This window comes from Artemia franciscana, chromosome 14 (assembly GCF_032884065.1).
Source record: "Artemia franciscana chromosome 14, ASM3288406v1, whole genome shotgun sequence".
NCBI lineage: Eukaryota > Metazoa > Arthropoda > Branchiopoda > Anostraca > Artemiidae > Artemia > Artemia franciscana.
Window position 1 is genome coordinate 24,437,400 of NC_088876.1, and position 72,089 is coordinate 24,509,488.

The following is a 72,089-nucleotide window of genomic DNA, read 5'->3' on the forward strand; positions in this document are numbered from 1 at the left end:
ACTCTGACCATCTAAAATACCCCACTTTGCTGAAATGAATCAGCAGATTCATTTCCAGCAATTCCAACATGTGCTGGGACCCAGACTAGAAATATATTATTTCCCACAAGCTCTAACGACCTAACTATTTGGTGGATATTACAAACTAATTCACGATTAGGTTCATGCTCATTCATCAGTTACTTCAGGGCTGAGGCTGAGTCAGCGCATACCATCCAACTCCGGCCATACCCTTATGACTTAATAAATTCCAATGCCTTATATATAACGATCATCTCAATTGTAAAATTGGACATGCTGCCTGGTAACTTAAAACTGCATGAAACTGACATACTGGGGACCACCACTGCACAGCCAGTCATGTTTGAGAGTCAAATTATTATTATCCCCGCAATCAATAAAGAATATGTGCAATAAAGAATTATGTGTATTCTCCTGTACCAGGTCGTTGGAAGAATATTAATTGTCCTGCTCTGCCCAAATGCACGTTTCAATTGACTTTCAAAGCGGCTAATTAGTTAATTAATTCCAAAATTATGCAAAAACAATGACAAATTGGAACTCTGATGTCCAGTCTATTTACCTAATCAAGATTTTGTTCCGCTTAGGGCTTCATTGTTATTCGCCCTCTTCTGATAGATTTCAACATTTTTTATTGCTTAAAGATTAAATCTGTTTAAAGATTTACGAAAAATAGGTAAACGATGTTGGGGTGAGGAAAACAAATTTTATTATAGTCTTGACCTACCTAAAATGTTTTTTTTTTAAGTCAGATAATATTAATATCCTAATTTCTGAGAAAGTATATCCAGGGGTGGGGTTACTGAGTTTGAACTTTGAATGTAGTAGCTCAAGAGGTGCTATGTGGCATATATAATACATGAAGGAGAAAATAGTTCATTTTGCATTTTCGATTGTAGAAACTTAACCAAACAAGATGAAAAACAGGTCAGACTAATTGATAAAACTCACTCGAGACTGTATATCTTAAATTATACGAAAAATATCACATAACATCTTTGAATTTTTGCAGTCGCCTATGCGTAACTGAGTTTTAATTAATTGAAACAAAAATATTTTGCTTAGATTGGTCAGTGTTATTCGTTAAAATATATTTTAAGCCAACGACCCTGCGTGGGAAATATTATATTACCTCATTAAAAAAAAAAATTTTTGCTTGAGCAACAATTTTTGTCGTGTTAATCCAAGTTTTGAAATTCGTGTCACCTAACATCTGTGGAATTTTCACAATTCTCCTTCGTACCGACATTCTTTATTATTATTATTTGTTTATGCTCATATCATTGATGAAGCACAGTATAAGCTGTTAGCAATGTGTCAAAAGGATGATATTACATGGTAAGAATCCAAATTGTTTGTGCAATTCTTCGCAAGTTTGGCAACCAATGTAATGAGTCATAACCGACCAGAGACTGCAATCAGGTTTTGAAGTTAAGACTTTTGTGTAGATTTTTTAGTGAATTTTGATTACTATTGGCCGTGGCTCGTCCTTTATTAGGTTGCAGCTACCACAGCTACCACTGCATGTGATTTGTACCGAGAAGCTTCAATTGGACTATTTTTTCAATAGCAAAAGCTCTTTCCTGATGCTTATTCAGTCCTATTTTTGACTCAAATTGCCGTACTAATCCTGAGACAAATCAACCATCATCTTCAGATTTCACCGGTAGTTCCTTCTCAGATTGTGCTTTGTGTTGACCTTGGATTGGGCTTTTGGCCATTCTCAACTCTATCCCCTAGATAGGAACAAGTCGGTCCACCAAGAGGAGTAAAGTTACAACAAATTCTACGCCACCCACCCTGTAGCAGGAGCCAAATAAGCCAAGGGAGATATAAGTACAGAAGAGGCTGTAAACCGTGGTTTAGGACCAAAGGGCTATGATTATTTAAAAGATACAGAAATTATAGTATTTAATTTACTTAAACAGAACGGAAAAACCATAAGAGCCGAAGGTAGCTAGTATTGTATAATAAAATCACCAATGTCATCTATGTAGGGTGACTATGTTTAACCGAAACTACTCCATGCTTGTCTTTAACGTACTTGAAAATGCAGGGAAGGGTAACCCCTGGTTCCCACTACTGCGATTTCGCGCAAAATCCTACCACATGCAGTAAATGATACAAATCGTGCGACAAACGACGCAAAACCATCCGCTTTGCTGCAATGTCGGATGCGTTGAATAATTTCAACACATACGACAAATCGCATGCCTTGTTCTTATTTAAAAAAAATCGCAACCAAGTCATGGAGCCGATTGAAAAGCTAATTTTGGCTGTTTGGCCGTTCTAGAGTTATTTGCAGCGACGGAAAAGTTCAAAATAAAACAGAAAACTACACATTTTCGCTTTCATCTTTCTACATTTATTCGACGGTAATTATTAAACTGTATCATAATCAAAAATTTACTCTTAAGGTTTAAATTCCCGACATCAATTCTTCGTTATTGTTCCGAGTCTCGTCCAAAACTTTATTCAGGTGTGCTCATCCTCATGACTTTGACTCAACAAACAAAACACATTTGGATTTCATTACTTCTGCTGCCAATTTGAAAGCGGTTATTTATGGCCTTCAACCCCATCGAGATCTTGACTTGGTCAAAAATTTTGTCGACTCTGTTGAAGTTCCAACTTTTGTACCTCAATCTGGTGTTAGAATTGCCGTTACGGTTGCAGAGGCACAGGCTGCTAATCAAGGCCAAACAGGTATATCTTTGATTTCTTTCAGGCTTTTAAGCTTGGTATTATGTATAGCGTATGATTTATTGAAAAAATACATAAATTAGTAGTTTTTTGTGCATTAATATTGAAATGTTATCATGGTTTCTGCATTAGCTAATACTACTAATAAATCACTGCAGTACCAAGCCGCCTGAGGTGAATATACTTAGAGCAGGTACATATGCTCATCCATCATCTCAATCTATGCAAAGCTTCCTTCTTTAACCCTCCCAACAGGTTACCATATCCCTTAAATATTACCTTACGACATCCTCTCAGCCCAGTTGGGAACGACCCAATTTTCGTTTAGCCCTAGATGGCTGGCCCACGAGGATGATCTTTGACAATCTGTTTTCCTTCATCCGCAAAACGCGTTTTAGCCACCTCAACCTTTCTCCTATAGCCCTAAAAAGTGGAATTGAACAGCATTTGCTGCACAGATTATTGTTTGAGATACGGTCAGTCAGTCGGGTACCCTAAACAATCCGTTGGTAGTTTCTCTAGAAAACATATAGCAAATCCTCCTCCGTTTTACAGAGTGGCTACGCTTTAGAGCCATGCTTACTGTCATTCTTTCATCACTGTAGCTTTTAATAGTTTAATATTGGTTTACGGACTTATCTTCTTATTCTTCCAAAAATTTTTAACTGTGAAGAAACACTCTGGATCTTGGCAAGTAGTAACCAACAGTAGTAGCTGCAACCTTGTAATGATTGAACCACGTCCTTTAGCAACAGAAAGTTACTGTCTATGCCACCGATGTTGGCTTATTCCTGGAAACTGGTAAGGGTCTAACCTCAGCGGTTTTTACAGAAAGTATGGACCTCAGGCCGGATTGATGAAAATGGCATTACATTTTGGAAAGCTCCGTAGAATTCTTGCCTGGGGCCAAAAAGGATGGCTTTTGCTTGTCCACGAGCCAGAGCCTATGGAGTGCGAAGTGAAGTGGAGTCATGTAGCTTATGTCAGAGAGGAGTATCTGAAGTTGTGCAGCCAAGCTTTCGTTTCATCAAACCATGTTTCTGCTTTCGAGTGGAAAGCTCCGTTCTAGCAGGCAAGCAGGCAGGCACCACTTTCAAATTGAAGATGGATTAAAATCTATTAGTGTTAAATATATGCGGCAGTTACCCGGCTCCACAGCCAATATATCTTCTTTGAGTGATAAATCGAAAAATTTACAGAAGTAAAAAAGCTTCATTTTCCCACGGGTCCGAAAGTGCTGCTGTGATTTTCGCTAGGTTTATCATTTGTTTTATCGGACTTGGGATTGAGGTAGAGAAATGTTATCAAATGAACCTCTTAAACTTTACAAGTTCTGTCATTGCTAAAGAAATTTTGAGCTTATCCGACGTTAGAAAGTTGGCCTACGGCAAAAAAAAACTTTTGAACTAAGAAAGATAGAATTTATTTTTCCACAGCAATCGATAGCTCTTGGTGAGCTGATCGAAGTATAAGTCATCCATTTTTTGATACAAAAATTTCTTCATGAGATATACTAGTTTGAAAGTTTCAAGGGGTTAACAACTTCAGTAGTAGGGTATACACTGAAACCAAAAATAAGCCGTTACCAATTGTGAGACATGTAGAGGACTTGTAAGGAAATGTCGGCTGTTAGCTCATAATCATCTTTGGAAGTGAGGGGCTTGCAAATTTTGCTATTTGGTGTACCTATTATTTGTTTCCAGTGCATTTGATGATAAGACCGAGTTGGTTCAGTGGTAAGACATGTAGGAGACTTGTAAGTAATAATCGTCTATTAGGCTACAACCATCTTTAGTGAAGAGGGTCTTGAAAGTTTTGCTAGTTGGTTTTGCCTACCCATACTCACTGTAACCTAGAATTAATTGTTTACGCAACGGGTACAAACGATAACGTAAAACAACGGGGCAGTTTGTAAATAATTAATAGTGTCATCTATGGTGTTTTGATCCTGAAAAGTTATGGATAGCTTTATAATACTAACTAGATTATATAAAATATTGTTCCAAGTCTTGATCCGTCACGATGTCTACGATTGAAAAGGATAAAGTTCAACTGGCTGCAAAGTAAATTTAGTACCTTCTTTCGATATTCTTTTGTTATTGCTGTTTTTTCAACGCTGAGGAATAGCCTTTGATCAGGCGATTACTGATCGCATTCTTCTTTGAACATAACGTTTTAAAAGCTTCGATAGGCTAACAATTTCAGCGTTTAACCGATAGCAAAGAAACAAAACCAAAGTGTTTTAAGTCGATCTTAGTGTTTCCTTAGCAGTTATGCTAGAAAATTTTTAAGGACTAGGATTTTCGGGAAAGTAGTAGTTGGCTTTTAGATTTCTGTCACTTATTTGGTTTCTTATCTAAGCTGTACAAGTTATCTCAAGACCGCCCAATTGATTCTTGATAGTTTGGTCATACATACTGAAAGAGTTTATAAGAAAATTTTTGTTTTTTGAACCTTTAATGGAAGTTAGATATCAAAGTAGGTGACCTAGTTTAGATACATTTAATTATCAAAACATCATTAAAACTTTGGGTATGTAGCGAGACTGATCAATAGGCCTGAGCTTTCATAGGACTTAATTGTGCTGCGAGAGCAACACTTTGGTTTTGTCGTTTTTTTCCTATCACCCCGATTTCAGCTTATTCCTAGAAAGTGGTAAGGGTCTAACATTTGCAGTTTTTACGGAACCTTAGGCCGGATTTATGAATATGACTTTGTATTTTGGAGAGCTTCGTAGAACTCTTGCCGGGGCCAAAAATCTATTGTTTCTATGTATTTCTGTTCGTTATTTCAGCTGAATTTATCATTCGGTTTTATGCACTTGAGATTGCAGTAGAGAAATGGTATCAGATGTGCCTCTTAAACTTTAAAAGTTCTCTCATTGCTAAAGAAATTGGAGTTTATCCTTTGCTCCTCTCTATGTGATGAGGTTAGAAACTTGGCCTACGACAAAAATGTAAACTTTTGAACTAAGACAGATAAAAAATTTTTCGACGGCAGTCGATAGCTCCTGATGAGCTGATCAAAGTACATTTTTTCGTAGAAAAATTCCTTAATGGGATATATCAGTTTGGAAGTTTAAAGGGGTTGACAACTTCAGTAGTAAGGTACACACTGAAACCAAAAACTGTGAAATGAAACGAATTCCTTACGACAGGTGGAATCGAACGTTAGACCCTAGAATTATAGAGCGCGTCCCTCTCCAATACACTATCAAAAGGTATTAGGAAGCCATATTCTATCAGAAGTAGCTGTCACACAGTCACTTTTCAGTCTACTTAAAAGCAGAGCTGAGGACCTATTTAAAGCCAACTTGCTAATTTTTGCTTGTTTTTTGGTTTTGTTCCTGTATTTGACAAGTTATCCCCAAAACTCCTCTAAATGTCTCATATAGCCATAGGCTATATAGAAAAACCATTAGATTAGAAATGATTAAGCTCTTGCTTGTTAACAGGCAGCAAGTATTAAATGAATCATACTTCCCTGTCTTTTTTTTCATACTTGTTTTTCAATCGTTTGCCATAAAAAAGATTGGTACTTGTGTATTACTCAGAACATACTCAATATGTGAAGTTAGGTTCTTTCGTGAATTAAACTAAGATGCTTTGAAACATTATACAATTTCGATCGCGAATAATGTCAGCATGACACAAGAATCTAATCAAGCAACTTCCTTATACCACATAATTAGCTTTGGTTTGGTTGCAAAATAAATTGTTGCTATATTTTATTTAAGTATATAGTTGATATTTTTTTTTACTTTAATTTAGTTTAACGTTTTACGCTGGCAATTCTTGTCGAGTAGAGTTATTGGCATAAAAAGTAAAATAAAAGAGCTTGTGTTTTGCATAGGAAACTTATCATTTGGTGCATCTACTGTATTTGTACATAATTCGGCAGCAAGTTTCTATCTTAGCTATTTGAATTGTCCGTGAGAATAAATATATTCCAATTTATGAGGCCTGAGACCTACAGGTTTACCTGTAATAACATTGCTTTAATCCCCCCCCCCCAAAAAAAAAATTCCTCAACAATTGAAGTAACGAATATTCGCACTAAATATCACAGTGTGTATATTTGACTCATTGGCACTTCGACTGGAGAGCAAAAGTATGGTTTTTAAACTTTATATGGGTAGATTTTGTTATAATAAAAATAACTTTTTTAATCATAAACTGTTTCTTAGGTAGTATATATAGGGTCATTTGGTAGTAACGTGCTTACTTGCTCTTGCTCTGCTTGCATGTACTCGAAACAAGTCACAGGGTGTTCCGTGGGACCATAAGTTGAGATGTGGTGCCAAGAATACGCAAGACCGCATTTTGCCACCGTTTTTGATCTTCTTTTTGAGAGTGGATGGTTTTTAACCATAGTTGGCACGCAGGAACGTCCTGGAAATCTTGTGAAGGAACGTGGAAAAAATAGGTGCATTTTATGAACAATCTAAGAAATTCAAAGAAAATTCATATAAATTGAAATATTTTTTTTTGTGTGTGGGAGGAGGGGGTGGGGTACACAGGATCAAAATCTCTGCTTCCGTTTTTCCGTGTTATTCTTCCTTTTGAGAATCCCGGAGTTGATGGAAAATGTCAAAATTGATGAAAATTGCCATATTGTGGGATTTCTTTATTTAAGTGTGTCGGAGTAGCTCTTCCTCTGGTAGAACTGAAAAAAAAACAGAAGTCATTTATCTAAAAGTATAAGCACCTTATTTCTGCCTTTTTAAACTTCTCCTTTTTAAAGTACTTGGTATTAACCAAGTGACATATAGCGATTGCAAATTCTGTCGGTCGATCGGTCTGTCTGTCTGTCTGTCACGGTTTTGCTAGTTTAGGCACTTCAAGATAAGCTAGGACGATGAAAGTTGGCAGACGTATCCAGGACCAGACCAAATTAAATTAGAAATAGTTGTTTCTCCGACTCGACCATCTGGGTTGGAGTGGGGGGACGGTTAATTCAGAAAAATTTGAAGAAAAATAGGTGTTTTTAACTTATTAGTGGGTGATCATATCTGAATGAATTTTGATATTTCGAAGGACCCTTTGGCTCAGAGCTATCATTTTAAATCCCGACCGGCATTAAACCTGTGATTTTCCTTTTAAATCAATCTATTGATTCTTAGAAGTTTGCTAGAGCTCATGCCATATGAGCTTTTGGCTCTTGGCTCTTACGACCTCGTCACAAGTGCCATATGAGCTCTTAGCTCTTGTTTATTATATGCCCTAGACACTTTAAATTTGTTTATTCACACGAAGGTTTGTTTCTTATTTCACCGTATTTTTGTAGATACAGAAACTGTTGAAGACTTGAAGAAGTCTCTTCCCCCAGTTATGTCGCTTGGGGGTTTGAAAGTTTTCCCTCAAGAGTTTGAAAAAGATGACAACTCCAATTTCCATATGGATTTCATTGTGTCTGCATCTAACCTTTTAGTTGAGAATTACGGAATCGCCCCTGCTTATAGACGTAAGGTGAAGCTTAGTTAAAGAATGACCTATGGAGTTTAAATCTTAATAAAATAAAAATTTAAGAAACTTATAATCAATGAATTCATAAATTGTAATGCATAAATTAGTCAATAATAAACATAATAAGATTAATGAATGAATGGATAGAAATTAATTATAAAGGCTGAAATTCTTAACCTGTTTAATAGTAGCTTTGAAAACAAAAATAAGTGTTTTGTACCCCTTTGTATGCTGGTATATTTTTGGGGGGAAGGATTTTTAGACATTCCACTTCCATTAAAATATGCAGATATATCAGTAGATTCTACTCTTAGATGAGTCAAAAATTTCTTCCCCGCTTACTTTTCTTAGAAGAAACTAAATGATCAGCCAGAAGACCTAAGGGTGCAACGGATTTATTTCTCGGTATTGCCTATTGTGATTTGTATTGTTTAGTGTTTCATTATTTACTTGGCGCATATGTAATGGGTAAGAGCTGCAATGGATGTATTGCTCTAATCCAAAAGATTTTTCAGCAGAACTGTTGAAAAACTAATCAAAGTTTGATTAAACAGAACTGTTATGTTTTATAATCAATTTGAAACTTGAATAACCATATGGAGCTTGAAAAATTAGGAAAAAACCAGAAAACCAGAAATTTTCAGCTTTTCAGAGCTGAAACGTACAGGGCATCATTGTCTTAAGGATTGTTCCCGGACGTTTTGAATTATCGTAAAAGATTCTTGTGTAAGTTCTCGTTGTTTTTTTTTTCTTTTTTTGTAAAATAAATGCTTTATTTTAAAAACAGAGTAAAAAAAGGGAAAAAAAAGAAGAAACGATACGCTTTTTTAGGGTATTTTAAGAATACATTCTTTTAAAGTAGGTTTGTGGGAAATGAATTACTGCTCAGCCTTGTTTTTACATCATCTTTACCTTACCTTAGACCCTTCTGTGCCTCCAGAAGCGCCCACGGCAGCCAAGTCGTCTCCAGTCGTCTCTGAAACTTGTGACTGCGATGATATCTTCCCACTCCGGCTGTATTGAGGCGTGAAGGTGATGCAGGTCGTTGTTGTATGTACGACGATTTGTATTTTTGGGTCCTCCTCTGCGGTGGGTTCCTTCAGGTAACCAGAAAAATTTAGATTTGAGGATTCTGAAATCATCCATGCGCAGTAGGTGTCCGAGGTAACGGTGTCCGAGGTAACGAGGTAAGACCATTTGTATGGTCTTGAGGAGGGATGGTTGACCTGAGCTGTTTCCATTGGGCTTGTTCGTTACCTTCTGGGTCCGTGGATGCCAAGAGGTCTACGTAGGCACATGTTTTCAAAAGATTGAAATCTCCTCTCTTGTTCTTGGTTGAGATGCAATGTTTTAGATGAATAGAGGAGAAGGGCAGGACGTTGCTTTTGAATAGCCGGAGCTTAAGCCAGAGAGAGAAAATACTCGACATCCGAACTTTTTTGAGCTTGTTGAAGGTGCTAATAGCCTGTCCAATTCGGGTGATGACTTCTTCGGTAGTGGATCCCGTGTCGTCGGTGGTTCTGCCAAGATTTTTTCAATCGACCACTTGTTCCACATCGTTGTCATCACACTTGATGCTCATAGGTGAATCGTTAGTTGCCATGCCTTTGATTTTACTGGCTTTGATATTGACTCCAAAACCTTCTGCTTTTTGTTGAATACTCGTGAGCGACACTTGAAGCCGTGATTTGCAGGTTTCAAGGATGGTAAAATCGTCATAAGAATCTAGGTCGCTCAGCAGGCGATCATTTAGGTTTAGCCCAATTGAATCGGCGCTTCTCGTTACGAAGTCGATGACGACTGCAAACAGTAGCGGAAGCAAGTACCCTTGTTTCATCCAGGAGAGGATGTGAAATTCAAGTGAATTAATCTGCTGTCTTCACACAAGAAGTTGTATCTTCATACATCGCCATGATGAGATTTGTACATCTTCAAGTGGAGTAAATTACAAGTCAAAGGAACTATGTCGGATGAGCGTAAGGTGTCGAGTAGAATCACCTTTAAGCATTTTCAGAGAGGTTAACACTGATTTGCCTCTTTTGGCTGCCATATACTAGCTGTTGAGCAAGTTTTTCACAGAGGAGCAAACGCCGTTAGACGTCTCTCGGCTTCAATTCACATGTCGCCCAATATCCCTACTTTAAGTTCATTTCTAGCCTTTTGCACCTGTTGATGCTTCTACTTGTAATCCTTTTTTCGATCGATGGAAGAGTCTAACATGGGTTTCGATCAAGAAGTTCCTCCAATTCTTTATTTTAAAATTGTTTCTGTGCTCCAGAACGTTCTTTTTTTAATATTCAGTAAAATCCCTGCAAACACGTTTAATTTGTCCCAGCACAACTACAATGGCACGTAACCAATATGGCGCGTAACGACTTACCTGCAGCGAGGGGGGGCTGGGGCGGGGGCATAAAGTGCCCCCACCAACTAGGTGTTGGGGTGGCGCTTCTTGTTTTTGTGTTGTGTGTTGACTGACGTCATGCATGTTTGTCGACTGACGTCATTCTAAGGATTGACCATCTTGACGTCATTATAAATATACAAGAAGGCCTTTCAAAGAGAAATTTTTATATAGATTTTAAAATGACAGAAGCACCTACAATGGCAACAGCCGAGGAAGCTGCTCATAGATTCTATGCCAAAAGCCTTGCGGCTAATAGAGAAAGTATGAAAAGAAAGCGTGGCGAGGAATCATAACAACAGTGTGAAAACAGGCTTGCGGCTAATATAGGAAGTATGAAAAGAAAGCGTGCCGAGGAATCACAGGCTAATAGAGATAGTATGAAAAGAAAGCGTGCCGAGGAATTACAACAACAGCATGAAAACAGGCTTGTGGCTAAAAGAGAAAGTACAAAAAGAAAGCATGCCGAGGAATCACAACAACAGCGTGAAAACAGGCTTGTGTCTCAAAGAGAAATCACCAAAAGAAAGCGTGCCGAGGAATCACAAGAGCAACCTGACAATTTTTGCTTGGCATTCAGGTACAGCCTAGTCGATGATTATAGCTTGAGTAGATGTGTTCCAATGGGGACTATATCTAAAATTTGTCCCTATTGCAAGGCCTTAAAATTTAATGGTGAAACAATGGGAATGTGTTTTGCCTCATGAAAAGTTAAACTTCCTCAACTGGCTGCACCTCCAGAGCCATTGAAGACTTTGCTTACTGGAACTGCGTCAGAATCTAAGCGTTTTTGTTAAACATGAGAAAATATAACTCATGTTTCCAAATGACGTTGTTTGGTGCCCAGATCGAAAATCAAGATCAATTTGTGCCTACTTTCAAAGTGAAAGGGAAAATTTATCATAGATCAGGGTCCCTTCTACCATTCTCAAGTAAGAATCATAAATTTTTACAACTGTACTTCATCAGTAACAGAAATTCTGAATTGAATGCGCGTTGCAATATTTCTCCCTACGTTGAAAGGACGATCGTTTCCAAAAAAACTAAAAAAAGCTAAAAAAAAACAAAAAAATGTAAAAAACGAAAAAACCTAAAAAGAAAAAACTTTAAAAACTAAAAATAAAGCTAAAAAGTTGTCAGATCCTAGAATTTTAGTGCGCGTCCCGATCCAATATCTATATATATATAAATAAGTTGTTTGTGTGTTGTGTGTTGACTGACGTCATGCATGTTTGTCAACTGACGTCATTTTAAGGATTGAGCATTATGCCGTCATGTAGCTGTTTGTCGACTCGCGTCATGTTTTTTTATGACGTCAAAGACTTTGTATATGACGTCATTATAAGTACAATGCAAAAGGCCTACGGCTAATAGAGAAAGTATAAAAAGAAAGCGTGCCGAGGAATCACAACAACAGCGTGAAAACAGGCTTACGGCTAATAAAAAAAGTATGAAACGAAAGTGTGCCGAGGAATCACAGGCTAATAGAGAAATTATGAAAAGAAAGCGTGCCGAGCGTTTTTTGTTAAACATCAGAAAATATAACTCATGTTTCCAAATTACGTCGTTTGGTGCCCAGATCGAAAATCAAGATCAATTTATGCCTACTTTCAAAGTAAAAGAGCAGATTTATCATAGACCAGGGTCCCTTCTACCATTCTCAGGCAAGAATCATAAATTTTTACAACTGTACTTCATTAGTGATAGAAATTCTGAATTGAATGCACGTTGCCAAATTTCTCCCGACGTTGAAAGGACGATCGTATCCTAAAAAACGAAAAAGAAAAGAAGCTAAAAAAAGAAAAAAACCTAAAAAGAAAAAAACTAAAAAAAAGGAAAAAAATACAAAAGGGGAAAAATAAAAAGAAAAAAAAGCTGAAAAAACTAAAAAAGCTGCAAAACTAAAAAAATAAAAACTAAAAAAGAAAACTATATCTATATATATATATAAATATAAGTTGTATGTGTGCATGTTTTTTTGTTTGTGGGTTTGCATATTGAGTCATTACAAGTATATAAGGCTTTGTATATGACGTCATTATAAGATGACACTAAAGACCAGGACACCGGGACACAAATGACGACCGGGACACAGGGAATATAAATGACGACCGGGACACAGGGACACAACTACAACGCACTTTAAGTATACTTAAAAGCACAGCTGAGCTGAGCCAAACCAGAAAAAAAACAAATTGACAACTTAAAATATGACAATAGGGATGACTGAAATAACTAAGAAAACCGAATTCCTTACGACAGGCGGAATCGAACATCAGACCTTAAAATTACAGTGCGCGTTGCGATCCAATACACCGTCATAAGGTATTAGATTATCATATTCTATCAGAAGTAGCTGTCTTTTTTCATTTTCATACTTGTTTTTCAATTGTTTGCCATAAAACAGACTGGTACTTGTGTATTATTCAGAACACACTCAATAAGTGAAGATTGGTTCTTTCATGAAACAAACTAAGATGCTTTGAAACCTTATACAATTTCGATTGCAAATTATGCCAGCATGACACAAGAAACTAATCAAGCAACTTTTTTATACCACACAATTAGCTTTGGTTTGGTTGCAAAATAAATTGTAGCTATATTTTATTTAATTATATAGTTTGTATTTTGGTTTTTTACTTCAATTTTGTTTAACTTTTTACGCTGGCAACTCTTGTCGAGTAGAGTTATCGGCATAAAAAGTATAATAAAAGAGCTTGTGTTATGCATAGGAAACTTATAATTTGGTGTATCTACTGTATTTTTACATCAGTGGGGCAGCAAGTTTCTATCTTAGCTATTTCAATTATCCGTTAGAATAAATATATACCAATTTATGAGGCCTAAAACTGACAGATTTCCCTGTTATAACATTGCTTTAAGCCCCCCCCCCCCAAGAAAATCCCTCAACAATATAATTAAATGAATGTTCGCGCTCAGTATCAAAGTGTGTATATCTGATTCATTGGCACTTCATCTGAAGAGCAAAAACATTATTTTTAAGCTTTATATGGGTACATTTTTGTTATAGTAAAAATAGCTTTTTCTGTTTCTTAGGTAGTAAATATAGGGTACTTTGGTAGTAACGTGCTTCATTGATCTTTCTCTGCTTGCAGGCACTTGAGACAAGTCACAGAGTGTTCATTGGGACCGTAAGTTGAGACGTGGTGCCAAGAATGCGCTGGACCGCATTTTGCCACTATTTTGATCTTCTTTTTGAGGGTGGAGGGTTTCTAACCATAGTTGGCAAGTAGGAAGGTCCTGGGAATCTAGTGAAGGAAAGGGGGCAAAAACAGGTGCATTTTATGAACAATCTCATTAAAAGAAAATTAATATAAGTTGCAATGTTTTTTTTGTGTGTGGGAGGAGGGGGTGGTACACAGGATCAAAATCTCTGCTACCGTTTCTCCGTGTTATTCCTCCTTTTAAGAATTCTGGAGTTGATGAAAAATGTTATAATTGTTGAAAATCGCAATATTGTTTAAAAAGACTTATTCAGATTTCTTTACATTTAAGTGTGTCGGAGAAGCTCCTCCTCTAGTAGAATTTAAAAAACAAAAGTCATTTATCTAAAAAAAAATTCCTGATTTCTGCCTTCTAAAATTCTAGAACATTTATGTTTGCATTAACTGTTTTTGATAATAAAGGTAAACATGGAACAACCCACTGGTTATCTACTTCGATGGTGCTACTGTTACGCTTCTTTATTATTGCTGTTTTACCATTATAATCAGTAGATCTTTTTCTGTATTGTGGGTAACCATCATTGCCAGTAATTGTATTGGGTACTAAAAGTCGAGGATATTGCTTTGTGCACCTTCCTTTGGCCATGTATGGTGATTTTTCATCCAGTGCACCGCAAGGTCCATGTATCATTTTTTTTACCAAAATACCATATAAGCCCTTATCGACATTTTCTTCAGGTATTTCAGTGGAAATCAAATCGTCAATTTCATTAGAAGTAATTTTATCATGTAGCCGAATAGTATAAGTGCGTGTTGTAATCCTCGATTTTGCCATTCCACTGAATACATCCAGCATTGCACTGACCCAAACACAATAAGTTTTATCAGTTTTAATATATCGTGTATTGTGATTTTAATTGTTTAGTTTTTCACTATTTACTTGGCGCATATGTAATGGGTAGGAGATGCAATGGGTGTATTTGCTCTAATCCAATGGATTTTTCAGCAGAACTGTTGAACAGTTAATCAAAGTTTGATTAAACAGAACTTTTATGTTTATAATCAATGGATTATAAACCGAACTTGTATTATTAGCAATGTCTCACAAACCAAAATGATGTGTCTAAAAGATAGTAATGTGAACATCACAGATAATTATAATACCTAGGACTGTGAGAATGGAATCTGTTCGTTTCAATTGGTTATTTGGAAACTTCAATAGCCATATGGAGCTTGAAAAATTAGGAACAAACCAGAAATTTACTTTTAAATGAAAAAAAACGTTAATATGCAGTATAGTGGACGCCAAATACAAAGCAAAAAAAGAGTGAGGGAAAAATAATCTTAAAATATATGGTAGAAAAAAGATAAGAAAGTTATTTGGCCTTCCAAGCTTTCTATGTTTAAGTTTTCCAAAGAAGGTGAATTTCTGTTGGGAACCAATGATGTCCATTTAATGAATTGGTGTAGTTCATTCATTTCCGTGGTTTAACATGGCAACATGTGGTTATAGTGTTCTAAAAGCTTAATAATTTTGAAAACCCGAAAGAAAATCTTTGGAAGTCGTGGTTGTTACCTGTGAATGCGCCTAAGTCGGCTCTAGGGTGCAAAAATGCTTTTATGATGTCCTTGATGCCTTGAAGTACCATTAGTATAAAATTGTATTACTTGATTTATATAAAATTAAAATTACTCTACTTGATTAAGAGTAAATTGAATTTGTTTCACTTTTTGATGATACGTTCTAATTATTTTTCAAAGTAAGTTAATAGCTGGAAAAATTATTCCTGTAATCGCTACAACAACTTCAGTGGTTTCTGGCCCTGTTTCACTAGAGCTTTATAAAATTGTCTAGGGCCACAACAAATTAGAAGATTTCAAGAGCAGTTTTATCAATTTAGCTCTCCCTCTTTTTGTATTCTCAGATCCAATAGCAGCTCAGCAAAAGGAGGCAAGAATCAAAGCTACTTTTTAAGGGGGGGGGACAGCATGACCCCAAAGGTTTTTTTTTGACGAAAGTTAGAAAGGTGTTGCTAATTATATACAAGAATTGACATTATTTAGGCTTTGATAGTTTGCGTAGATGGTCTCAAATATTCATGGATAAGGAATTATCCTGTACAACAAAAAGAAACACTTCCGCCTACTTTTCATATCAACGATTGCTATCGGCTTTTTTTATTTTTTGTTTGTGTATAATTCAACATGTGTTTTGAGAGGGTAGTTAAAAGGGTCAACTTTTCTTCACTTACTCGTATTCTGAAAAATTGTCAACTTAAATTTAAAGATACTAGATATTGCATAACATATTAAGTGCACAATCAGTTAGATAGCAGAAAAACACCGGGCATCATTGTCTTAAGGGTTGTTCCCGGATGTTTTGCATTATCGTAGAAAATTCTTTTTTTTTCTTTTTCTTTTTTTGTAAAATAAATGCTTTATTTTAAAAATAGAGTAAAAAAAAGCAAAAAGAAGAAGAAACGATACGCCTTTTAAGGGTATCTTAAGAATTCATTCTTTTAAAGTAGATTTGTAAGAAACGAATTACTGCTCAGCCTAGTTGTATATCATCCTTATCTTGCCTTAGATCCTCATCTTACCTTGTATCCTCCTTTGCCTCCAGTGGCACCCAAGGCGTCCATGAAGAGTCTACAATCGTCTCTGAAACTTGTGGCTGCGATGATGTCTTCCCACTCTGGCTGTATTGAGACGTGAAGGTGCCGCAGGTCGTTATTTTAGATACGACAGAGTATATTTTTGGGTCTTCCTCTGCGGGAGGTGTCTTCAGGTAACCAGAAAAATGTAGATTTGGGGATTATGAAATGATCATCCATGCGCAACACGTGTCCGAGGTAGCTCCATCTGCGCCTTCGTATGGTCTTGATGATGGACGGTTGACCTGTGATGTTTCTAATGTGCTTGTTCGTTACTTTCTGGTTCAGTGGATTCCAAGAAGTCTATATTGCCACATGTTTTCAAAAGATGAAATTCTCCTCCCTTGCTCTTGGTTGAGATGCCATGTTTCATATGCATAGAAGAGGACTGGCAGGACGTTCAGGTGGAGCTTCAGCCGGAGAGAGAAAGTATTCGACCTCCAAACTTTTTTGATCCTGTTGAAGGTGCTGCCAGCCTGTCAAATTCGAGCAATGACTTCTTTGGCTGTGGATCCCGAGTTCTCGATGGTGCTGCCAAGATATTTGAAATGGACCATTTGTTCCATGTCCTTATCTTCACATTTGATGTTCAAAGGTGAATCGCTAGTTGCCATGCCTTTGGTTTTACTGGTGTTGATATTGAGTCCAAAACCCTCTGCTTTTTGTTGAATGCTCATGAGCAGTGCTTTAAGCCGTGATTTGCAGGTTTCGAGGATGGCAATATCGTCAGCAAAATCTAGGTCGCTCAGCAGGCGATCATTTAGGCTTAGCCCAGTTGAATCGACGCTCCTCAATACGAAGTTGATGACGACTACGAACAGTAGCGGAGATAGCACGCACCCTTGTTTCCCCCCGGAGAGGATGTGAAATTTACCTGAATTTCCCTCTGTTGTCTTCACACAACAGGTTGTATCTTCATGCATTGCCATGATCAGATTTATACATCATCAAGTGGAGTAAATGATAAGTCAAAGGAACAATGTCTGGTGAGCGTAAGGCGTGGGGTAGAATACCTTTAAGTATTTTCAGGGAGGTTAACACTGATTCGCCACTTTTGGTTGCCATGTACTAGCAGTTGCACCAGTTTTTCACAAAGGAGTAAACGGCGTTAGACGTCTCTTGGCTTCAACTGACATGTCGCTCAATACCCCTACTTCTAGGTAGTTTCTAACCTTTTGTACCTGTTGATGCTTCTGCTTGTAATCCTTTTCCAATCGATGGAAGTGTCGAACATGGGTTTCAATCAAAAATTTTCTCCAATTCTTTATTTTCAAATTTTGTCTGTGCACCAGAACGTTCTGAAGTTCTAATTCATTATTTCTTAAGCATTCAAATCAGTCTATATATGTTGTGTTTGTCGAGCTTTGTCATGCTAAGTGTCACGAAAAATTCTGTGTGTTTTCTACTGCAGATCTCTTTTTATATCCAATGAAATTCCCTGCAAACACGTTTCATTTGGCCAGATAGCTAGATGTTTTCAGAACAGAAAACAAAACAAAAACTTTTATACACTAGCGAATAACTAGTCACCGAAATCCAAGGTTACATAGGGTATTTCCTTGCAGATGCGTCACGGTTTGAATGTACTTATACAGAGTACTTCTAATTCCAGCTTTTAAACAACAACTAGTTTAAATGTTGAATAATTTTGTTTTTTTAAACATATCCATGGTTTTAAAACTGTTGTGCAGTTTAGAAATCCTGTTTTAAATCGTAAATGTAATGTATTATAATTTTTTTGCGATGAAAAATTTTTTTTTGCGTATTTTCAAGGTAATTACTAAATGCTTTTGAAAGCAGCATTTTAGGGAAGGTTCTTGGCCAAATTTATTTAATTTTTATGGGGATTATTTGGGGTCATAATTTGAAACTTTTGAGTCACCTCCTGGCATTTGATGAAGGAGGCAAGTGGCAAATTGAGTACGTGTTTTCACACCTTTATGACTAATGTTTACATTTGCTTTTTTTTTGTTTATATGGACTATTACTATTAGTTCAAAAAACTAAATTTTTAATTTTCTATTTCATTTGGTTCACTTGATGTCATTTTATGTGTTATATAAATGACCCTATGAAACCTGGTTATATGCGCATAGGAAGACTTTTTTCTTGCTATTGTGCGATTATCTCGTTTAATTTTTTATGAGCTTTTGCTATTAGAATGAAAGAATATGTTTAATTTTCCTTTCTTCATTATTGATGAATACCTGTGAACTAGTGAACTTGCATGCACTAGCGAACAAGTTTTCACAGAAATACAAGGTTACATACAGTATTTCCTTGCAGATGTGTCACAGTTTGAAAGTCCTTATACATAGTACTTCTAATGCCATCTTTTAAGCAACACTAAGAACTTATCAAAATCTCTTTTATTTCAGTCGCAAATGCAATGTAGTTGGAACAAAAATGTTTTTTGCGTATTTTCAAGGTAATTGCTAAGTGCTTTTGACAGCAGCATTTTCAGGGAAGTTTCTTGGGGATTTTTTTTTTCATTTTTATATGGATAATGTGGGGTAAAATTTGAAATTTTTGAGTTACCTCCTGTCATTGCATGAAGGAGGCAAGTGGCAAATTGAGTGCTTTTTTCACACTTGTAAGACACACGTTTACATTTGGGTGCCTTTTTGTTTGCATGGGCTATTACTTTTATTTCAAAGAAGTCCACATTTTATTTGGTTTTCTTGTCATTTTGGTTCTTGTTTATGATATTTGGTTATGCATGGATTTTGACATTCGAAAAAAGTTTTTTTTCTTATTTGTGAGATTTTCTTGTTTATTTCTTATGAGCTGTTGGTATTAGTAGAAAAGGATATATTTGATTTCCCTTTTTTTATTTCACTTTATGTATTAGAGTGCCCCTTTTTGGGGCTCTTAGTAAAAGCGAAGTGTCTACTGCGTATTTTAATTGATTTCTATACACGTTATTTCACATAATAGAGGTGGCTAAAGAAACTTGGGAGATGGCTTATTGGACCAGAATTATATGAAGGTAGATTTGACAAAAGGATACTGGCTTGTGATTGAATGACTGAGTTTAGAAAAAAAAAGATCTTTACACATACCCACTATGTCTGTGTATGAATTTAGTGTTGTGGGTGCAAGTGTGTGGTTGTGTTGGTGGATGTTTGATATGTGGAAGTTTTGAGATATATGGAAGGGTTTGAGTGATTTTAGAAAACACGCAATAATAACCAGATCGATCTCACAAGTCATTCAAGAGTGGTGGTGACCCTTATATTCTGAAAAAAAAATTCATAGAAATTTTATGTCAATTTTTTAAACCACATGAACAAATATGATTAAATAATCAAAACCAATTTTATTTTTACCATGAGCACGAAAAATTTTGCACAGAAATCACGTAATAACATTTACTAGGCTTGAACTACATACGAACAATTATCTCAAAAAAAAGAAAAAAAAAAGGAACAAATTGTAAACCAAATGAAGAAAAATTTGAATTAAGAGAAACCAATCATGGGATTACACCACAACTATAACCAAGAGGCTTCTCCTCGTATTAACAGTATTTGGTTTATCCTGCATTTATCCTACAAAGTATTTGGTTTATCCTCCAAAAGTATTTGGCAGTCCTGCATTGTTTGTTCATACTTTTGTGTTGTCAACATTGGATTGAATAGGTTAGTTTTTCATAGACACCAAATACTTTAAAATCAGCAGTATAGATGGTTAAATGACTGTATAAGGAGGAGTGGTGTTGTTGAAAATAATGTTTTTGGATGTTTGTTCAAGCTTATTTCAATTGATTTTGTGGTTTTTGACGTTCAGTTTACGCAGTTTTTGTGTGGTTTTTGACATTCAGTTGACGTAGTTTTTGCGTGGTTTTTGATGTTCAGTTGACGTAGTTTTGCGTGGTTTTTGACGTTCAGTTGACATAATTTTTGTTTTTGACGTTCAGTTAACGTAGTTTTTGTGTGGTTTTTTACGTTCAGTTGACATAATTATTTTGTGGTTTTTGACGTTCAGTTGACGTAGTTATTGTGTGGTTTTTGACCTTTAGTTAAGGTAGTTTTGTGTGGTTTTTTACGTTCAGTTGACATAATTTGTGTGTGGTTTTTGACGTTCGCCTGAATCGCCTTCAAAAGCACTTATTGTAATCTTTGTAATTAATTGTTTGTTTATTTTGTTTCAAAGCTGAATAAACTAAAATTCTTCCTTTTACAGATAAAGTGTTCTTCGAATATTTATCTATTAGCTTAAGGTAATAATACTTTGATTAGTTTCAAAGGTTTTATGGGTTTGCAACATCTTTTTATTTCTGTAAGATTGTTGCGCGATTTTGTGATATCGGTACCTTCAAATTGCTGAAAGATTAACTTTGTTCACATTAATATTGAACCCTTCACATCGCTGTTGCTCCCCTAGTGTCAGAGTACCTGTTTATTTTGCTTATGTCTATGGTAGTGCTCTATGTCCCATGCGAGCTTATTGAGCTAAAATTTTTTGGGGGTTAAAAAACAAAAATTATTTAGTTTGGTATTTAATTTTTAGTTAAGTGACACAGATTATTCAGACTGACAAAATTAACAGCTTTGACTTTTTGTAAAAATAAAATGTTACTTCTATATTTTTATGGCACTTGGTATTAACCAAGTGACATATAGCGATCGCAAATTCTGCCGGTCTATCTGTCTGTCGGTTTGTCCCGGTTTTGCTACCTTAGGGACTTCCGGGTAAGCTAGGATGATGAAATTTGTCAGGCATATCAGGGACCAGACCAGATTAAAATAGAAATAGTCATTTTCCCAATTTGACTATCTGGGAGGGGGGAGGGGGGCCGGTTAATTTGAAAAAAATAGAAAAATGAAGTATTTTTAACTTACGAACAGGTGATCTTAAGGAAATTTGATGTCTGGAAGGATATCGTGTCTCAGAGCTCTTATTTTGAATCCCAACCAAATCCAGTGACATTGGGGCAAGTTGGAGGGGGGGGGAGGAACCTAAAATCTTGGAAAACTTTTAGAAAGGAGGGATCGGGATGAAATTTGGTGGGAAAAATAAACAGAAGTCCTAGATACGTGGTTGACATAACTGGAACGGATCTGCTCTGTTTGGTGGAGTTGGGGAGGGGGATTTTCAATTCTGAAAAATTAGAAAAAATGAGGTATTTCTAACTTACGAAGGAGTGATCGATCTTAATGAAATTTTATATTTTGAAGGACCTTGTAACTCAGATATCTTATTTTAAATCCCGGTCTGATCTAGCGTCATTGAGGGGGGGGGGTCGAGGGGAACCGGAAATCTTGGAAAACACTTAAAGCGGAGAAATCGGGATGAAACTTTATGGGAAGAATAAAAACAAGCCCAAGATACGTGACTGACATAATCGGACCGGTTCCACTCTCTTTTTTGAAGTGAGGGGGGGGGAGTAATTTGGAAGAATTAAAAAAAATGAGGTGTTTGTAACTTACGAACGGGTGATCAGATCCTATTGAAATTTGTTGTTTAGAAGGATCTTATGCTTTAGAGCTCTCATTTTAAATTTCGACCTGATACGGTGACACTGGGAGGAGTTGGAGGGGGAAACCAGTATTCTTGGAAAACGTGAAAATTGAGGTATCTTTATCTTACGAATGGGTGATCGGATCTTAATGAAACTTGATATATAGAAGGATTGTATGTCTCAGATGCTCCATTCTCAATTCGAGTCGGATCCAGGGAAATAAGGGGCTGGAGGGTGGAAACAGTTATATCGGAAACCGGAAATCTTGGAAAATGCTTAAGAGCGGAGAGATCGGGATGAAACTTGATAGGAAGAATAAGCACAAGTTATAGGTACGTGCTTGACATAATTGGAACGGATCCGTTCTCTTTGGGAGAGTTGGGGGGTGTTAATTTGGAAAAATTAGAAAAATTGAGACATTTTTAATTTAAAAACGGGTGACCGGATTTTAATGAAATTTGATATTTGGAAGGAATTCATGCCTCAAAATTCTAATTTAAAATCCCGACCAGATCTGTTGACATTGGGGGTACTTGGAGGGGGAAACCGGAAATCTTGGAAAACGCTTAGAATGGAAAGTCGGGATGAAACTTGGTGGGTAGAATAAGCAAATGTCGTAGATAAGTGATTGAGGTAACCGTACTGGGTCCTTTATCTTTGGGTTAATTAGGGGGTGGGGCTCGGTGCTTTGGCGAGTTTGGTGCTTCTGCACGAGCTAGGACGATGAAAATTGGTAGGCGTGTCAGGGAGCTGCACAAAATTGACTTGATAAAGTCGTTTTCCAAGATTCGAGGAGAGGGAAAACTAGAAAAATGATGTATTTATAACTTACGAATGGGTGATCGAATCTTAATGAATTTTGATATTTAAAAGGATCTCGTGACTCAGAGCTCTTATTTTAAATCCCGAATGCCATTAAGCCTCTGATTTTCCTTTTAAACCAATCTATTGATTCTTAGAATTTTGTTAGAGCTCATGCCATATGAGCTTTTGGCTCTTGACTCTTACAACCTCGTCACAAGTGCCATATGAGCTCTTACCTCTTGTTTATTATATGCTGTAGACACTTTAAATTTGTTTATCCACACGAAGGTTTGTTTCTTATTTCACCGTATTTTTGTAGATACAGAAACTGTTGAAGACTTGAAGAAGTCTATTCCCCCAGTCGAGTCGCTTGGGGGTTTAAAATTTTTCCCTGAGCTCTTGGCTCTTGGCCCTTCCGGCCTCGTCACAATTGCCACATGAGCTGTTAGCTCCTGTTTACTTTTGTTGCTATTTGTTATTTGCAGTATATTGGGCCAAAGATTGAAGGACTATTTTGAGCAAAAATTACGTAATAAGTTTGTTTGCAAAAAATGTTTTTGCCCGCTTTACAGACTAACTGAGACTACATAGGAGAGGCACAAGCCTGATTATCTACGTTGGGTTTTTCATGTTCATGGGCTATATGTTACCTCGGTTCTTTTTATTTTTTATTATTTCTTTTTTTATTATTTGAGTTATAGTTTAGACAGCATGTGTTTCACCCTAAAACACTCTCTATCTTCTTTTCCAGGTGCTATATTCTAAGAAAACTAATGGCATGTACTTATTAATGTGCTCTATAATTTAGTTAAGAAAATTAATCTGATATTATTTCTGGAAACATTTGAACTAGAGGAGGGAGAGCAAGATCCCTCACCTCGTAGAAAATTCATTACTAACTACCAAATCCCTCAAAAGCGTTAACAGAAGGTATTTTGACAAAGATTCTTAATTTTTGACAGAAGATGGTAAAGTTGATAATTTTTTGTAAATTAATGTTACTTTTCGGCTTCAAATGTCAACTGCACTAAAGTGCTAAGGCGGAGAAAGGGGGAGTCTGCCTGCCCAAATCCGTTGAAATACTAACTTTACTCTAAGTTTTGGACCCTTCTTCTTTAGACTTTCAAGTACTTTGATTATTGATTACTGACCTTCATGTTAGATCAGCCTAGTAATTATCTCGGGTATGTAATGCGAAATATTTCTTATTAAATATAATTATTAAATCTATATTGAAGTGCTTGACTCTCCGCTCTTATCAAGCTACCAAATTCCTTTGGTAAAAAAAAACACACTTTTTTTTGACAAAAAAAAAAACACTTTTTTTCTCATTTAGCGTCCTCAGTATAAGTTTAGAGGACGAATAACCCGAATAAGTTTAGAAGACAATGCTGCTCAGATCTATTGACACTAAGTTTCGTTATTCAAGACAAGTAGTAACGTTTGTCAGACCACAAGCATAGAAAAAAACTGCATCCATTTTTTGTGAGAGCTTCAGAGAATTCCCCTCAACCTCAGTTCAATGCTCACTTTGATGTTGCCTTGCTCCCCCCTCTTGTCCAACAAAACCGTATTTGAAAGTTTCAAATTCCAACTCTTCGCCATGAAGCAAAGGAGGCTATACTTGAGAAAACTAATGCTTTTGAAATGGTCACTTCTGAACAGAAAAGATTTCCTCCATTCCCTTCAATTGGATTGTATATTCATGTTCACGTCGAAAATAGTCTAATGTTCTTTCTATCCGTAAGGACAACATTTGCTCAAATGCTTTACGTTTGAGTAACAGTTAAGTCTAAAGTGGAGCCCTGCAACCTTGTGACCATCTGATCAAGTGGTGCTTGTTAGTTTAATATACAAATTTTAATGCGTCTGTTTTAGTGCTGCATGTACTTTCTGTTGATAAAAATAAGATACCCTCGGTATCAATAAACTAAGGTATTTTCTTTGATATTCTGAAAATAAAACTATCTGTTCATCTGTATAGTCATCTAATTATTTTGATTTATTCATTTTAGAGACATTAATAACGTTGTCATATTTCAGTACAACGGCGAAAAGTGGACTCTCTGGGATAGATTTCAAATCAACCATCCTATGACGTTGAAAGAATTCATTGAGGATTTTGAAAGAAATTCAAGTTGAAGATTTCGATGTTGTCTCAAGGAGTTTCCCTTCTCTATTCTTTCTTTATGCAAAATGCCACCCGGGAAGAGATAATGAAAATACTGTAAGTAGTTTTTTAGTGCTATAAGTAGAGTAGGTACTGTAAATAGACTTCACTATTATCTACTCATCTATTATGGAGTTTCTCTGTCGCACTTCCTGAGATACACTCAACAGCAGAGTTCATCTCTTAAATAAACACAAGAAAACTGGACTGAGAAGGTTCTGACTTTCAGATATCACATGCAATAGGTGGCGCGTGCAAACCATGGTGAAAATTTGCCACGCGCGATGGGACTGTCCTAAGTGTTTGTGGACTGTGTCACAAGCGGAGGAACGATTTTTATTTTTTTTTATTGATATTGTGTTTGATGGAACGCTCAGGAGTTAAATCAAGACCTAGTAGAAGTAGCGATAATAAAAAATAAAATTTTGTGTTAAAAAAAGACAAAAATTGTTTTCTTCCTTTCCATGAAATTTTAACATTGACACGATTTTCTTCATAATTTACTTCTTTTTTTTATCAAAAGAATGTTTTTGCATATATTCATATTTTTAATTTGTTTCTTTACTTTATGCATCCCATATTAGGTGGAGCTCCTGGGAGTTAAATCAAGGGCTAGTAGTTTTGGTGATAGTAAAACATAAATTGAAGTGCTAAAAAAAAAAAATATATATATATTGGCAAGATACAAATAATTACAGATGCGTAATCTCTTCTGGCATTGTGTGTATCTATATGTTATTATGTTTTTATGCAATTTTTTTTATATAACTTTTTTTGTATAAATAATCTGTTTTTCTGTTTCTTCTTTACTTATGCTTTGGTCGACGGACTTCACTTGTCTGTTACGACCTCTTCTTCCTGTTGGCAAACGGGTCTCCAAAAATGTTTTCATCACGAGGTTCCAATTCCAAAATTTGTATGAGTGTATACGGATTGCGTAAAGATTTCAACCCTTTGACTTCAAAATGACAATAGCAATCCTTCTTTGTCATCTTCTCCTCCCTTCTATTTGGTTTGTGGGAAGTACGAGTACTCGAGCTGCCTGTCCCCAGCAGTTTCAAACAGTTCGTTGTTACGTACTGTAGTAAGGAGCGTAAAAAATAGAATTTTAATATCAGTAGCTGCATCAAAGGAATCGCATTTTATTGCTTATTTCAAATATACAAGTTTCATCAAGTTTTTTCTTACCCATCAAAAGTTACGAGCCTGAGAAAATTTGCCTTAATTTAGAAAACAGGTGAAAACACCCCCTAAAAGTCATAGAATCTTAACGCGAATTACACCATCAGATTCAGCGTATCGGAAAACCCTACTGTAGAAGTTTCAAGATCCCATCTACAAAAATTTGGAATTTGTTTTTTTTTTGCCAGAAGGCAGATCACGGATGCGTGTTTATTTGTTTGTTTTTTGTTGTTTTTTTTTCCAGGGGTGATCGTATCGACCCAGTTGTCCTAGAATGTTGCGAGAGGTCTCATTCTAACGGAAATGAAAAGTTCTAGTGCCTTTTTTAAGTGACCAAAAAAGTTGGAGGGCACCTAGGCCCCTCCCACGCTAATTATTTTCCCAATGTCAACGGATCTAAATTCTGAGATTGCCAATTTATTCAGCGTAGTCGGGAAACCTTATAACTATGTCTTTGGAGACGACTTACTCCCCCCAGAGTCCCCGTGGCAGGGGCTACAAGCTACAAACTTTGACCAGTGCTTACATATAGTAATTTTTATTGGGAAGTGTACAGGCGTTTTCAGGGGGATTTTTTGGTTGGGGGAGGGGTTGAGAAGAGAGGGATATTCTGGGGAGCTTTCCATCGAGGAATTTGTCATGGGGTAAGAAAATTTATGTGAAGGAGGCGCAGGATTTACTAGCATTACTTAAAAAAAAACAATGAAAAAATAAATATGAAACAGTTTTTTTCAGCTGGAAGTAAGGAGCAGCATTAAAACTTAAAATGAACAGAAATTATTACCCATATGTGGGGCTCAACTCCTCCTAATACCTCGCTCTTTACCCTAAAGTATTTTTAGTAATGTCAACTATTTATTCTACGGCTTTTGTGATTCATGGGTCATTCTTAAAGAATTGGGACAAAATTACATCTTTTACCAATAAAAAGATTTGTAAAAAATTGTTAGTTCTAGTTACATTTTTAATTAACCCAAAAATTGGAGGGCTACTAGGGTTCCTCTCCCGCTCTTTTTTTTTTATCAAAATCATTCGATCAAAATTATGAGAAAGCCATTTAGCCAAAAAAAAGAATATGCAAATTTCGTTTTAATTATTCCTCTGCGGAGACCCAAAATCAAAACTTGCATTGATTCAAAAATGTTCAGAAATTAAATAAAAACAACAAGTTTTTTCAACTGAAAGTAAGGAGTGACATTAAAACTTAAAACGAACAGAAATTACTTTGTATATGAAAGGAAATGCTTCCTCATCAACGCCCCGTTCTTTAAGCTAAAGTTTTTTACCGTTTAAAAAAAAAGAGTTGAGAGAAAGAGTCAAACTTTAGTTTAAAGACCGGGGCGTTGATGAGGAAGCAGCCCCTTTCATATACGAAGTAATTTCTCTTCGTTTAAGTTTTAATGTCACTCCTTACTTTCAGTTGAAAAAACTGTTTTTATTTATTTAATAAGACCTAGAGGCCGGTTGGTTCCAATACGGCTCTTCCTACTCACTCTTGCTTTCTTCTGCACAGTAGATCTTCATTAATAAACCAGCTCATTTTCCATTGTCTTTTTCATGGTGAAAATGTAATGGAATCACAAGATAAAGTTGTTATCATATAGAAACTCCAAAATCTCCGAGAAAATCAGAGTTATAGAGCTCTTTGATAATGGATTTTTAAGTTTAGGGCTGCTATAGAAAACTGGAATCCTTGGTCTCTTATCTTATCTGCAAGGTTTTTTCTTTTTGGAAAAAGGTCGTGACAATCAAATAGAATATGTTGAAGAGATTCTTCCCGCTGGTAGCAAAACCTGCACAATGGACTTCGCGACTGCTTGGCTTTGTGTTTTTCTTTATTTAAGTAAACTGACCCAGCTCGGATTCGAAAATATATATTGCTAGCCAATATAGGTATAAATGGGAAAGAAATCTGTGTAGATAATTTGGTCCAAATACTATTGGTTCTGGTCCCTATTATATCCTTTATAGTTTTCTAGTTTGACTCCGAATATTTGCTATCTGCTACCTGTTGTACAGTCTCATCTGCTACCTCATTTCCTTTGATTCCACAGTGGCTGGGTATGTGCTGGAACTTAACTTCTATTCGTTTTTTGAGAAATTGTAGAAGGAAATTCCTAATTGCTGATAAATCACAGTCAGGAGCTTCCCAATTTATTTTTGAGACTAGATTGTTGAGACCACTTTTTATGGTTGGAGGTATTGCAAGAGAGTATTTAGAGCGATTTCAGGGGCTTTCAGTTCTGATGATAGGACTGAGGAGCCATCAGAAAGTCTGAGGAGCAGTTTCAAATTGAAATCTGGCATGAATACGCCTGCACCAGTCTTCCCTTTTCTTAGCGATCCATCTTTATATATTTCAAGGCAATCTAGGTAATTCATTTGTTTACACCTTAAAATTAGCTGAATTATTAACTGTTGTGGAAGATTATCCTTACTGTCAGAAATCTGCTCGAGAATGACTTGAGGGGCAACCATTCTCCAAGGGGAGGGAGAATCTGGTATAAGTAGAGGATTAGATACAGTCTCACTTCTGCAATTCAAAATAGTCTCTTTGAACAGCTTAACTCCAGATGGTAGTTATGGGATATGCTTCTTAGGTCTACGAGAAGTGTGGAAGTAACAATGTGTTTAGGGCCAAAAGCTTGGGTCTTCGTGAAGTATTTTGTTGATAGAATCTTCATTCTCTCTTCTATTTTTGGGACCCCAGCAAATCTCCTCAGGGTGTCAACTGGAGTATGGCTGGGAGGCTATCCTAATAGCTGAATTTTGGAGGGTTTCAAGTATTCTAAGGTGCTTTTGTGATGTTGTATCATAAGCCTGGATTCCATATTCAATTATTCCTCGTAGGTATAATTTGTAAAAATCCATCAGAGTTTTTGAGGAGGGTCCCCAAGAGGTCCCTTCCATTCGATTATTAGAACCAGTCTTTTAAAAAAAGAGGTTTTGGTGGCCTCCAAATGTGTTTGCCATGTCAACTTCTTGTCAAAGTGGACTCCCAGGATCTTTGCTGAAGTTGCAACTTCTAGAGTTCTTCCGCTTATCCCGATCTCTGGATTGGTGAGGGTATTTCTTTCCCTATAGAAAACAAAGACCTTGGTTTTTTCGGTGGGTAATGGGACTCCATGATCCTTGGAATACTGGTTAATTTCTTCAAGAGTTGTTTTTGCTGATTTTGAGGCTTCTTCTATGCTGTTGTTTTTGTGGCATGCTAGTAGGTTATCAGCGAACATGCCTCTAATATCAACGGTTGTGGAGGTCTTAAGGTCAGATACAAATAAAAGGATAAGAAGAGTGCTTAAAATTGCTCCCTGCGGAAGGCCACGTTTCGTTAATCGAGGGGATGAAATATCCTTCCCTACTCTTACATAGAAAGTTTGCCCCTCTAAATAACTTTCAACAGAAAGGCTTATTTTATTGGGAATCCAAACTTTAGCATCTAAATAACTTTTAACAAAAAGCCTTATTTTTTGAATTCATCTTTCTATGGCACACATTATTGTAAGTTCTTCAAAATCATACAAGACTGCCACGGATATTTTTCCTTATTCAGATCCTGTTTTTATAAAAAAATTTAATCTGACTATGTTATCTAGTGTGCTGTGATGTTTCCTGAAGCCTGTCTGCTCAGCCTGAATCAGCTCGTTCTTTTCCATGAACCATTCTAGCCTTTTGTAGACTAGTTTCTCTAATAATTTTCCCAGGCAGAGTAATATAGAAATAGGTCAGTAGGACTTAGTGTCGTTGCTCGGCTTCTGCATCTTGAAGACTGTTTTAATGATGGTGGGTTTCAATATCTGTGGGAAAGTACTATTAAGCCAAAACTGGTTAAATACCATTAATATTCTTATTCTGAATTCTTCAGGGCGTTTTATTAACCACAGGTTGTCTATCTTGTCGACTCCAGGCGTTGAAGGAATATTCAGATTCTGAATAGCCACATTTAATTCATCTTTTGCAAAGGCTTTCAGTAAGTCATCTTGATAACGCAAAGATTTGGGTTGTTGTCCTTCCTCTATGTACTTTGAAGTTGGAAACTTCAGGGGGGCACTGAAAAGCATCTGCTAGGGCCTCAGCCTTTTCTTTTTCAGTTTGCAACCTGACTCCTTCCTTTTCCAGAGGGTAACCTTGTTCCTGTCTTTTGATTCGATTGCCGTTCATGCAGGCTATAAAGTTGTGAATTTTCGTTGGAGGTAGCTTTGGGTTAAAGTTAGATGAGAAATTGGACCTTGCTGTCTTCTTTTCTTCTCCTATCGTTCTCTTAACAATAGCCTCTGCCTTCCTGACATTCAATTGAAGAAGACCTATTCTGTTTCCTGAGCGCCACTCTCTTTTGTCTCACTGCCACCTCGGAATCCTTGTTCCACCAGCACTTTGGTGGATGGTTTTCTATTGCCTTTCTGAATCCTTTGGTCTTAGATATAGGAAAATCACCTTCTTTCAGAATAATAATATTAAGCAGGGTGGCAGCTTCTTTTGGATTCTGACATGCATCTACTTCAATGTTAATATGTATCCCCAGAATATTCTAGAACCTTGGCCAATTTGCTTTTCTGTTTTGGAATCGAGGGGGAACTTCTTCTAAAATGTTATCTATCAAACAGTTCGTGGGAACGAACTGTAGTAAGAAGCGACCCGGCTCAATAGTAAATGAAACTTTAAAAAACGGAATTTTGATACCAATAGTTACATCAAAAGAATCACATTTTAATGGTGATTTTAAATATATGTTTCATCAAGTTTAGTCTTACCCATCAAAATTTACGAGCCTGAGAAAATTTGCCTTATTTTAGAAAATAGGGGGAAACACCCCATAAAAGAAAACAATCGTAATGAAAATAAAACCATCAGATTCAGCGTATCAGAGAACCCTATTGTACAAGTTTCAAGCTCCTATCTACAAAAATTTGGAATTTCGCATTTTTTGCCAGAACACAGATCACGGATGGGTGTTTATTTATTTTTTTTGTTTGTTTTTATCCCAGGGGTAATAGTATCGACTCAGTGGTTCTATAATGTCGTGAGAGGGCTCATTCCAACAGAAATTAAAAGTTTTAGTGCCCATATATATATATATATATATAACATACGTTTTCAGTTTGTTTTTTTTTGGTTGGAGGGGGGAGAAGTTAATGTTGGCTACGTGGAAGGATCTATCCATGGAGAAATTTTTCATGGGGGAAGAGAATTTCAATGAAGGGGGTGCAGGGCCTTCTAACATTATTTAAAAAATCAGCAAAAAAACAAATATGAAAAGTTTTTTTAACTGAAAGTAAGGAGCGGCATTAAGACTTAAAACAAACAGAAATTATTACACATATGAGGGGTTCACCTCTTCGTAATACCTCGCTCTTTACGCTAAAATATTTTAGTAGTTTCAACTATTTATTCTACGGCCTTTGTGATTCAGGAGTCATTCTTAAGGAATTAGGACAAAATTCAAGTTTTATTATAAAGAGCGAGGTATTGACGAGGGGGTGAACCCCCCCCATATACGTAATAAAAACGTACAAATATAAAAGTTCGTTAAGTAAGTTAATTCGTAAGTTACGTATATTTTTTACTAATGAAAACGTTCGTAAAAAATTAAAAGTGCTAGTTGCCTTTTTAAGAAATCAAAAAATTAGACGGTAACCAGGCCTCCTCCCCCACTCATTTTTCTCAAAATCCTCCAATTAAAACTATGAGAAAGCCATTTAGTCAAAAAAATTATTATGGAAATTTCATTTTAATTATTTATGTGCAGAGAGCCAAAATCAAAACATGTATTAATTCAAAAACGTTCAGAAACTCCAATTTTTTGGCCACTTAAAAAGACACTAGAACTTTTAATTTCCGTTAGAATGAGCTCTCTCGCGACATTCTAGGACTACTGAATCGCTACTGTCGCCTCTGGGAAAAAAAGAAACAAACAAAAAAACAAATAACACGCATCCGTGATCTATCTTCTGGCAAAAATTGCAAAAGTCCACATTTTTGTAGATAGGAGCTTGAAACTCGTACATTAAGGTTCTCTGATACGCTGAATCTGATGGTGTGATTTTTGTTAAGATTGTATTACTTCAAGGGGTGTTTCTCCCTATTTTGTAAAATAAGACAAATTTTCTCAGGCTCGTAACTTTTGATGGGTTGGACTAAACTTGATGAAACTTACATGTTTAAAATCAGCATTAAAATGCGATTCTTTTGATGTAACTATTGGTAGCAAATTTATATTTTTTAGAGTTTTGGTTGCAATTGAGCCGGGTCGCTACTTACTACAGTAAGTATATGTATACGTAATTATACGTACAGTAAGTATATACACTGTACTTACTGTATATGAATGAACTTTATTACCTGTAAAAGTATAAAAAACACAAAGTACGGAGTATTATAAATAAACCAAAACAAAAACGATAAACAGTGAAGAAAAAAAAACAAAAAAAAAACAATTCAAACTAACAAAAGACAACATGGACTAATTAACCAATATCAATATGGAATAAAGCTGCAGATGGTCATAATCATCACTGAATGAAGCTAATTTTTACGGCATCTTTCATGAGTCGGCTTAAAACATGATGTGCATTGGAGCAACCGAAACTTTTCCGAAAACCAAATTGAAAAGGCGTAAAATCACAATTCGACTCAATCTCTGGTAGTAACAAATGTTCAAGCGACTAACTTAAGAAACACGATACTGTAATGGGACGATAATTCACACATGACGTGGGGTCCTTGACTCGTTTTTGAATAGACGTTACACGACCACAAAGCAAACTATCAGGAACAAGCGACTATGCTAAGCAAGACTGGAAAAATATTTGTAGATGGTTAAGTAGAGCAGGACAATCATAAGCAAAAAATCACCATCAGGGCTATTTGAACGCTTAATATTTCTTAAAGCCTGGCGAATTTTAGATATTGCTACAGGCTGGACATGAGCCTGCAGGAGACGGTATGGTAAAAGCGGCTTAAGCAACTTATAAAAAAAAGACTGAAGAAAAGTATTAAATACACTGAACACACGCTTATAATGATCAACAAAATTAGCTAGCTGGAGACAAGATAGGGTAGATAGGGGACATTTCTCACTATTAATAACCTTATTCAAAGAGGCCTTATTGGTGGGGCCTGGCCATGCATTCAAGCGTGCTCTCTTTAAACTAGCCTTATATTCAAGTTTATACTTTTGTTTCACAGAGAAAACAGCTTCGGGCGATTGTCGGTCACATGATATCCACATACGTAGCCAAAATTTGGCTTTTTGCTTAGCACGTTTTACTTTAGGATCAACGTTCCAATTAAGCTTTCTTGTACCAATCCTAACTTTATCCACAGGCACTGCAGCTTTGGAAGCTGATTTAAGGCAATGGACAGTTTGATAATAATAGCAATTTAGGTCAACTCTACTTGAAGGCGAGGAAACTGACATTTGCAGCAGGTGATATGGCACGACTTTTATATGTCGACTTTTATGGTCGACAGTAAAGTAGTTAGCGTAGCAAGGTATATGTCGACTTTTATGGTCGATAGTAAAGCAGTTAGCGTAGCAAGGTATAGTGGGACATTAGCACGATCCGAGTTCAACTTCGTATGCCACTTCGGCTGAGCCGAAAGTGTTTTGCCAGATAGCTCACAGGACAAATTCCAGCTAAGAATAAGGTGATCGTCATCAATCTTTTCTTCGTCCACCCTGACAATCGATGATATTAAGCTGGAACTGGAAGAGATCACGTGATCCAGGTTCGATTTTGAACAGCCTCTGTTATGAATATACGTGAATGGGAGGCTCTTAACTGCGACGTGATATATGCAAGGAAGTGATTCTAGTAAGAAGATTTATCTATCGGAGGTACCAAGAATGTCACAGTTAAGGTCACCAGCTAAAACCAAATTTAGGTCTTGTAAACATAGACTTTCGAGTAGAGACTTTAAACTGGAGCAACATTTAGCAAAAGATGTGAACGATGCTATAGAGCATCGATCGCAAGGTAAGTAAACATTTATAAAGGCGGTACTGTCACATTGAATCGCTAAGATGTTATCATCACAATGAATCACAGAGGGTTTTGATGGGGAACGGAAAAAATTGCTAGGCCACCGGAAGGACGGCCTCTAGTTTTCTTGGCCTCTTGCGAAGAAAAATGGTGGACAGAAGATCGCTTCAGGCTAGAAACGTTTGATTTGGTCAAAAGATGTTCTTGCAAAATCACTATGTCATGGACTAATAATTCATTAATTAACAAGTCTTTGTCTTTTGTGCCGTTAACATTGAGAGAAGAAAAACTTAAAATAGTGGCTTGGTTAATTTTGGAGCAGAGTTCAGAGCGCCTTTGATCACTGGGCAATTAATACTAAAAGAAAACATGAGCTTTGCCGCAGTTGGTACATTTCGGAGCCTCTAAGCAAGCAATCTTTAGTATTGGAATGGCATCCAGAATATTTAGAGCACTTCATCTCACTCGGGGCACATGGGCAGTGAGCTAGCGAATGATGGAAACTTTGGCATCTAAGACACCGTCTGGGTAATTCTTTGTATTCCGATATTATAAAAGACTCGTAACCCAAGCGCAGACCTGTAGCAATGGCAGATTTTAGGGCAGCGGAATCAAGGAACTATAAACGGAATGTATGAGATGAGCTGATCTGGCTGGCCTAAACAAGACCAGGAATAACGGAGATGAGTACACTGCTAGAAACGCTATCGGGAAGTCCCCTAATTACTCCAAAAGGTCTGCGATCAATCACTTTAGCAAGAATATTTGGATAGCTCGCAACAGCAGATGCGGCAAGAGAATTGGCGGAAACTTTATCCCACGTAACAACAACCCATCTTTTCCTTAACGGATCGGTCTTTACCGACACAATTCCGTCATGTCCGGTGAAAGAATCAAGCTTTTCCTTGCAAGAAACGGGGTCTCTTAGTTCTGGAGGCGGATATTTAAGAACGACGGCGTACGACGGTTTGCGATTGATACCCTTACTATCTGAGACCAAAGAACTATTTGTAGACGTTGTTGGACTAATGAAGTAAGCAAGCAATTTTAATTGATCTAGGCACGGGTTGACTTTGGTGGTAAGGATAGAATAAGCTGACGCTGGGATACTAGGGACTTCAGAGGGGGATTTGATCACGAACTCTGGAATATCAATATTTTCTGCAGAGCACCGAGAAAGAGTAGTGATAATGTCCGACAATAAACTATTCTTAGCACTGGGTTCCGAACGATGAGGTATAGGCTCATTTGGGAATCAATTGCTGAATAAAAGTTTCTTAGCGCCAAGAACATCTTCATACGGGAAAAAATCACTAGCGTATTTCACAGTAGACTGATGGTCCAACACCTCATCGAGATTGTGCTGAGCAAAATTCAAAACTGGGCAATAATATAGCGTACTGGTATTCCACTTGTCCATGATAAGCAAATTTCACTCACGACTCGGCATTAGTCCAAAAACAATTAAGCGAAAAAGGTATATCCACAGAGAAATTCTCAATAAGCACAATTATGAAATGATCCACACTGGCTAAGTGAATGCAATGAGAATAAATAAAAAAGTTCGTTACCACTAACTGTTTGATAAAGTCAGGTGTCATGCTTCATTGTCATAATTTTCATGCCTATTAGTATTGTTTGTAATAATTTTACATATATATAATCGTATATGATTAATTGTTATGATATGATTATAACCTATTGTAATAATAATTATAGTTTTGAAGGACGTCATTTCTTTATTGACGGCATTATCAGTTATTGTTCAACATAAATGAAAGGAAAATTCACTGTTCAACTAATAATTTTGTATTGACTTTATTTAGTGTCTCTGCCCGAATTTCGTTTTTTCACGCTGACCCTTTTTGCCCTGGTTTATGAGGACTAGGCTATGGTTTGAGCAAAAACAATAAGGTTCGGTCTGATGATAAAAGCTATTCTCAGGTCTGAATATTGGAAAGAGGATGGGTCTATGAGAATTTTCTTATGATAGGAGAGGGGGAGCAACAGATAAGCCATAATTTTGCAGAGGGATACCTCCTACCCTGAATTAGTGCCATGAAAAAATCTTGCAAACCTGGGGGGAGAGGATTCCTTATCTTGTAAGTGGGTTTGATTTTAACTAAATATGAGCTTGTTGTGAATCAGTTTTTTTTTTGCCAGAAACAAATCGGCTGAACTAGCTAAAATTGAAAATAACGTAAAGAAACTTAAAACTTCGGAATCCTAAAACTTTATTCAGCTGACAAGGGTCGAAAGAAGTCCCTGCAGATCACAGCAGTTTTTCGACTTTCTGCACCATATTCTGATATTCTGTACGTGTCATAATATATTTTGACATGACCCAAAATATTTCACTTACACTGCTCAGTTACTCAAAGTGGCGGAAAACACAAATCAATCTAACATGGCCAAGTCATACTTTGAAACTCTCTGTGATTTCAGGAATTGGTCACATATGGCAACTGTGAGTGCTATAATTTGCAGAGAAGTTGCTATAGGCTCCTCTGCATGGTCAATTTCATCATCAAGAAAGCTTTATGTGTCTTTAATCTGGAGTCCTGAAAGTGTTGCTCTGAAAAAAAAAATAGTTAAAGTCTGTGAGCTATGAAAATAAAAAGTCCGACAATTGTGGTATTAAAATTTCCTTTTTTATAATGTATTGCTTGTTGAGTTGCAACATTGTTTATCGGATTAGTACACTTGATTTATAGTTCTACACGGTACATTGGTACTATGCAATACTGTATTGTAGCATAATAAATTAGTTTGAAGTGTATATCATCTAAATTTAAGCGGTACCCCTTTTAAATTTTTGTTTTATGGGCCAATCCTATAGGCCGTAAAGATATGATTTACTATTTAATTTAATTGATATTTGAATAAGTATTTAGAGTAGTGTTTAATTAGTAACTAGCAGTTAGCTTGTCGGGTGACAGACATAAAAAAAACGTAGCATATACTCTTTTGGGAGATTCGGGAAGGATCATTCTCCGAAACCACCCTTCGTCTTTTATAGAAACTGGACATTCGAATTAGTCTAGAATCGCTTTTGCTCTCCAAAATTTACTTTTAGTTAAAGAAAACATATTATCAATATTTTGTTTCTACCACCAAAAAATTGAACTTGAACCCGTAACCACAAGTTTGGGAGTATTATGTTCTACCTGCAGATTTAATGGCTTGTTAAGTTAGTTTTATATCTTCAGAGTATTTATGTTTAAAAATAAAACAGTTTTCTCTGGAGTTAGGGAGCCTTACCGTAACTCTATATTAAATAATTAACTATTAGGTATATGTTTCAAGACTATTTCGGTTAGACTATTTCATTTTATGGAGAAGCTAGCTAGAGATGGCTGTCCAATTCAGGTGATGATGATATTGTATGTCAGTTTTTTCTTTCAAAATATTGTCAAAAATACATAGGGATTATTTTCTTCCTTATAAATGTATAATATCAAAAGCATGTATGTGGGAGTCATATATATATATATATATATATATATATATATATATATATATATATATATATATATATATATATATATATATATATATATATATATATATATATATATATATATCATGAAAAGAGAAATCACCAATGCAACAGCACAAACACACGCAAAAAGAAAAAAAAGAGAGACAGAAGGAGAAAAGGAAGACTGTTTTCCTAAATTAGTGATTAATATAGACCAGCACTTGAATGAGGTCTTAACCCTACTCATCCATACAATCACATAGGTCAAACAGCATAGCCATACACAATCAACCATAAAGAATAATCCATGGACAGGCAGTCATGTCGTCAATAAGTATAAGTCGTCATTTACCAAACAATAGAAAAAATAATATAGACAAATAATTCAGAGGCAACAACCCAACACAAGGGCTCATCGGGAGAGCACACTGGCCTATATAGGGTTTCGCCACTTTAAATTCTCTACCCAGTACAGTGTTTTGGCTACCACAGAATATCCATGGCATCCCCGTGTCAGGTATCACCCCCAAAATACATGCCTATGAAAGAAAAAAAAACAGCAAATGTAAAACAACCAAGTAAAACCAAAACAAGCTTATCCTGTTAATATATCCCTCTTTTTAGCAACAATAGGTAAACTAAATATTATAAATTTTACCAAATTACAAATATTAACATATTGCAAAAAATCTGAATGAACTAAACAGTTATATAATTCATCTTTACCATGTGGCTAATTTTTAAAAAAAAATCCGCTCATTTAGAAACACAATTCAAAATAATTGGCGCTGCGACAACATTTCTCGAACCTCCGAAATTAGTTGAAAATTTATTTAGGTATTTCTAGATAATTCTTCTGATATTTATTTAAAGTTCGTTATAATGAAAACTAAATTTTTTAAATTGCCAAGTTAATTTATTTGCAGAAAAATCTCTTGATATCAATTTTTGGCTTAAGATTTTACATCTATAGTTAAAATCAATATAATTACTACAAATCCTTCCATAACGAAGTAACTGTGAGAAAAACGCTGAGTATGTGATATTTGAGTGTATATTACTTTCAGGGAATGGGAAACTAATCACTTCAAAATCAAAATCATCCGTTTTATTATACATTTTAAAACTTAATTTATTATTATCACAAATATTAATATTTAAATCTAAGAAATGGTCTTCATGACCAGCGCCATGACTAGGCTCAAGAATAAGCTCTGATGGATATATATTTTTAGAAATACCAATAAAATCCTTACAATTTAAGACCAAAATATCATCTAAATATCTTTTATTATTTGACAAAACATGTTTTAAATTAATTTGATTATTCTTATCCATCATATATTTATATTCTAGTTGACTTAAAAACAAGTCAGCTATAAATGGGCTGGTATTCCCCCCCCCCATGGGAATTCCCACAATTTGCTTGTACAAATCACCCCCAAATCTTATATAGGTATTGTATAAAACAAATTCTAATACCTCAAAAATCATATCCAAGCTGTAACATCTCAAGTTAACTGTAGTATTAAAGCAATTTGTCCATATGGCTTTTTTATTATAAGTGTCTATTTTTAAGAACCTTTTACTAGATAAGAGGAAAGATTTCTTGATAACAGTTTTTAAATTATCAAACACTACATTAAGTGATAAATTAGTATACATTGTCGCAAAATCGAAAGACTCAATTCTTTTAGCTGAAACCATTGTTAAAGAATCTATGACCTGAAGTGAATTATTAACACTCCAATATGGATTAAAATTCGAAAATTTCTTAATACCAGAACAATAGGTTTTAAGTTTATTTACAATTTCCTTTAAAATTAAAAAGAGGTCAGTAGCAGCAATGCGGGTTGGACATTTAGCTGCTCCAGCAATAAACCGTGGTTTAGGGGATTCTTATGAAATTTTACAGTCCAATATAGGAAAGGGAACTTTTTATCATTGTCATTTATTTTAATATTAAAAATTTTAAAAAGTATTTCTTCAGTCTTTTCAATTAAATTCTCATCCTCTATATTTACCTTTTCGTAAACATTAGTTGTGCATAACTTCCATATATATATATATATATATATATATATATATATATATATATATATATATATATATATATATATATATATATATATATATATATATATATATATATATATATATATATATATATATATATATATCAAAAAATGTATTTTTGAAGTTTTTACTTTATGTAAGAGAAGTATTAACAATGCTTTTATTATTAAAAAACGAATTACCTTAAAAGTCTTATTTATTTCAACAACAAATTTATTTCAAGACAAAAATTAAAAAATGTTTTTAACTTTTTAGCTAAAATTTAGATGTTGAATTTTTTATTTCATGTAAATTTGAAAATATAAATATTTAATAAAATTAAAAAAATTCGTTACATTGAATTTTACAAGTATTACATTTAATTAAATATTTAACCAAAAAGATAGTTAAACCAAGTTGATGGTAAATAGTTCGATTTACTGGAAAAGCATTACTCAAAGGTAATGATCCAAAATGTTCCAAGGTTTAAACCCAATGCCTTCATGGCCCAATGTCCAGTTTGCGCCTAATGCCTCATTACCTTTAAGGTCTCCTTGTTAAATTCATTTTTCTCAGTTTTACTTGGCACTCAATATATTTAGAAGTTTATATTTTCTCGAATTCCTTAGATCTTCTTTTCTCCCAGTATTTTGAAAATTTAATCTGTTGATGTAAAAATTATTTTCTTTTATCCTGAATGCCTAAATACGATTTTTGTAGACACAAATTTGTTACTTTGAATGTCATTTTGGTTCCTCTGAGATTTCTGCTATAGGGCTAAAATAAAACATCATTTAAAATACCGCTGATTAAATTTTGCTTGTATTTGTTTTATTTATTTTATGGAATCTACCCCCCCGCCTCCGTTCCCAAAAATTAAATAAATAAGGGATTTAGAGGGTGGATTCCCCCTAGATTTTGAAAACATATCCCCCTCCCAATGTTAATGAATTGAAACCTTTGTTCACCATTATTTTCTTTCAGGATGCCTGATATAGTTCGTAAATTGTCGAGGAAGCCAATTGAACTCCATGTGAAGTCTTTGGTATTTGAAATTTGTTGTGATGATGAAAACGGTGAAGATGTAGAAGTTCCATTTGTTGTTTATCATTTGTAATGGCCGATAATGCTACGACTACCGTTGTTTCTTCAAATATGTAAAACAAATTACTTTTTGATTTTTTGAAATTATTTATCAGTTCTAATTAAAGTCAAAATTTTTTTCAAGATGTAAGTCATTTCTGATCTGAATTAAATAAAAAGAAGTCTGAAGGTTTACTTTCTTTTTTTATGACGAGATTCAAAGTACTGTCAATTGATTGAGGATGTGCCACTAGTCTTGATAATATTTATTGATTAGTTTACTAAATACTAAGTCCAACGATTGTTATTAATTTTAATAATATAATCCTGTCAATCGATCGAGGATGTGCCGCTGGTTTTGGTAATATTTATATATTAGTTTACTAAATGCTGAGTCCAACGATTGTCATCAATGTTAAGAATGTAAAGTAAATCGTCAGTCTGATATCAAAAGGGCGTATCTCCATAGGTCTAATTGTAAATTTTCAGAAGACAAAAAAGCCTCACAACTTTTTTATTTCCCCTCCAATAACAGTAAGACGAAAATGGATATATATGCAAAATCAATACATATCAATCCGTTTTTGTTTAAGGGTTATCAAAGGGGAAATTAAACAACTGCAAGGCTTTTCTCTGCTCTTATAAAAATTTACAATTAAGGAGATACGTCCTTTTGATACCCGACTGACAATATGTGGTGATTAAACTTTTGGCTTTTTTATCTGATAATAAACTAAATTACTGAATTAAACAATGTTAATAAAGAAAAGAAGAAATCCTAATGAATCTTAATCTTTTATAACATATGAGTAATGTTGTATCTGAATAAACTGAAAACAAAGTTAAAGCCATTGTTTATTATTTGAGGGTGGCCCCTAATTATGGTAGTCAGGTAATAGGCTAGTTAAGCAAATCAAAAGAAAAGAAGAAATGCTATATTAAACTTGAGGCTTTTATTAACTTGTCGGTCATTTCTGATTAGAATAAAACCTTTTTATAGCGAGACTCAAAGCCCAGTTCCTTTTTTTTCGGATGAGCTGCAAGTCAAGGTAATTTTTGACTTGTTAACTAAATCGGACGATCGCATTCAATATTAAGGAAGAAGCGAAGTTTTTCAGCAGGGTTGGATTTTTTCTGTTAAGATTTTTCCGTAGAAAAATCTGTGAAATGTACACAGGGGATATATCCCTTTAGAGGCGTCGTAGAGGGGCAAGGGGGCAGTTGCCCTCCAATAACTTGGAAAAAATATTATGCAGCCTCTACCCCTTGATTATCTAGACATGAACCACTTTTGCCCCTCTCCCAATAAAAATGCTGGAGATTTGCCCTTGCCTCCATCATTAAACAAAATGTTTCTGACGTTAATTCTGATGCTGCATTTAGCTAAAGTGAGTTGCTTCATAATACAGTTTTACGGCTAGTAAAGCCGTGAAAGTGGACATGGAAGACTTAAGCCAACGGAAAAACTTGAAAGCTCCCGGCATTTTTATGAAGAATCTGGGTGCCACCATTGATGAACTCGGTGAAGTCTATTTTGAGAAGAGAAAAACAGAATTGTTCTTTAAAACTAGCCCTGAGGGTGAAGAAGAGTCTTAGGTTTCGTGTCACGAAAAAGTGGCTAGTAAAATCGAGGAGGCAAAGTATCCTTAGCAAGATCCGATTCATGGCCGAATAGGGTTAACCCAGAAAAGAAAAAGGCCATCTTAGGAAAGCCTGTACCTTTTATAAGTGGCACTCGTCGTACATTATGGGAAGCAACGGCTTCATTAAAAGCTTTTGTCGATTTGCACGGCTGTGTTTACAAGCTGCCTGCACCATTATGGTGATCTCTTTTATGTTTTTTTTTATTATTATTGAACTTCTAAATATTTGATTTATTTTACATGCTTCATAACTGGTTTCACCTTCAATACACGTCATCGACACGGGGTGTTTGGCCATTTTAAACAGCGTTATATGTTTTATACAGACTTTTATCTATGGGACTTCATTTGCATCCAAATCAAAGATAAAAATATGTATATATCAGATACGTTCTTTAACCTTTGGAAGCGTCTCTTCATACTAATAGAGGTCCAGTCCTGCAAATACGAATATATTGTTTGAAAAGTTGAGGTTTTAATAACAGATAATGATAATTAATAATGTTAAATCCCAACATTTATTTACCTATATAATCACTTTCCATAATTAGCCTATTAGATTAAAGTTTTAAGAATTTTATTAGAGTTGTTAATATAGTTTTCTTGAACAAAGCCAAGAGATTTTTTGTATGAAAAAACATTTAAAAATAGAGAAGATCATAAAAAAAAGTGAATCTAACTAAATGATAGCCATTAGTCTCCCAAATCAGGTGAACCGCAATGTAAGCTCTCTAATATACCTGTTGATTTAAACAAACAAATTTCTTTAACACTGAAGATATAGCCAGGTGACTTGGACAGCTTTCGCCCCTTAATGTATACACTTGAACATCAAAAGGCCAAGCAAAGAGCCATGCAGTGCTCCATATATAATATTAATGTTATCAGATTGATAACTTCTAGCAGAAACACAGTGTTTTCGTCATTCGAAAAAGATGAAAGATCTCGATTGGTATTCCTTCTTTGCTAGATTGCAGTCGCTGCCGTAACCATGATTCTTCTAAATTTAAAAGGAACTTCTGATATGCACAGTTCCTCACCAACATAAAATCAATTAGCCATTTCTTTTAATTCAAGATTTTTATATAGAGTCTGGAATGATTTTTTCATCTCTTTTACCAAACTTGTCATCAAGACCGTGATAACTTTCAGAAATTCGAATAGGTCATTCACAAGTCTGGTTCAATGTTTTAACTAAGTTTTTTTTTTAATTCTATGCTGCTTTACTTGGGCAATTCTTTTTTCTGTGATGAACTTCACGAATACAGACAATCAACGCGCTGCGTTCAGTACCACATTAGGTTGGGATTGCGGAGGTATGCAGGGTCATCTGGGGCATCATTATACTCCTTATTCGATTTTCTGCTGTTATAGCTCAAAAGTTAATATCAGTTGACCCCTTTTCTCATTTTTCCATTATCACCATTTTTATTTAATGGCCTCCGTAAGAAAAGAAGATGTTCTATACTGTGTCCATTTGACCCTATTGATTGCGATAAGCTATGCTAGACATTAGGTTCGAACCATTAACTGAGGGTTTTATACCGACTTTCCTTTTACAGACCCTAAATTTTCCCTTAATCTTTTGATTGGGTTATTGCAACATTCTTTTGTGAGGCTTGGAAAAAATAATGTCAATTTGGTTTCAAGTTTTGGTGCTTTATAAGTCAGCATATTTGTTGGTACTTTATTTTTCAAAACAGCATGTTGATTACGCTATAAATAAGTATGTATGTTTTTATAAACTATAAGAGATCAAACAGTTTTCTAATATGACAGAAGAGAACAATATTGACTGTATAGTGTTCCACTAAAAGTTGTTTTCATCTAGATTAGTTGCAGAAGTGCTTAGGTCAACTCAATCCTAGATATGTAATTACCTGACATATTTCTTTCATTTTGAAGATTTTTTTGCTGTTGAGAGACAAGTATTTTCCAAGTATTTTGTTCTTTATAGCAGTTTCACTTTGCCCTAGCGTTACATAAGCTATTTTACTTAAAAAGTTCCACGAAAATAACACAGCAATCAAAACAAAATCAAATGGTCGCAGACTTTATCTTTACGTAAATCAGTACGACAGGCGTACTGAGCCAATATGGAATCACCTTTAAGCTCTTTCTTGGCTATACAAGCTCATGAAATTTCCCCTATCAAAGAGAATTTAGTAATGATGAGTGTTCATAAGGAAGGGTTTAAACTCTACCTACAAACCATATAAGTAGGCTTCGTGGGCTAAGCCTTTCAAACTTCTACCACAGAGGAGCTAATAATATTTTGTAGATTAGATCTTTTGAAGCTTTTCTCGCTACGCCAGACGATTCATTATGCATTACTATGTTGGGCAATTATGTTAGAACTTGAAAATTTATATTTCTTGCCTTCTATTGGTAAGAAAATTCTGTGAAATTGATCAAAGATTCCATCAGAACTTCAAACAAATACGATTTTCTTCTTTAATTGTAAGACTCAACCAGTGAGATAAAAGAGGATGGCCAGATTCTGGATTAAGATTCTGGCCAGGAAATTGAAACAAATACAAGGCTTTTTCAAACAGTTCGTGGTAACGAACTGTAGTAAGGAGCAACCCGGCTCAATAGCAACCAAAACTCTAAAAAATGGGGTTTTGATATCAATAGCTACATCAAAAGAATCGCATTTCAATGCAAATTTTAAATATATAAGTTTAATCAAGTTTAGTCTTACCCATCAAACGTTACGAGCCTGACGATATTTGCCTTATTTAAAAAAAATAGGGCGAAACAACCCCTAAAAGTCATAGAATCTTAACGAAAATCATATCATCAGATTCAGCGTATCAGAAAACCCTATTGTAGAAGTTTCAAGCTCCTATCTACAAAAATGTGGAATTTCGTATTTTTTGTCAGAAGACAAATCACGGGTGCGTGTTTATTTGTTTTGTTTGTTTTTTTTTTTCCCAGGGGTCATCATATCGACCAAATGGTCCTAGAATGTCGCAAGAGGGCTCATTCTAACGGAAATGTAAATTTTTAGTGCCCTTTTTAAGTGACCAAAAATATTGCAGGGCACATAGGCCCCCTCCCTCGCTCATTTTTCCCCAAAGTCAACGGATCAAAATTTTGAAACAGCCATTTTGTTCCGCATAGTCAAAAACCATAATGACTATATCTTTGGGAATGACTTACTCCCCCACAGTCCCTGGGGGAGGGGCTGTAAGTTACAAACTTTGGCCAGTGTTTACATATAATAATGGTTACTGGGAAGTCTACAGCGTTTTCAGGGAAGTTTTGGGGGTGGAGTTGAGGGGAGGGAGCTATGTGGGAGGATCTTTCCTTGGAGAAATATGTCATGGGGGAACAGAAAATTCCATGAAAAGGGCGCAGGATTTTCTAAAATTACTATAAAAAAACAATGAATAAATAAACATGGAAAAGTTTTTTTAAATTGAAAGTAAGGAGTAGCATTGAAACTTAAAACGAACAAAGATTATTACGCACATGAGGGGTTCGAAAAATACTTTAGCATAAAGAGCGAGGTATTTAGGAGGAGATAAATACCTCACTCTTTATGCTATAGTATTTTTAGTAATTTCAACTATTTATTCTACGGCCTTTCGGATTCAGGGATCATTCTTAAAGAATTGGGACAAAACTTACGATTTAGTGCAAAGAGCGAGTAATTAACGAGGGTAAAAACCCCCTCATATACATAATAAAATTTTAAGAATATAAAAGTTTGTTACGTAAGCTAATTCTTAAGTTACGTATATTTTTTACTAATAAAAACATTCGTTAAAAATTAAAATCCATAGCTGCCTTTTTATGTAACCGAAAACTTGCAGGGCAACTAGGTTTTCCCCACCCCTTATTTCACAATGTCGTCTCATCAAAACTAAGAGAAAGCCATTTAGCCAAAAAAGGAATTAATATGTAAATTTCATTTTAATAATTTACATGTGGAGAGCCAAAATCAAACATGCATTAATTCAAAAACGTTCAGGAATTACATAAAAAAAACTACTTTTTTTTAACTGAAAGTAAGGAGCGACATTAAAACTTAAAACGAACAAAAATTGCTCCGTATATGAAATGGGTTGTCCCCTCTGCAATCCCTTGCTCTTTACGCTAAAGTTTGACTTTTTGCCACAATTCTGCGTTTTAAAACAATTAAAAACTTTAGCTTAAAGAGCAAGGGATTGCGGAGGGGACAACCCATTTCATATACGGAGTAATTTCTGTTCGTTTCAAGTTTTAATGTCGCTCCTTACTTTCAGTTAAAAAAACTAGTTTTTTTATGTAATAATGAAAAGATTCAAAACATTTTGTATTTTGTTCTTTGTAGCAGTTTCACTTTGCCCTTGCGTTACATAAGCTATTTTACTTAAAAAGTTCCACGAAAATAACACAGCAATAAAAACAAAATCAAATGGTCACAGACTTTATCTTTACGTAAATCAGTACGACAGGCATACTGAGCCAATATGGAATCACCTTTAAGCTCTTCCTTGGCTATACAGGCTCATGAAATTTCCCCTATCTAAGGGAATTTTGTAATGATGACTGTTCTTAAGGAAGGGTTTAAACTATACCTACAAACCATGCAAGTAGGCTTCATAGCCGAAGCCCTTCAAACTTCTACCCCAGAGGAGCTAATAATATTTTGTAGATTAGATCTTTTGACGCTTTTCTCGCTATGCCAGACGATTCATTATGCATTACTATGTTGGGCAATTATGTTAGAACTTGAAAATTTCTATTTCTTGCCTTCTATTGGTAAGAAAATTCTGTGAAATAGATCATAAATTCCATCAGAACTTCAAACAAATACGATACTCTTCTTTAATTGTAAGACTCAACCAGTGAGATAAGAGAGGATGTATTGTTAGTCTTGGCAAAACATACAAGTTCACAATTTATAAGTGTCCCACAAACCTTAGAAAGAAAAAAAGAAATGTATATAAATAAAAATTCTAAATAAACTTGAAGCTTTTTTTGAGATTTCAAGAGGTTCTTTTTGGCCAGGAAATTGAAGCAAATACAAGGTTTTTAATGAAAAGATTCAAAATATTTTCAACCAATTAAATATGAAGTGTTAATTCTGGTAGGCCCAAACATCGCTTTATATTTTTATGTACCAAAGAACAAATGCTCTTTTTAGGTTTATTTTCAAAATTTGATTTTCTTATAATTTGATTTTCAACATTACATTTTAGTACATGGAAAAAAATAAAGCAATATTTGGAACTCCAAAAACTATCCTCAATCAACTATTGCCGTTAATATACGAATCTCGGACTAGATTAGACTGTTGTGAAGATAGAAAAGGGACATATTTGATTTTGAACTGTTAATTAGTATCAGCTTTATAGTATTTTATACTCTTTTCAAGATTCGTTTTCGGCTTTTCTGTCCTAGGTTGTTCATACGGAATGTTTCTTTCTGCAATCTGCCGTCTCCCTCCAACCTGTTTCAGGGAGCTTAACTATTAGTGAATGTCTAAAAGAATTACCAAAGTTAATTAGGCAATTTCCAGGGTTTCTAAGATGTCAATTGGCTCCAAGTCAATTACATTACGTCAATTATCTGCAATTATTTCCTCGATTGTGTTGCCAGTTGCAATGTCTTGTTTTTTTGTTTCATTTTGAAAGTCTTGCTCTGAGTTGGATAATTTGGCTGATGTAGCTTCTTCAATGGGTTTTGGCACAGTTTTACCATCTAATAGAGAAGAGACATCGTCATTAATTGGATAAGAATTAGTGTCTGACGACTCCTCCTTCTTCTCAACAATTTGATTTATATTCTGTTCTTCTGATCCAAGGTGCTCATTATTTGATTGGCATACTCCTGAATCATGATCTGCTGCCGTGGTACAATGCTTTTGGATCACATTTAAATTATTTGTTGAATGACCATCAGCTTTATAATTCTTTGGCTGCTCTTCTGTCCCGTGTTGTTCATATGGAACGTTTCCTGCGTTCAACTTGTGGGCTCTTTCACGGGCTAACAGGGCGTTCATTATACGTTCTAAAATCATACGTTGTACATGATTCGTGTCGACTTGAGAAGGCTCCTCATTTTCTGAAAATATATTTTTCTTATCATACTTTATTGGTTCATGCTGCTTATTGAGAATGGCTTTTTGTTCGAATTTACAAGATTTAGCCGCTTCGTCTACTAGCCCAAAATCCAATTGGTCATCTGCACGATTATGTAAAAACTTCTCATTAGAATCAAACAATTTTTGCATTTGTGCTCTCCCTAATTCATATTTTTCATTAGCAATCTTTTTTTCTGATTCTCTTTTTTCTTCTTTTTTTTCTTCTTGACCCACCAATATGGCCAAAATCTTTTGATAATCTGTTTCATCATCTTTAAATTTAGATGGTTTCTCACTTTCTTCGGCAAGACTTTCCATACGGCATTTGCCTTTACATTGATCACTGGGAATATTTCCTTCGGCTTCTTGAGGATCTGAAACACGATCTCTTAACACGCCAAAAACCTTATTTTTTATTTTCACTGGGTCTATTTGATTGGCATCAAAAGATCTCTCAGTTTCCAAAGACGTTTTTTCCAACCTATATTGTTTGTTCTGAATGCTGTTTTCCCATCGAAAAAGTTTGGATAATAGATCTGATAGAGGTTTTGAGGCATCACCTGCCAACGCAGTGCGAGTCTCCTTCTTTATGTGCACTTGGTCCCTTGGACTGGAATAAATTTCTGCCAATGTTTCTTCAATATGCTGTTTAAATGACCTGAATCGTTCATTAGGAATAATTCTTCCTTTGTGTCTGGTTGGTTCAGTCCCTCGATCTTCTATTTTTGCACGATTTTTTTGTATCAAATTAAACAAGTCTAATTGCTTTGTTATAACTGTATGTTTGTTACGACGGATTTGATCATGGTCATGTTTAATCTTTTCAGCTGTATCGACTATTTCATTCAACATTACTTGTATATCTTCAAGTACACCAGCTTTTGTATACGGCTCTATTTCTAGTAATCTTAGAATTTCTGTAAGGTCATTGCCGCTCCCAGGTTTATTTTGTTCAGGATACAATTCAATTTGGGAATATGAAACATCATTGTAAGAATTTTGAGGCGTTCTTTCTAATTTAAGCAATTTATCTTTTGTGTCCATATCTAGCAATCGTAAAACCTCTAAGAGACCTTTATCATCCCTTATTAGTCTTTGTTTTGAGAATGATTCGGTTTGCACATATGAATCGTCATAGTAATTGTTTCGAGGTACTCTTTTCATTTTTATTAATTTAATAGAATTTTTTGCTGCGCCGCACTTGCCAATGCTGCTACACTTTTCGTAATCAAGTTCCCTAAAATAACAGCTTGAGTAGCCATACCAAGGATCAAATACACATCTTTTAGGATACTTAGAATCTACTGGTGGAAAAACACTCCGACTGACGTACATAGAATTGTCTATATGCTTAAGAGGTTTTATGTATGTATTCGATTCCCTTGTATATCTGTCGCTTGCCACATCCCAGAGCAAATTATCATCTTTGTTGAAAATAAAACTGACTGGGAAAGTATCAGATGGGTCTTCGAAATATATAATCAGCCCCTCATTACTCCAAGCTTCTGTACCAGTACAACAAATAGATGATACAATCAGTAACGCTGCAGTATAGTAACTCAAATTCATCATTTAATATTGTCGGAGTTTTATTAGTCTAATTGTAATCACTACGATAAACATGAGCTGGGCATTAAACAAATTTAGCTACAAAAATTTTTGTATTATGCGTAAGCTGTAAATAATTTTATAAACTCTTATTTAAAACTGCTGCAATATTTTCTTGTTTTCCAAAAAGTATTTTAAACCAAAAAGAATTGTACTATGTGTCAGTTCAAAGGGATGACGTGTAAAAAATCTTTCGAGTCATTGTTGACCCATTGAGTATTGAATAGAGGTTGGACCTTTTTAATAGGGACTCGTAACAAGCCTGCTGTCGAACTTTGCTATGGTAGGGATCATTATTTGGACCCCATATTGCCCCCCTACAAATAAAGAATCCCTCAACATTCTTACAATGAAGTTTGCATATTACCAAATTGAATTGTATCCTGAACAAAATAAACTAGGGAGCGGCAATGACCTTACAGAAATTCTAAGATTACTAGAAATAGAGCCGTATACAAAAGCTGGTGTACTTGAAGATATACAAGTAATGTTGAATGAAATAGTCGATACAGCTGAAAAGATTAAGCATGACCATGATCAAATCCGTTTTAACAAACATACAGTTATAACAAAACAATTAGACTTGTTTCATTTGATACAAAAAATTCTTGCAAAAATAGAAGGTCGAGGGACTGAACCAAGCAGACACAAAGGAAGAATTATTCCTAATGAACAATTAAGGTCATTGAAGCAGCATATTGAAGAAACATTGGCAGAAATTTATTCCAGTCCAAGGGACCAAGTGCACATAAAGAAGGAGACTCGCACTGCGTTGGCAGGTGATGCCTCAAAACCTCTATCAGATCTATTATCCAAACTTTTTCGATAGAAAAAAAGCATTCAGAACAAACAATACAGGTTGGAAAAAACGTCTTTGGAAACTGAGAGATCTTTTGATGCCAATCAAATAGACTCAGTGAAAATAAAAAATAAGGTTTTTGGCATGTTTAGTGATCATGTTTCAGATCCTCAAGAAGCCGAAGGAAATATTCCCAGTGATCAATTTTAAGGCAAATGCCGTATGGAAAGTCTTGCCGAAGAAAGTGAGAAACCGTCTAAATTGAAAGATCATGAAACATATTATCAAAAGATTTTCGCCATGTTGGTGGGTCAAGAAGAAAAAAAAGAAGAAAAAAGAGAATCAGAAAAAAGATTGCTAATGAAAATATGAATTAAGGAGAGCACAAATGCAAAAATTGCTTAATTCTAATGAGATATTTTTACATAATCGTGTAGATGATCAATTGAATTTTGATCTAGTAGACGAAGCAGCTAAATCTTGTGAATTCGAACAAAAAGCCATTCCCAATAAGCAGCATGAACCAGTAAAGTATGAGAAGAAAAATATATTTTCAGAAAATGAGGAGCCTTCTCGAGTCGACACGAATCATGTACCACGTATGATTTTAGAACATATAATGAACGCCGTGATAGCCCGTGAAAGAGCCCGCAAGTTGAACGCAGGAAACGTTCCATATGAACAACATGGGACAGAAGAGTAGCCAAAGAATTATAAAGCTGACGGTCATTCAACAGATAATTTAAATGTGAAACAAAAGCATTGCACCACGGCAGCAGATCATGATTCAGGAGTACGCCAATCAAATAATGAGCACCTCAAATCAGAAGAACAGAATATAAATCAAATTGTTGAGAGGAAGGAGGAGTCGTCAGACACTAATTCTTATCCAATTAATGACGATGTCTCTTCTATATTAGATGGTAAAACTGTACCAAAACCCATTGAAGAAGCCAAAGTATCCAACTCAGAGCAAAACTTTCAAAATGAAACCAAAAAACAAGACATTGCAACTGGCAACACAATCGCAGAAATAATTGCAGATAATTGACGTAATGTAATTCACTTGGAGCCAATTGACATCTAAGAAGGCCCTGGTAACATAAATTGCCAAATTAACTTTGGCAATTTTTTAGACAATTCCTAATAGTTAAGCTCCCTGAAACAGGTTGAAGGGAGACGGCAGATTGCAGAAAGAAACATTCCGTATGAACAACATAGGACAGAAAAGCCGAAAACGAATCTTAAAAAGAGTATAAAATACTATAAAGCTGATACTAATTAACAGTTCAAAATCAAATATGTCCCTTTTCTATCTTCACAACAGTCTAATCTAGTCCGAGATTCGTATATTAATGGCAATAGTTGATTGAGGATAGTTTTTGCAGTTCCAAATATTGCTTTATTTTTTCCCATGTACTAAAATGTAATGTTCAAATCAAATTATAAGAAAATAAAATATTGAAAATAAACCTAACAAGAGCATTTTTTTCTGTGGTACATAAAAATATAAAGCAATGTTTAGGCCTACCAGAATTAACACTTCATATTTAATTGGTTGAAAATGTTTTGAATCTTTTCATTAAAAACCTTGTATTTGCTTCAATTTCCTGGCCAAAAAGAACCTCTTGAAATCTTAAAAAAAGCTTCAAGTTTATTTAGAATTTTTATTTATATACATTTCTTTTTTTCTTTCTAAGGTTCGTGGGACACTTATAATTTGTGAACTTGTATATTTTGCCAAGACTAACAATACATCCTCTCTTATCTCACTGGTTGAGTCTTACAATTGAAGAAGAGTATCGTATTTGTTTGAAGTTCTGATGGAATTTATGATCTATTTCACAGAATTTTCAAGTTCTAACATAATTGCCCAGCATAGTAATGCATAATGAATCGACTGGCATAGCGAGAAAAGCTTCAAAAGATCTAATCTACAAAATATTATTAGCTCCTCTGGGGTAGAAGTTTGAAGGGCTTCGGCTACGAAGCCTACTTGTATGGTTTGTAGGTATAGTTTAAACCCTTCCTTAAGAACAGTCATCATTACTAAATTCCCTTAGATAGGGGAAATTTCATGAGCCTGAATAGCCAAGGAAGAGCTTAAAGGTGATTCCATATTGGCTCAATATGCCTGTCGTACTGATTTACGTAAAGATAAAGTCTGTGACCATTTGATTTTGTTTTTATTGCTGAGTTATTTTCGTAGAACTTTTTAAGTAAAATAGCTTATGTAACGCAAGGGCAAATTGAAACTGCTATAAAGAACAAAATACTTGGAAAATACTTGTCTCTCAACAGCAGAAAATCTTCAAAATGAAAGAAATATGTCAGGTAATTACATATCTAGGATTGAGTTGACCTAAGCACTTTTCAACTAATCTAGATGAAAACAACTTTTAGTGGAACACTATACAGTCGATATTGTTCTCGTCTGTCATTTTAGAAAACTGTTTGATTTCTTATAGTTTATAAAAAACATACATACTTATTTATAGCGTAATCAACATACTGTTTTGAAAAATGAGTTACCAACAAATATGCTGACTTATAAAGCACCAAAACTTGAAACCAAATTGACATTTTTGCCAAGCCTCACAAAAGAATGTTGCAATAACCCAATCAAAAGGTTAAGGGAAAATTTAGGGTCTGTAAAAGGAAAGTCGGTATAAAACCCTCAGTTAATGGTTCGAACCTAATTTCTAGCATAGCTTAACGCAATCAATAGGGTCGCATGGACACAGTATAGAACATCTTCTTTTCTTACGGAGGCCATTAAATAAAAATGGTGATAATGGAAATGTGAGAAAAGGGGTCAACTGATATTAAATTTTGAGCTATAACAGCAGGAAATCGAATAAGGAGTATAGTGATGCCCCAGATGACCCTGCATAACTCCGCAATCCCACCCTAATGTGGTACTGAACGCAGCGCGTTGATTGTCTGTATTCCTGAAATTCATCACAGAAAAAAGAATTGCCCAAGTAAAGCAGCATAGAATTAAAAAAAAAACTTATTCAAAACATTGACCCAGACTTGTGAATGACCTATTCGAATTTCTGAAAGTTATCATGGTCTTGATGACAAGTTTGGTAAAAGAGATGAAAAAATTATTCCAGACTCTATATAGTAATCTTGAATTAAAAGAAATGGGTAATTGATTTTATGTTGCTGAGGAACTTTGTATATCAGAAGTTCCTTTTAAATTTAGATGAATCATGGTTACGGCAGCGACTGCAGTCTAGCAAAGAAGGAATACCAATCGAGATCTTTCATCTTTTTCGAATGACGAAAACACTGTGTTTGTGCTAGAAGTTATCAATCTGATAACATTAATATTATATATGTAGCACCGCATGGCTCTTTGCTTGGCCTTTTTGATGTTCAAGTGAATATATTAAGGGGTGAAAGCTGTCCAAGTCACCTGGCTGAATCTTCAGTGTTAAAGAAATTTGTTTGTTTAAATCAACAGGTATATTAGAGAGCCTACATTGCGGTTCACCTGATTTGGGAGACTAATGACTATCGCTTAATTGGATTCACTTTTTTTATGATGCTCTCTATTTTTAAATGTTTTTATACAAAAATCTCTTGGGTTTGTGAAGAAAACTATATTAACAACTTTAATAAAATTCTTAAAACTTTAATCTAATAGGCTAATTATGGAAAGTGATTGTATAGGTAAATAAATGTAGGGATTTAACATTATTAATTATCATTTTCTGTTATTAAAACCTCAACACTTCAAACAATATATTCGTATTTGCACGACTGGACCTCTATTAGTATGTAGAGACGCTTCCAAAGGTTAAAGAACGTATCTGATATATACATATTTTTATCTTTGACTTGAATTCAAATGAAGTCCCATAGATAAAAGTCTGTATAAAACATATAACGCCGTTTAAAATGGCCAAAAACCCCGTGTCGATGACGTGTGTCGAAGGTGAAACCAGTTATGAAGCATGTAAAATAAATCAAATATTTAGAAGTTTGACAAGGATAAGAAAAAAAACATAAAAGAGATCACCATAATGGTGCAGGCAGCTTATAAACACAGTTGTCCATCGGTAAATCGACAGAAGCTTTTGATGAAGCCATTGCTTCCCATAATGTACGACGATTGCCACTTATAAAAGGTACAGGCTTTCCTAAGATGGCCTTTTTCTTTTCTGGGTTAACCCATTTCGGCCATGAATCGGATCTGGCTAAGGATACTTTGCCTCCTCGATTTTACTGGCCACTTTTTTGTGAAACGAAACCTAAGACTCTTCTTCACCCTCAGGGCTAGTCTTAAAGAACAGTTCTGTTTTTCTCTTCTCAAAATAGACTTCACCGAGTTCATCAATGGTGGCACCCACATTCTTCATAACAATGCCGGGAGCTTTCAAGTTTTTCCGTTGGCTTAGGTCTTCCATGTCCACTTTCAAGGCTTTATTAGCCGTAAAACTGTATTATAAAGCAAATCACTTTAGCTAAATGAAGCATCAGAATTAACGTCAGAAACACTGTTGTTTAATAATGGAGGCAAGGGCAAATCTCCAGCATTTTTATTGGGAGAGGGGCAAGAGTGGTTCATGTCTAGATAATCAAGGGGTAAAGGCTGCAAAATATTTTTCCCTCTTGCCCCCCTACGACGCCTCTGAAGGGATATATCCCCTGCAGCCCCTGTGTACATTTCCCATATTTTTCTACGGAAAAACCCTAACTGGAAAAATCCAACTCCGCTGAAAAACTTCGCTTTTTCCTTAATATTGAAGGCAATCGTCTGATTTAGTTAACAATTCAAAAATTACCTTGACTTGCAGCTCATCCGAAAAAAAAGGAACTGGGCTTTGAGTCTCGCTATAAAAAGGCTTTATTCTAATCAGAAATGACTGACAAGTTAATAGAAGCCTCAAGTTTAATATAGCATTTCTTCTTTTCTTTTGATTTGGTTAACTAGCCTTTTACCTGACTGCCATAATTAGTGGCCCACCCTCCATTAATAAACAGTAGCTTTAACTTTTTTTTCAAGTTATTCAGATAAAAAAATACTAATATGTTAGAAAAGCCCAAGAGTCATTAGGATTTCTTCTTTTCTTTCTTAACATTGTTTAATTCAGTAATTTGGTTTATTTTCTAATAAAAAAACGCCAAAAGTTTAATTACCACATTTTGTCAGTCGGGTGTCAAAAGGACGTATCTCCTTAATTGTAAATTTTTATAAGAGCAGAAAAAAGCCTTGCAGCTGTTTAATTCCCCCTCTGATAACCCTAAAACAAAACGGATTGATATGTATTGATTTTATATATCGCTCTGTTTTCGTCTTACTGTTATTGGAGGGGAAATAAAAAGTGGTGAGGTTTTTTGGTCTTCTGAAATTTTACAATTAGGCCTATGGAGATACGCCCTTTTGATATCAGACGGACGATTTACTTTGATGACGATGACAATCGTTGGACTAGGTATTTAGGAATAATCTTTGGACTCAATATTTAGTAAACTAATATATAAATATTACCAAAACCAGTGACACATCCTCGATTGATTGACAGTATTACATTATTAAAATTAATGATAATCATTGGACTTCTATTTAGTAAACTAATCAATAAATATTATCAAGACTAGCGGAACATCCTCAATCGATTGACAGTGCTTTGAACCTCGTCATGAAAAAAGAAAGTAAACCTTCAGACTTTAATTCAGATCAGAAATGACTTACATATTGAAAAAAACAAAACTTGACTTTAATTAGAACTGATAAATAATTTCAAGAAATCAAAAAGTAATTTCTTTCACATAATTTAAGAAACAACGGTATTCGTAGCATTCTCGGCCATTACAAATGATAAACAACAAATGGAACAATGGCTTGATCGAGAAGAGCCTTTGTTACATAAGTCACATTTAAACGGTTTATCACCTGTATGCAATCTTTTGTGCATATTCAAATGGCCTGATTGGTAAAAGCCTTTGTTACAATATCTACATTTAAACGGTTTATCACCTGTATGCAATGCAATTTTTGATGCACATTCAAATGGCTTGATTGAGAAAAGTCTTGGTTACATACGTCACATTTAAACGGTTTGTCACCTGTATGCACTCTCTGGTGCCCAATTAAATTGCTTGAAGGAGAAAAGCGCTTCTTGCCTACATCACACTTATTTATTTTTTTTCCCCCGTGTTTGTTCTTGGATCTCTTTCTAATTTTATACGGTTTTTACTGTGCAAATGACTATTAGAAAATACATCCTGATTGTTTAAGCTTTTCGCTTCTGATTCATGTGAAATCATATTAAACTGTATCGTAAGTAAAATTTATTCTGAAGGTTTAAATTCCCGACATCAACTCTTCGTTATTGTTCCAAGTTTGGTCCAAAATTTTCTTTCAGGTGCCCTCATCCTCTTGACTTTGACTCAACAAACAAAACACATTTGGATTTTATTATTTCTGCTGCCAATTTGAAAGCGGTTATTTATGGCCTTCCACCCCATCGAGATCCACACTTGGTCAAAATTTTAGTCGTCTCTGTTGAAGTTCCAACTTTTGTACCTCAATCTGGTGTTAGAATTGCCGGTACGGATGCAGAGGCACAGGCTGCTAATCAAGGCCAAACAGATATATCTTTGCTTTATTTCAGACTTTTAAGCTCGGCATTGTGTATAGCATGTAATTTATTGAAATATTACATAAATTAATAGTTTTTGTATATTAATGTTGAAATGTTATGGTTGCTGCAGTAGCTAATACTACTAATAAATCACTGCAGTATCCAGGCTGCCTGAGATGAACATACTTAACGCAGGTACTTATGCTCATGCATCATCTCACTCTATTAAAAGCCTCCTTCTTTACATCCTCAGAGGAGGCTACCATTTCCCTTAGATATTTCGTTATGACAACCTCGCAACCCAGTTGGCGACGATCCGACTTTCGTTTAGCCCTAGATGGCTTGCCCACGAGGACGATCTTTAATCCATAGAACATGTTCTAGCCATCTCAACCTTTCTCCTATAGCCCTATAAAGTGGGACGGAACAACATTTGATGTACAGATTGCTTTTTGAGATACGGTCGCTCAATCGGGTACCCAAAACCATCCGTAGGCAATTTCTCTAGAAAACATCTAGAAAATCCTCCTCTGTTTTACAGAGCAGCTACGCTTTAGACCCATACTTGACCACTGTCATCACTGTAGCTTTTAAAAGACTAATCTTGGTATATAGACTAATCTTTTTATTATTCTAAACTTTGTTTTTAAATGTGAAGAAACACTCTGGATTACAGCCAGTACTACGTTGGTTACTACAGTTAGTAACCAGCAGTAGTAGCTGCAACCTTGTGAGGATTGAACCACGGCCAGTAGCAACAAAAAGTTACTGTCCAGCGTCGGTGAAGTGCCCATCAGCGAATCCTTTCAAGGGAATAGCCATCATCGAGAGCTGTCGAGAATTTGTGATTTGAGAGTGAAATTTGACGAAAAAAAATGAAACTTTACGTCTCCTATGTCGGTTTGTTTGTCAATCAAAGTGAGTGCAACCACAAGGAACCCCCAAAGCGGTCAAATTTCACAAATTACAATTGTTTTGAGTCGATCTTAGCGTTTCACTAGCAGGTATACTAGAATATTTTTAGGGACTGGGATTTTCGGGAAAGTAGTAGTTGGCTATTAGTTTTCTGTCATTTGTTTTGGTTTCTTATCCAAGCTCTACAAGTTATCTCAAGACCGCCCAATCGATTCTTCAACCTTTAATGGAGGTTAAATCTTCAAAGTGGGTGACCTAGTTTAGATACATTTAATTATTAAAATATTGCTGAAACTTTTGGTATGTAGCGAGACTGATCAGTAGGTCTGAGCCTTCATAGGACTTTATTGTGTTGCGAGAGGAACACTTTGGTTTTGTCGTGTGTGTTTTTCTAGCACCCTGATTTCAGCTTATTCCTAGAAAGTGGCAAGGGTCTAACATCTGCAGTATTTACGGAAAGTGTGGACCTTAGGCCGGATTGATGAATATGACTTTGCATTTTGGAAAGCTTCATAGAACTCTTGCCAGGGCCAAAAATCTATTGGTTTTACCCTTTTCTGTTCGTAATTTCATCTGAGTTTATCATACGGTTTTCCGCACTTTGGATTGCAGTAGAGAAATGATATCAGATGTGCCTCTTAAACTTTAAAAGTTCTCTCATTGCTAAACAAATTAGAGTTTATCCTTTGCTACTCTCTAAGTGATGACGTTAGAAACTTGGCCAACGACAAAAATGTCAGCTTTTGAACTAAGACCGATAGATTTTTTTTTCGACGGCAATCGATAGCTGTTGATGAGCTGGTCAAAGTAAATGTTATCCATTTTTTGGTAGAAAAATTCCTTCATGAGATAAATCAGTTTGAAAGTTTAAAGGGGTTGACAACTTCAGTAGTAAGGTACACACTGAAACCCAAAATCAGGCCGATACCAATTGTGAGACATATAGGGGTGTTTCAAGCAACAGTCAACTGTTAGCTCATAATCATCTTCAGCAATGAGGGGTTCGCAACTTTTGCGAGTTGGTGTACATATTATTTGTTTCCGGTATATTTGATGGTAAGTCCAATTTGGTTCCAGTGGTAAGACATGTATGGGACTTCTAAGTAATAATCGGCTATTAGGCTACAATCATCTTCAGCGATGAGGGGTTTGCAATGTTTGCTAGTTGTAATGAGGGGTCTGCAACTTTTGCGAGTTGGTGTACCTAGTATTTATTTTAAGATCCTTACAGATTAATAGCTTCAGCGTTTAATCAAAGCGAGGAAACGAAACCAAAGTGTTTCTTTCGCAACACTTTACTCGGCGAAGCCGAACAAAAGTTACCGCAACACCTTACGTTGCCCAAGCAACGTAGATCTAGTTGATTCTTAGGCAAGGACCGTTTGGTAGTGACATGCTTACTTGTTCTGTTGGTACTCGAGACAAGGTGCAGGGTGTTACAGGTTGAGACATGGTACCAAGGATGGAGCTCATTCTGTCACTTTTGGTCTTTTGTTTGAGGGTGGATGATTTTAAACCATGGTTGGTTCGCACTGGGAATCTTGTGTGTGTGGGGGGGGGGCAAAAATAGTTAAGTCTTATGAAAAATTTGGGAAGCAACAACGACCCTTTAAATAACTCTAGGGGTCAATCTACGAAGGTGCATTGGGTTAGACCTCGAACTCATAATTTTGATTATTTTTTTTTGTCTCCAGAAAGTTTTATTTATGACTTTTCTATAGAAATATATGAATCTGAAAAATTAATTTTTATCACTCTTGGAAGTAATATAATAATTAGCAAGTATTTTCGAAAGTGGAAAGCATTTTCAAATGTTTAGCAGGCAAAAGTTCGAAATTTGTTGGATCTTATCCAGAATCATCAATTTTAATCCAACGCAGGTCATACTTTGTATAAAACTAACCCGAATACGGGAGATACTTGGGAAGAAATACACTTGTCTCAGAGACGTACAAGTGCATTTTATCTGTGCTTCTTAGGAAAAATGTTGCCTCTATCGTTTGAACACTCTTTCCTTCGTACTGTTTGGTTTTACTATGCGTCTGAACGGGCCATTAGTTCTGTATTGTTTTTTGTTCTTCGTATTTTGATACAGTGAATTTGAAAACTGAAAAATGGCCGGTGGCAATGACAGATAGATTTTCAGAGTAAAATTTGAGGAAAAGGAATAAGAAGGAGCTTATACAACGTCCTGGCAGTCTCCTCCTTTAGGTGATATCTTCAGCAAAAAACTCGCCGATTTGAAATCAATGTCTGTCTCAACGTTAAACTCGAATTGCAAGTATACCCTTCCAATTGTTTTAGACCTTTATGGTCAAATGGTTTTGAAGTTGCGCCAAGTTCCTCCAGTGTTGCTCCTAAAACAAGAATAAAAAGGGAAGGGAAGAAGACAAAGAAAGAGGGGAAAAAGAGAAGCAGAAATAGGGACCGAGAGAGTTTATCCATTTGTTCTTACGATCGGATCAGTCAATTGGTTTTTGGATGCTCACAAGGGAGTGAACCTTTCCTTTTATTGCCTAGAGGCAGGCAACTATACCTTATTACAAAGATTGTTTATAGTGAGTATATTTTATTAAAAGGGGAGGGAATTTTTGCATATTTTAGCAAGTATTCGGGTTGGTACTTTCAGGATTTTTGTTTGGGGGGGGGGGTAGAGGGAAACCAAAAATTCCGGTGAAAGGGAACAGACTGTTTTTCTAGTCTTCAAAACAGTTTAAACTATATATTTGTCCTTTTTTTATGCCTGACCGTCGACATGCTCTCACGCTAGTCGTCTAGAAGCTATTGATACTTCAATGACTTAATTTCATGATACTTTATATAATGGATAAGACTTAATTTTGATGATAGCTTTAATTTCAAATATGCTATGAAACATTATCCCCCCAATTTTCCCTTTTTTGGTGTAAGTTCTAACCTAAAATTAAAGGCAGCTAAATCATTTTGCCTCCTTAGCATGAAAAATAGCAAAACCCATACTTTGGCAACGTTTTGCCTCAAAAAAGGCCAGTTTATCTAGGGCCATATCCATGATTTTTGTTTGGTGGGTATTATTTTTTTTCGGGCATGGGGGTTACAAATGGAAAAACAAATCAACAATTTGTTTACATGTACTTTGTTAAGTTTTTGCGAGTCGATCAAACATTTTGGGGGGAGGGGAGTGGTTGACCCCCTCCCCCGGATACCGCCTCGATAATATCTATTTTATCAATTTAGGTTTAATTTGATCCCATTCTAGCAGTGGCTCAGATATGCTATCTCCTTTATTCGAAACATGTTCTAATTCTGTGTTGCCAATATACAGTGTGAATTTTTTATTCTTTTTTTTTTCAAAATTACTTTATTGTATTCCTTTGATTCCAGAAATTTTTACTGATATTTCAAACTTACTTCCCCGATCTATGCTGTGCACAAAAAAAAATAAAGGAAGGATGGAAGACGATGCGTCTAAAGATAAAACTAATAACACCAATTTACAATACCAAAAAAAAAGACGAAAAATTGGATAAAAATAAGCAAATCAGAAAACAAACAACGAAAAACCAGGAAAATAGAGAGTTGCAAATTCTCTTTTTAGCTGGTGTTGTGAAAATAATTCAATAACACTAAAAAAATATTAAATATATAGTTCAATTTATTATCAATTAGTCGAAATATTTATAGTCAAACAACCGAATATGACAGAATTCCAAAAATAAGGAACAAAACTCCAATTCACACATTCAAAAATTCCAAAACTTTTCCGCTTTTTGTCAGAGTGATGTTTCATATTTTGTATTGCTTTTCAAACTAATCCCAGGCATTTGGCCTTAATACTTAAACGCTAGGAAACACACCCACAAAGACAAGATTCCAAAAATAAGGAAAATAATTGGTTAAGTTTAGTTAAATTCAGGTATATTATTGATTAAACATGAGTAATTCATTAACAAATTCAGAAATATGATGTCATATGAAGAATGTTTTTTTTTTAAATTAAGGCTCTCAATGAATTTTCCCAAACTCGTAACCTATCTAGATCGTTTTTTCAGACCAGAAAATATCAGTTTGTAAATTTAAAAAAAAATGTGTAGCCGTTAAAAAAGATCCCTAAAAATCCCCTAGGGGATTAAAGTATAATCCCCTGGGGATTAAAGTATAGCGGGTCTGCATGTGTAATGTTTTAGGTACAATTGTTCTGCATATTATGTAGTAAGAACTGTTTTTTAACTTCACACTGTCCAAAGTGTGAAGTTTCGAGGGGGGGGACTTAAATCATTGTTATAACAGGGAAACCCGTAGGTTTTAAGCGTCATAAATTGATATATATAAATATATATAAACATATATCTATATATATAAAAATAAGTTGTCTGTGTGTGGATCTGTGGATCAGGTGACGTCACCTGAAAAAACTGGATCAGGTGACGTCAAAACTGAAAAAACTAAAAAAAGGCAAAAACTACAAAAAAAAACTAAAAACTAATAAAAAAAATAAAAAAGCTAAAAAACTAAAAAAACTAAAAAAAGGCAAAAACTACAAAAAAAAACTAAAAACTAATAAAAAAATAAAAAAGCTAAAAAACTAAAAAAACTAAAAAAAGGTAAAAAACTAAGAAAACTAAAAATTAAAAAAAACTAAAAAAAAGGAAAAAACTGAAAAATAAGCTAAAATAAAGGTAAAAACCAATAAAAAACTAAAAAAAAAAACTGAAAAAACTAAAAAAAGGCAAAAACTACAAAAAAAACTAAAAACTAATAAAAAAAGTAAAAAAGCTAAAAAACTAAAAAAACTAAAAAAACTAAAAAAAGGTAAAAAACTAAAAAAGATAAAAAATAAAACAAACTAAAAAAAGGAAAAAACTGAAAAATAAGCTAAAATAAAGGTAAAAACCAATAAAAAACTAAAAAGAAAAAAAGGAAAAAACTAAAAAAAAATTTCATCTAAAAAACTAAAAAAACTAAAAAAGGTAAAAACTAAAAGAACTAAAAAAGAAAAAAATAAATGACGACACTCAAAGAGAAAGCAACCAGGACAAAAGGAATGTTCGATTAGCAATCAACAAAGCACCGGGACACAGGGAGTATAAATGACGACCAGGACATAAGTAAAAAAAAAAACTAACAAAACTAAAAAGAAGGTAAAAACTACAAAAAAACTAAAAAGAAAAAAACTAAAAAAAGGCAAAAACTACAAAAAAAACTAAAAACTAATAAAAAAGCTAAAAAACTAAAAAAACTAAAAAAAGGCAAAAACTACAAAAAAAACTAAAAACTAATAAAAAAATAAAAAAGCTAAAAAACTAAAAAAACTAAAAAAACTAAAAAAAGGTAAAAAACTAAAAAAACTAAAAACTAAAAAAAACTAAAAAAAAGGAAAAAACTCAAAAATAAGCTAAAATAAAGGTAAAAACCAATAAAAAACTAAAAAAAAAACTGAAAAAACTAAAAAAAGGCAAAAACTACAAAAAAACTAAAAACTAATAAAAAAAGTAAAAAAGCTAAAAAACTAAAAAAAATAAAAAAACTAAAAAAAGGTAAAAAACTAAAAAAAATAAAGAATAAAAAAAAACTAAAAAAAAGGAAAAAACTGAAAAATAAGCTAAAATAAAGGTAAAAACCAATAAAAAACTAAAAAGAAAAAAAGGAAAAAACTAAAAAAAATTTTCATCTAAAAAACTAAAAAAAACTAAAAAAGGTAAAAACTAAAAGAACTAAAAAAGAAAAAAATAAATGACGAGACAAAAGGAATGTTCGATTAGCAATCAACAAAGCACCGGGACACAGGGAGTATAAATGACGACCAGGACATAAGTAAAAAAAAAAACTAACAAAACTAAAAAGAAGGTAAAAACTACAAAAAAACTAAAAAGAAAAAAAAACTAAAAACTAATAAAAAAACTAAAAAATCTAAAAATCTAAATAAACTAAAAAAGAAAAAAAAAGGAAAAAAATAAAGGAGAAAAACAAAACTAAAAAACGAATGTATATACAGACCGGGACACCGGGATACAAATGACGACCGGGACACAGGGAATATAAATGACGACCGGGACACAGGGACACAACTACAACGGGGACACCGGGGGAAACAGGGGGATATAAATGACGACCGGGACACCGGGACAGGGAATGGTCGATTAGCAATCACCATCAACAAAGCTCAAGGGCAATCATTAGAATCATGAGATATAGATCTGAATACAGATTGTTTTCCCATGGACCATTATATGTTGCATGTTCAAGAGTCGGTAAACCTGACAATCTATTTATATGCAAAGACAATGGGACAGCAAAGAATGTTGTATATTCGCAAGTTTTACGTAGTTAAAACCATATATATATATATATATATATATATATATATATATATATATATATATATATATATATATATATATATATATATATATATATATATATATATATATATATATATATATATATATATCTATCTATATTCACAGGTGGGACATAGGGACACAACTACAATGGCGCGTAACTATTATGGCACGTAACGACTTACGCGCGCGGGGGGGGCTTGGGGGGGTGCGAAGCGCCCCCACCAACTAGGTGTTGGGGTGGCGCAAAGCGCCACCCCATCAGCTAGTATGTAAATAAGTTGTCTGTCTCTGTGTCTGTCAGGTGACGTCATGTTTCTGTGTCGACTGACGTCATGAAGTTAGTTGTCGTCATTTTTGCTATGACGGTGACGTCATTAAATATATTTAAGACATATATGTTCACGTAGAAATCTATTAATGTTTAACTTTAAAATGACTGATGAACTTACAATGGCAAAGCCGATGAAGATGCTCAAAGAGTCTATGCCAAAAAACTTACTGCTGATAGAGAAAGTCAGAAAAGAAAGCGTGCCGAGGAATCAAAAGAACAGCAAGGAAACATGCTTGAGGCTGATAGAGAAAGAAAGAACAGAAAGCGTGCCGAGGAACTACCAGAGCAACGCGAAAGCAGACTTGCTGCTAAAAGAGAAAGTGAAAAAAGAAGGCGTGCCGAGGAATCACAAGAACAGCAAGAAATCAGGCTTGCTGCTGATAGAGAAAGTAAGAAAAGAGAGCGTGCCGAGGAATCACAAGAACAGCAAGAAATCAGGCTTGCTGCTGATAGAGAAAGTAAGAAAGGAAAGCGTGCCGAGGAATCAGAGCAACCTGAAAGTTATCGCCTGGCATTCAGGTACAGCCCAGTCGATGATTATAGCTCGAGTAGATGTGTTCAAATCGGGACAATGTCTAAAATTTGTCCCTATTGCAAGGCCTTGAAATTCAATGGTGAAACAATGGGAATGTGTTGCGCCTCAGGAAAAGTTCAATGGCAACAGCCGAGGAGGAAGCTCAAAGAGTCTATGCCAAAAAACTTGCTGCTGATAGAGAAAGTCAGAAAAGAAAGCACGCCGAGTTAAACTTGCTCTATTGGCTGCACCACTAGAGCCATTGAAGACTTTCTTTACTGGAACTACGTCAGAATCTAAGCGTTTTTTGTCACAAATCAGAAAATACAACTCATGTTTCCAAATGACGTCGTTTGGAGCCCAAATCGAAAATCCAGACCAATTTATGTCCACTTTCAAAGTAAAAGGGCAAATTTATCATAGAGCAGGGTCCCTTCTACCATTTTCAGGCGAGAATCATAAATTTTTACAATTGTACTTCATCAGTGATTGAAATTCTGAATTGAATGCGCGTTGCAAAATTTCTCCCAACGTTGAAAGGACAATCGTTTCCCAATTGCAACACCTTTTCCACGAAAATAATAATTTAGTGCGTCTGTTCAAAACAGCCATCGATTTGATGCCTATTGATACGCATAAAATTGTTATTTCCGCTGACAAAACGCCTCCTGGCCAACATGTGCGTAGATACAATGCTCCAACTATCGACGAAGTGGCAATCGTTATGGTCAGTGATCAGTTTTTGCCTCGAGATATTATTCTTCATAAGCGAAACGCTCAGTTGTTAAGAATTGCTGAAAATCATCGATGCTACGATGCCCTACAATATCCTATCATTTTTTGGGATGGAGCCGACGGCTATCACTTTAATATTAAATTGATGAATCCAGCCACTAACAAAGAAATGAATAAGAAATGCAGTGCGATGCATTATTATTCCTATAGACTAATGATTCGGCAGGATGAAAAAAATTATATTTTAAAATGCCGTGAATTGTTTCACCAATTTGTCGTTGATATGTATGCTAAAATTGAATCAGAACGTTTGCTATATATCCGCCTCAATCAGACCAAGCTCCACTCTGAACAACACATTCATTTGCGAGATGCAGTTATACATGACGGTAATACCACAAACGTTGGAAGATTAACAATTTTACCTTCGTCATATGCTGGCAGTCCCCGTCATATGCATGAATATGCTCAAGATGCTATTGCGTATGTTCGTCTCTATGGTCGTCCAGATTTATTTATTACATTTACATGTAATCAATCTTGGAACGAGATACTGCAGCTTTTACTTCAAGGACAATCGGCGGTTCATAGGCATGACATTACGGCCCTAGTCTTCCGGCAAAAGTTGAAATCACTGATAAACTACATAGTAAAACTTGAAGTGTTTGGGTCAGTGCGATGCTGGATGTACTCAGTGGAATGGCAAAAACGAGGTTTGCCACACGCACATATACTAATCTGGCTACATAAAAAAATTACTTCGAACGAAATTGATGATGTGATTTCCTCTGAAATACCTGATAAAATTGTCGATAAGGGGTTGCATGATATTATTGTAAAAAATATGATGCATGGACCTTGCGGTGCACTGAACGAAAATTCACCATGCATGGCCAAAGGAAGGTGCACAAAGCAATATTCTCGACTTTTAGTATCCAACCCAATTACTGGTAATGATGGTTACCCACAATATAGAAGAAGATCTACTGAAGATGGCAGTAAAACAGCAATAATAAAGAAGCGTAACGGTACCACCATCGAAGTAGATAACCAGTGGGTTGTTCCATATTCCCCATTATTATCAAAAACATTTAATGCACACATAAACGTTGAATACTGTAACTCCGTAAAGGCAATCAAATACATATGTAAATACGTCAACAAAGGCAGTGACATGGCAGTTTTTGGCTTGCAGCCCGAAATCAAAGATTTCGACGAAATCGTACAATATCAGGCTGGAAGATACATAAGCAGTAATGAAGCTGTTTGGCGAATTCTTTCATTTCCGATACATGAACGTAGTCCAGCTGTTGTTCACTTAGCGGTACATTTACAGAATGGTCAACGTGTTTATTTCACGGAAACCAACGTGCAACAAAGAGCCCTGAATCCACCGGATACAAAATTAACAGCTTTTTTTTCGCTTTGCAAAAATTATTCTCTTGCAAAAAAACTGCTTTATACTGAAGTGCCTTCGTATTACACGTGGAATACTAAAAATAAAGTATTTGAACGTCGAAAACAGGGTAAGTCAGTCGACGGCCAACCTACCATCTTCAAAGATACCACGATAGGAAGACTCTACACCGTTCACCCCAATCAACATGAATGCTTCTTTCTACGCCTGTTTTTGGTGAATGTACCCGGTCCGACATCCTTTGAGTATTTGAGAACTGTAAACGGTACTATACATGACACTTACCGTAGTGCATGCCAAGCTCTAAATTTATTGGAGAATGACCAACACTGGGATAACTGCACCAATGACGCGTGCGAAACGTCAACCCCAAGTCAAATTCGTGCATTGATTGGCATCATTTTAAAAACTTGCTCTCCATCAGCTCCTACAGAGTTATGGGGAAAATATAAGTAAAAAATGTCCGAAGATATACTCCATCGAAAACAGTTAGAGACGTCAGATATGACTTTTGATTTTACATCAGAAATCTATAACTACACTTTAGTTATTAAAGAAGATTTGTGCGTACGTATGGCAAACAAACCTCTTCAGAATTTGAGAATGCCTTCACCTAACCGTATCGTTGCTGTTTCGACATGTGTAGAATTGGATCGTGAACAAAGTTACAGTACGAGTGATCTATTGTCGTATGTACAAAATAACATTTCCAAGTTAAGGTCGGAACAAAAAGACATTTATGATACGATAATGCATTGTGTCGATAACAACGCTGGGGAAATTTTCTTTTTGGATGCGCCAGGAGGTACTGGTAAAACGTTTGTAATAAAACTGATTCTGGCATCAATTCGATCAAAAAATGATATAGCGTTGGCAATTGCGTCGTCCGGAATAGCCGCAACATTGCTGCCTGGTGGAAGAACTGCTCATTCCGCTTTGAAATTGCCTCTGAATTTGCATTCTACAGAAACTCCCACGTGCAATATTTCCAAATCACCTGGGATGGGTAAAGTATTGCAGCAATGCAAACTTATTATTTGGGATGAGTGCACAATGGCACACAAAAAATCGCTCGAGGCTCTGGATCAATGCTTGAAAGATTTGAGAGGGAAGTCGAAACCCTTTGGCAGCACATTAATATTGCTTGCGGGAGATTTCAGGCAAACATTACCTATAATACCAAGATCAACTCCTGCAGACGAAATGAATGCTTGCCTGAAAAATTCTAATTTATGGGCACACGTAAAAATATTAAAATTAACTACAAATATGCGTGTCCGACTGCAAAACGATGACTCTGGTCAAACATTTTCAGATCAATTGCTGGCAATTGGAAACGGAAAGCTCCCAGTAGACTCAATTTCAGGACGTATACAACTACCTGCTGATTTCTGTAATTTAGTGACGTCAAAAAATGAATTGATTGAAAAAGTATTTCCGAATATTCTAAAAAATTATAAAAATAATAAATGGCTAAGTGAAAGAGCGATTCTCGCACCCAAAAATATAGACGTCCACGAAATCAACAATATTGTTTTGACCAAGATTCGAGACCAGGCAGTCCTTTACAAGTCAGTCGACACAGTTTTGGAACCAAATGAAGCGGTTAATTATCCATCTGAATTTTTAAATTCCATAGATCTTTCAGGGTTTCCACCACACGTGCTACAACTAAAAATAGGCGTACCAATAATACTTTTAAGAAATATCAACCCACCAAAGTTTTGCAATGGCACGCGACTTGCCGTAAAAAAAACAATGGAAAACCTAATAGAGGCCACAATCTTGACAGGGCCTTTTGAGGGTGAGGCTGTTCTTATTCCTCGCATTCCCATGATTCAAAAGGATCTGCCTTTTCAATTTAAAAGATTGCAATTCCCAATTCGATTAGCATTTGCAATCACCATTATCAAAGCTCAAGGTTAATCATTAGAAAAATGTGGTATAGATCTTAATACTGATTGTTTTTCCCATGGACAATTGTACGTTGCATGTTCGAGGGTCGGTAAACCTGACAATCTATTTATATGCAGCGACAATTGGACAGCGAAGAATGTTGTATGTTCGCAAGTTTTACGCAGTTAATTTGTATTGTATCTATCTATCTGTCTATCTATATAAAAACGAGTTGTGTGTATGCATGTTTGTTTGTTTGTAAAAAGAGCGTTTGCATATGACGTCATTATTAGTACATACGGCTTTGTATATGCACAGACAATGGGAAAGCCAAGAATGTTGTATATTCGCAATTTTTACGTAGTTTGAAACACATATATAAATCTATCTATATTCACAGGTGGGACACAGGGACACAACTACAATGGCGCGTAACTAATATGGCACGTAACAACTTACGCGCGTGGGGGGGCTGGGTGGGGGGGCGCAAAGCGCCCCACCAACTAGGTGTTGGTATATACTAGCCACCAACTAGGCTAGTATATATATATATATATATATATATATATATATATATATATATATATATATATATATATATATACATCATGCAAATGACATAAAATCAAAATTAGATGAGCTGGTGGAAGATTATAAGCCTTGCAAAAAGAAATTTCGAAGTTTTTATAGTGTATAACACAAGGTCAGACACACACACTGAAGTTGGGTTCGGGAAAGGATATGTGAATTAAAATAAAAACCCCGTAAATTATATAGAAAATCCTAGAAGTTTCTAAAGAATATCATAGACGCTTCTTGCGATTCAAAGAAAGGGCAGCAGATAGAAGCCCTCTCCCCTAACCCTTTATTACTGCTTGCAGTAAAAAACAGAACGAACCTCTCTCTGTTTGTATTCAAAAACATAAGTAGGGGATTTTAATGGATCTTTTTTAAAGGATACACATTTTTTTTTAAATTGACAAACTGATATTTTCTGGTCTGAAGAAACGATCTAGATAGGTTAGGAGTTTGGGAAAATTCATTGAGAGTCTTAATTTAAAAAAAATATCTATTCTTCATATGACATCATATTTCTGAATATGTTAATGAATTACTCATGTTTAATCAATAATATACCTGAATTTGACTAAACTTAACCTTTTTTTCCTTATTTTTGGAATCTTGTCTTCGTGGGTTTGTTTCCTAGCGTTTAAGCATTAAGGCCAAATGGCTGGGATTAGTTTGAAAAGCAATACAAAATATGAAACATCACTCTGACAAAAAGCTGAAAAGTTTTGGAATTTTTGAATGTGTGAATGAGTTATTCCTGTCTAATCAATTATTCAACCGATTTCAACTGAATGTAATTGCAGTTTTGTTCCTTATTTTTGAAATTCTGTCATATTCGGTTGTTTGACTATAAATATTTCGACTATTTAATAATAAATTGAACGATATATTTAATATTTTTTTTAGTGTTATTGAATTATTTCCAAAACCCCAGCTAAAAAGAGAAGTTGCATTTCTCTATTTTCCTGGTTTTTCGTTCTTTGTTTTCTGATTTGCTTATTTTTGTCCAATTTTTTGTCTTTTTTTTTGGTATTGTAAATTGGTGTTATTAGTTTTATCTTTTGACGCATCGTCTTCCATCCTTCCTTTAATTTTTTTTGTGTACAACATAGATCGTGGAAGTAAGTTTAAAATATCAGTAAAAATTTCTGAAATTACAGTGAATTTTAAGACTGAAAAATGGCCGGTGGCAATGACAGATATAGCTTTTCAGAGTAAAATCTGAGGAAAAGGGATAAGAAGGAGCTTATGCAACGTCCTGGCAGTCTCCTCCTTTAGGTGATATCTTCAGCAAAAAATCGCCGATTTGAAATCAATGTCTGTCTCAACATTAAACTCGAATTGCAATTATGCCCTTCAAATTGTAATAGACCTTTGTGGTCAAATGGTTTTGAAGTTGTGCCAAGTTCCTCCAGTGTTGGTCCTAAAACAAGAATAAAAAGGGAAGGGAAGAATACAAAGAATGAGGGGAAAAAGAGAATCAGAAATAGAGACCGAGAGAGTTTATCTATTTGTTCTTATGATCGGATCAGTCAATTGTTTTTTGGATGCTCACAAGGGAAGGAACCTTTCCTTTTATTGCCTAGAGGCAGGCATCTATACCACATTACAAAGATTGTATATAGTGAGTATGTTTCACTAAAAGGGGAGGGAATTTTTGCATATTTTAGCAAGTATTCGGGTTGGTACTTTCAGGAATTTTGTTTGGGGGGTGGGGGGGTAGAGGGAAACCATAAATTCCGGTGAAAGGGAACAGACTGTTTTTTCTAGTCTTCAAAAACAGTTTAAACTATATATTTGTCCTTTTTTTATGCCTGACCGTCGACATACTCTCACGCTAGTCGTCTAGAAGCTATTGATACTTCAATGACTTAATTTCATGATACTTTATATAATGGATAAGACTTAATTTTGATGATAGCTTTAATTTCAAATATGCTGTGAAACATTATCCCCCCAATTTTTTCCTTTTTTGGAGTAAGTTCTAACCTAAAATTAAATTCAGCTAAATCA

General features: G+C 35.2%; 1 long non-coding RNA gene across 1 annotated transcript; it reads left to right on the forward strand.

The window, feature by feature from the left end:
• Positions 1-15,582: 15,582 nt before the first annotated feature.
• LOC136035834 (uncharacterized) lies at positions 15,583-40,845 on the forward strand. The gene is made up of 3 exons (XR_010619528.1): positions 15,583-15,726; positions 24,741-24,924; positions 40,552-40,845. It is a non-coding gene; the product is annotated as an uncharacterized LOC136035834 (long non-coding RNA).
• The last annotated feature ends 31,244 nt before the right edge of the window (positions 40,846-72,089 follow it).